Below are 68,370 nucleotides of genomic sequence, written 5' to 3' on the forward strand. Positions count from 1 at the left end.
AATAAGCCAAACCAGCCTGGGACAGGGCTGTCTGTCCATCCTGGCAGGCTCTGCAGGGGACATGTCCCAATGAGGACACGCACAAGGGCCACCCACACAGCCTGGCTATGTCCCATCTGCTGCTGAGAGGGTTTATAGCACGTGGAGTGGCAGCTTTGCTCCCTGCTCAGAGGGACCTGGGGCATGTGGACTGGCTGTCAGTGCTGCCAGCCGTGTCCTGAGCCATGTCCCCCATCAGGCACACTGGTCCCTAGCTAGATGACCCTAACTATGTCCCTTCTGGGCACACTGGTCTCCAGTGATGTGACTCCCCGCAGGCTGTGTCCCTCAGCAGGCATGCTGGTCCCCAGTGAGGTGACCCCCAGCTGTGTCCCTAGTAAGGTGACTCCAGCTGTGTGCCTTACTGGGTATGCTGGTTTCCAGGAGGTGACCCCAGACATGTACCCCTGTGTGCATGCCAGCATCCAGCAAAACGACCCCAGCCATGTCCCCAGCGAGATGACCCTAGCCTTGTCCCCAGCAAGATGACTCCAACCATGTCCCGAGGGAGGTGACCCCAGCCACGTTCTCTGCAGGGCTCGGGTCGGGTGCCAGCTGCCCGCCAGCGCCCTGTCCCCGCTCCGTGGCCGATCGATGCCCATTGATTTTTCCTCCCGTGTAGACCTGGCTGGGCTGGGGCTCTGCAGGCTTCTCGTGCCTGTCTGCTTCTGGCTCTCCTGCCATCAGAGCATCCTGGCCTGGCCTCCCAACAACACCCCCCCACACCCCCCCTGGTGAAGCTCAAGGACACCCAAAATTCCAGCCTTGGAGAAAGTCTAGAAAGCTCAGCTTTGATTAACGGGGTTTAATTAATGAACTCTGCTCTTGCTGTGGATTATTTCCAGGCTGCTCTCCCTCTCCCAGCACCCCCAGTCCCCTCAGTGGCACCCAGTGAAGAGCTGGTGGGGACCTGGGTGAGTTTGGAGCTGGTAGCATTAAGGGCAGCATTGGGAGCAGGGTGGCCCAGTGCTTCCCTCAGAGCATGACCAGTGTGGGGCATCCCTGGGGACGACAGAAGGATCTCAGGGTGGGGGACAATCTCCCTCCTGCTGTCCCCACCTCTGCAGCTATCCCTCTTCTGAAGGGTAGAGCCAGGGGATGGAGCAGGAGGCTGCTGTCCCCTCCCTTGTCCTTTCTGTCCCCTTGCCAGAGAGTTTTACAGATTGATGGACACTGTCCTGCACTGGGAGTGCCATGGGCACATGGGAACACTCGATTCTGTTCCCAGTCCACCTTGGGGAGCATCTCCCCTTGCACATACAGAACTGATGAGGATAGGGAAGGGGACAGCTGGGCTCTTGTCATTCTGGGATAGGGATGAGAACAACCTGGCCCTTGTCATCATAGGATTGAGGTGGGGAGAGCCTGGCTTTTGTGGTCCTCAGACTGGGATGGGGACAGCCTGGCTTTTGTGGTCCTCAGAGTGGGATGGGGACAGCCTGGCTCTTCTCATCTTGGAGCTGGGATGGGGACAGCCTGGATCTTCTCGTCTTGGAGCTGGGATGGGGACAGCCTGGCTCTTCTCATCTTGGGGCTGGGATGGGGACAGCCTGGATCTTCTCATCTTGGGGCTGGGATGGGGACAGCCTGGATCTTCTCATCTTGGGGCTGGGATGGGGACAGCCTGGATCTTCTCATCTTGGAGCTGGGATGGGGACAGCCTGGCTCTTCTCATCTTGGGGCTGGGATGGGGACAGCCTGGATCTTCTCATCTTGGAGCTGGGATGGGGACAGCCTGGCTCTTCTCATCTTGGAGCTGGGATGGGGACAGCCTGGATCTTCTCGTCTTGGAGCTGGGATGGGGACAGCCTGGCTCTTCTCATCTTGGAGTTGGGATGGGAACAGCCTGGCTCTTCTCATCTTGGAGCTGGGATGGGGACAGCCTGGCTCTTCTCATCTTGGAGTTGGGATGGGAACAGCCTGGCTCTTCTCATCTTGGGGCTGGGATGAGGACAGCTGGGCTCATGTCACCCTGGGACAGGGCTGGGGCCAGCCCAGCTCTCCTCCTCCCCAGCAGGAGCAGCCTCAGAGCCGCTGCTCTGCAGCCTCCTTCCCGCCCCGCAATGATCATCAGCTCTCGTCGTAATCATTAAGACTATTAGAAAGCAATGTTGGCTCGCAGCTCCTGTCAGGCTTCCCCTTCTGCTTTGCCAACGTGCACAATTAATGCCAATCAGCCTTGGGGGGTGGGGAGGAGGAGGGGGGAGCAGCCAGCTCCTCACGCTCTCAGCAGCTCCTGGCAGCATTTGCCATCCCATCTCGTAGGGTTTTGGTGCCGCGGCTCTAAACATCTGAGGGAAATTCTCTGTTCCTTTTAATTACTCAACGTTCAGCAGCTCACTTCCTGGGGAAGGAGGTGGGGGGAGCAGAGCTTTGTCATATGAATTTATAAATATTACAAGATGCCTGATTTTCCCCATTTAGGAGCTGCCTTTTTTGTTTGTTTGTTTTTCCTTCTCTAAAGTTTAATTTTCTTTTGGCTCAGGAGGTTGAGGGGACACCTTCTAGCTTCTCTAACACCCCTTGAAGGAGGTTGTAGTGAGGTGGGGGTCAGGTTCTTCTTCCAAGTTACAAGTGAGAGGGTGAGAGGAAATGGCCTCAAGTTGCATCAGGGGAGGTTTAGGTTGGGTATTAGGAAAATGTTCTTCTTCAACAAAAGGGTCATCAGGCATTGGAACAGGTGATGGAGTCCCCATCCATGGAAGGGTTTAAAAGATGTTTGCAGCTTAGGGAGAGGGGATCTTATGAATGCTTACAAATATCTGAAGGGTGGGTGTCAAGAAGAAGGGGCCAGGCTCTGTTCAGTATTGTCCTATAAGGGATAACAGGAACCTAAGAGATTCCCCCTGCACAGGAAGAGAAAGTTCTTTGGTGTGAGGGTGCTGGAGCCATGGAGCAGGCTGCCCAGAGAGGCCGTGGAGTCTCTTTCTGGAGAGATTCCAAACCCCCCTGGCCATTGTGATCCTGTGCAAGCTGCTGTGGGTGCCCCTGCTTGAGCAGAGAGCTTGGACTCGATCTCCAGTGGTCCTTTCCAACCCCTACCATGCTGTGACTCTATGATCTTAAGGTCTTTTCCAACCAGGCAATTCTGCCTCTCTTCTCTGTGTTGTTTTCTCCCTATGAAGCTGGTTCCCTGCCAAGAGAACCCCAAAAGCAGGTTGAGCTGAGGAGAAAAGGAGTTGGGGGAAGAGCAGGAATTACTTGACCAGCTGGTGGACTACTCCTCGTTACCAAAGTACACATCAATTATCAGAATTCCTGCAGTAATCTCCCAGATCTATCTTTTCTGCTGAAGCAGCTCATTACAGAGCACCATTCATTTCCATCTCTCCGGGTGAGAAGGGTTTAAATCTCCAGAGCTTTGTGTTGCAAAATAGACTCAGGGTGATGGACTCTCCTTAAATATTGAAAGGATCGAGTTGATTTTATTATTTCATTCCCCCCCCCCCCCCCCCCCTTGTTTTCCACTCTTTTTTTCCCCCATAATGTTCATAATGTTGAGGTGAGGGTGGGAGGCTGGCTGGGAATCACTTCCCCAAGGGTCGGTGGGGTGATGTGAGGCTGGGCTCAATGGGGACCTTTGAGGACCCCCTCATCTCCCTGACCCCAGCCAGCACTGCAAAAGGAAGGAGGAAGGTTTCCGCAGGCTGCCCTGGCAAGTCCCTGAGCCTGTGCCAGGCTCAGCCGTGGGCACAGGAAAGGCTTTTGTCTGCCAGCAGGATGGCACCGGGGCAAGAGACAGGCACAGAGCCCCTTTGTGTGCAGCTGCACCCTGAGGCGGGCAGGGGCAGCGGCGATGGAGCAGGGTGCGGGGCTGGGGGGATGGGGACTCAGTGTCCAGGGATGGGGAGCAGTGGGATGTAGGGATGGGGAGTGGGTACCTGGGGATGGGGAATTGGTACCCGTGGAGTGGGACCCAGTGATGAGTTGCAGGATGCAGGGATGGGGAGCAGGATGCAGGGATGGGGCATGGGTTCTTGGAGAGAGGAAGATAGTACTCAGGGATAGGAAGCTGGTACCCAGGATTGGGAACAGGATCCAGGGGTGGGGAGCAGGGGTGTGGAGTGGCTACCTAAGGGTGGGAACTGTGTACCTGTGGATGAGGAGTAGGCTCCAGGGATGGGGAGGTGGATGCAGGGATAGGGAGCAGGTATCCAGGGTGGGGAGCAGGCTGCAGGGACAGGAGCAGGTATCCAGGGCTGGGGAGCAGGCTGCAGGGACAGGAGCAGGTATCCAGGGTGGGGAGCAGGCTGCAGGGACAGGAGCAGGTATCCAGGGTGGGGAGCAGGCTGCAGGGACAGGAGCAGGTATCCAGGGTGGGGAGCAGGCTGCAGGGACAGGAGCAGGTATCCAGGGTGGGGAGCATGCTGCAGGGACAGGAGCAGGTATCCAGGGTGGGGAGCAGGCTGCAGGGACAGGAGCAGGTATCCAGGGTGGGGAGCAGGCTGCAGGGACAGGAGCAGGTATCCAGGGTGGGGAGCAGGCTGCAGGGACAGGAACAGGTATCCAGGGCCGGGGAGCAGGCTGCAGGGACAGGAGCAGGTATCCAGGGTGGGGAGCAGGCTGCAGGGACAGGAGCAGGTATCCAGGGTGGGGAGCAGGCTGCAGGGACAGGAGCAGGTATCCAGGGTGGGGAGCAGGCTGCAGGGACAGGAGCAGGTATCCAGGGCTGGGGAGCAGGCTGCAGGGACAGGAGCAGGTATCCAGGGTGGGGAGCAGGCTGCAGGGACAGGAGCAGGTATCCAGGGTGGGGAGCAGGCTGCAGGGACAGGAGCAGGTATCCAGGGTGGGGAGCAGGCTGCAGGGACAGGAGCAGGTATCCAGGGCTGGGGAGCAGGCTGCAGGGACAGGAGCAGGTATCCAGGGTGGGGAGCAGGCTGCAGGGGCTGGGGCTGGGGGCGGCCCGGGGTGATGTGTGCGCTGCCGCCGAGGCTCGGTGCAAACACGTTAATTTGTTTTCTTTCTTGCCTTGCCTTTCAGGGTAATTGGTTGCATTTGAAGCCTTTGTGAAAGCCTTTGATTATAGTAATTTCAGCAGCACGATCTACCCTGGATTCCTTCGTCAGATTCTTTCAGAGCTCAGGCACTCGGGGCTGTAATTACCCAGTGGCGCGCGCCTGGCTGCCGGGCACCGCGCTGCTGGCACAGTGACCACGGCACCACCGAGGTCCCTGTCACTGTGGAGGGCAGGAGGAGCCGTGCTTGGTGCTGGGGAGATTTGGTCTGTGCAGTGTTTGTAGATCACAGAATCCATAGAATGGTTTGGGTTAGAAAGGACCTTAAAGATCTTCTAGTTCCAACCCCCCTAGACCAGGTTGCTTGAGGCCTCATCCAAGCTGGCCTGAACATCTCCAGGGAGGGGGCATCCACAACCTCCCCAGGCAACCTGTTCCAGTGTCTCCCCACCCTCACTGTTAAGAATTCCTTCCTAATGTCCTGTCTAAACCTGAGTAGCAAATTAAAGGGGAGATGGAGATCTGGGCAGCTGCTGGCTGCATGCTGTGCACCGACCCAGCCAGGACCCTAGGGCACCAAAATCACCAGAGGCACCCAAGCGGGGCCCTGACCTTTGCTAACAGGGTTGCCTCCCCCTTTTTGCTCCTGGCATTCCATTCCCAGTCCCATGGAATGACCTTCTCAGCAGCAATGTGCCAGCGTCTGCCACTTCCAATTACCCACCGCAGCTCAGCGCCGCTGCTGCCCCTCCTCAGCACCAGGCTTTCTTCCTCTTGTGGCAGGACGGCAGCAGGTCAGGGGGGGACATTGCACTGAGGTCCCTCACCTTCTCATCTCAGAGACCCTCAGGGAGCCACCAAGGGTGCCCAGAGCTGCAGGGTGCTGGAGACAACTCGGGTTTCCAGGATCATTATTAACCTGTTCGAGAGCTGTTCCTGCTCGCAGCTAAAATAGATCTTTAATCTCTGCCCAAAATAGCTCATTTGATGAGAGGCCTCCTTAAAGCTGACACATAAATTTAACCAGGCTGCCCGAGCCCTGCGTGAGGAGGCCTGCAAATGCTCAGCAGCACTCGAGTTGCTGGGTTTAATTCCCTCCTCATGGACTCATCCCACACCTTTGTTTCTTCCGTTGGGTCATTTGTACCAGTCAGGAGGTGATTTGCTTGTGTCTTCTGCTCTGTGTCTCTTTCCCAGCCTCTATGACCCTGCCAGTGAGCAAAAGGGAATTTGGGGGTCTTTTTTGATGTTGATTTTCTTGAACAGTCCAAGGGGTTTCTCCTTGCTGCTGCCACAGGAGGAGAAACCTCTGGGTGGGGTAGGAAAGACCTCCCCTTGTTGCTGCCCTAAGGTACCAGCAGTGAGGGGATGCTCTGACCAGGTTCCTAGTGTGGGCTTGTACCTCCCAGTGCCACTCCACTGACTGTGTCATGCCATGGCTGGTGACTTCTGTGCCATCCTGGTGTCATGGCAGCTCCAAAAAGCCACCATCCAGCTGGTAGCTGGGCAGCAAAATGTTTCCTTCATAGGCGAAGGCAGCAGGAAATGGGAATGCAGCAGCTGTCCCCAGGGTGAGGCTGAGGGGGGGACAGGGACAGTGCTTGGCCCTACCTGGCCCCAAGTGCCTCATAGTGTCCTTAGTGCTGAAGGGGTCCATCCCATCCCATCCCATCCCATCCCCTCCCATCCCTGTGCAGGGTGCACTCAGGAGAGGCTTGTGCACCCACGTTGCTAGTCGGATGTCCACCCACATCTCCACTGGGATGTGCACCTTCTCCAGGAGTTTTTCCATGCAGGGTCCATCTCATGAGGTGGGTGAAGATGGAGAAGTTGGAGTCTGAGTGACCCATTGGTCATGCAGCTAGGCAGGGTGGAGCCCCTGGGTTCAGACCCTCAAGCCGAGGGTGTAGCTTTACTCTGCACCAACCCAGTCCTGGTCTCTTCACCTAGTGAGGGGTCTGGAGGCAGTGGGCTGGTGGGCAGTGGCTGAGGGGCCTGGCCAGGGCTGTTGAGTCTGGAGACAAGGAGGCTGAGGGGAGACCTCACCGCTCTCTACAACTCCCTGAAAGGAGGTTGCAGTGAGATGGGGGTTGGTCTCTTCTCCCTCCTATCAGATGATAGAAGGAGAGGAAATGACCTGAAATCGTGCCAGGGGAGGGTTAGGCTGGAGATGATTTAAAATGTCTTTGCTGCAAGAGTGGTCAGGGATTGGAGCAGGCTGCCCAGGGAGGTGGTGGAGTCCCCATCCCTGGAGATGTCCTAAAAACACATAGATGTGGTGCTAAGGGACATGGTTTGGTGGCCATGGTGGTGTTGATGGTTGGACTGGATGATCTTAGACAGCTTTTCCAACCCAAACTATTCTGTGATTTTTTTCCCCCTGACTGCAGGGCACAGGTTGTTCCCCCAGCCTCCCCCAGCCTCTCCCAGCCCCCATCTCCCCCTCTGCCTCCCCGGTGAGATCCCGAGCAGCGCAATAATCACTCCCCAGCATCATTATCCCTTGCAAACCCCAGCTTCCAATTTTAATCAGAGAGGAGCTGGTGTTGCTTTAAGATCTGCGGGTTTTAAAGATCACAAGAGGGGTTAGAGAAAATTACCCTTGACTCTGCCATGCTAATGTAATCTCTAACCAGATCTGCAGCGCTGCAGCTAAAATTGCTTTTTAGATTAACATTTAATTATTAACAGGGCCCCCTGAAAGGCCTGGGGCTGGAGCGCGCGGAGAGGAGCGGATTAACCATGAGCGGGCACGAGGAAGGTCGTGGCGTGGCTGCTGGCACCCTGCCAGTGCTTTATTGCAGCCCTTGGCCCCAAACTTTGGGGTGCTCCCCAGGATTTGTGGTGGCTGGTGGGGGTGATCTTTCCTTTATGGTGAAGGTGGTGAGACACTGGAACAGGTTGTCCCAGGGAGGTGGTGGATGCGCCCTCCCTGGAGGGGTTTAACCCAGAGGTGGCCTTGAGCAAGCTGGGCTAGTGGAAGGTGTCCCTGCCCATGGCAGGGGGGTTGGAACTGGGTGATCTTTAAGGTCCCTTCCATCCCAAACCATTCCTGTGCTCGCCCGTTGTAGGACTGAGCTGTGGTGTTGCTCACAGCATGGTAGGGGTTGGAAGGGAGCTCTGGGGATCATCCAGTCCAAGCCCCCTGCCAAGGCAGGGGCACCTAGAGAAGGTCACACAGGAACACATCCAGGTGGGTTTAGAATGTCTCCAGAGATGGAGACTCCACCACCTCTCTGGGCAGCCTGCTCCAGGGCTCCAGCAGCCTTAAATTCAGGAAGTTCCTCCTCATGTTCAGATGGAACTTCTTCTGTTCTAGTTTGTGCCTGCTACCCCTTGTCCTGTCACTGGGCACCACTGATAAAAGCCTGGTGCCCTCCTCCTGACACCCACCCTTGAAATATTGATTAGCATTGATTAGATTCCCCCCTCAGGCTGCCTAGAAACCTCCAATTCTCTCAGCCTTTCCTCCTCATAGAGGTGTTCTGGTCCCCTCAGCATCTTTGTAGCCCTTTGCTGCACCTTCTCCAGCAAGTCCTTCTTGAACTGGGAAGCCCAGAGCTGGACACAGTGTTCAGTGGGTGCTGTGCCCCCTCTGACACTGAATCTGGGTGAAAGGTGGGTGCCTGCCCCAGGTGGCAACACTGACCCAGGTCCTGCTTGGCTTGGCATAGGGTGGGCACCCTCTGTACACGGAGGGGAAACCTTCCTCCTCCAGCACATCCTCCCCCTCGCAGGAGGAATGGGAAACCTCTTCTAAAGGGCAACTAGTTCTGATGAGAAGGCAGTTGGGAAACTGATGTCCATGGAGACCAGGGATGGTGGCAGTGGCTGTGGCAGGGCTTCTGAGGAGTGGCTGAGGGAGCTGGGGTTGTTTAGCCTGGAGAAGAGGAGGCTCAGGGGAGACCTTATTGCTGCCTACAACTACCTGAAGGGAGGCTGTAGCCAGGTGGGGTTGGTCTCTTCTCCCAGGCAACCAACGACAGAAGGAGAGGACACAGTCTCAAGCTGTGCCCAGGGGGAGGTTCAGGCTGGATGTTAGGAAGAAATTCTTCACAGAGGCATTGGCCATTGGAATGTGCTGCCCAGGGAGGTGGTGGAGTCACTGTCCCTGGAATTGTTTAAAATAAGCCTGGATGAGGCGCTTAGTGCCATGGTTTAGCTGATCAGATGCTGTTGGCTGATAGGTTGGACTTGGATGATCTCAAAGGTCTTTTCCAACCTGGTTAATTCTGTGTGGGTCTGTCCCACCAATGTCCCCAGGACTGTGGGGAAGGGGACACCCCAGTGGGGTGGTGGGTTCCTTCTCCATCCCAGCTCTGAGGGATGAAGGACAAAGGTGTCCCTGCCTGCAGCAAGTAGCCCTGGCACTGAGGCATTGTGGCTGGGGGGGTTCTTTGGTACACCAGGCCCCTGCGAGGGCTTTTGCTTAATTTCTCAGTGCCGCCAGCTTGTGAGGGCTGCTGCCAGCCTTGGCCTGTCTCCCATGCTGTCCCTCTGTCTGACTGGCACTGTCAGAAGCCAGGCTGCCCTGGTCACCTCCTGTCCTTGTGTCGACCCCAGCGCTGGCTTTGAATATCGGGGGGTGGGGGGGAGACGCAGCAGGGTCACTCAAACACCTTTGCAGCATCCCTGTTCCTGCTGCTATTCCTCTCCCAACCCCAAACCCTCCCTTTTTCATTTTTTGGATGGCTTTGCTCCCCAGGCTACCCAGACACCCCCCTGGGGAAGGATGCTCACACACTGCACCACAGCCTGGATGGTGACCGAGACCTCAGCCCTTGCTTTTTGCCACCCAGAGGGTCGCTCCTGCCCGACCCGCTGCCCAGCCAGGCTCAGTTCAAGCTGAGACTTTAAGAAGTTCCTTTTTTTTTTTTTTTCCACACCCCCAGCCTTGTCCCATCACATTTTCTTTTATCTAAATCCTCGCCTGCAAAAGCCTCTATCGACAGCTGCGCTGGGGCCTTATCTCGCCGGAGGGACCTTCGCTGGGCTCTCGCAGGAGATAAGCCTGACTTATCAGCTGCTGATGTCAGAGGAGGTGCCAAACCCTCCCATCACGGGGAGGGGAGGGGGGCTTTAGACAGAGAGGGAGGGTGGGGTGTTGGTTTTTTGTTGGTTTTGTGTTTTGTTTTGTTTTTTTTTTTTTTTATTATTAAAGTCACAAAGACCTTGGGCTTATAAATAGTGAGATGGAGAGACAGGGATTGGAAATCAGCCAGCCTGGGGTGGGGAGGAGCAACCAAAGAGAGGGGCTGGGGAAGGATGGAGCGTGAGGGGATGCTGGGGTTGGGGAGTGGTGATGGCTGGGGCTAATGGGGGTACTCTGCTCTGGGTGTTTCTGAGGGACCCAGCTCCTGGCATCCTTGAAGGACCCCCACTTGTGGCATCCACAAGGGACCCTGGGTGTCCATAAGGCACCCCACTCCTGCCATCCCTAAGGGACCCAGCTCCTGCCATCCCTAAGGGGCCCAGCTCCTGGCATCCCTGAGGGCCCCAGCTCCTGGCATCCCTGAAGGACCCCGCTTCTGGCATCCCTGAGGGACCCAGCTCCTGCCATCCCCAAGGCATCCAAATCTTGCTATCCCTAGGGGGACCCTGCTCCTGCCATCCCCAAGGCATCCCAATCTTGCTATCCCTAGGGGGGCCCTGCTCCTGCCATCCCCAAGGCATCCCAATCTTGCTATCCCTAGGGGGGCCCTGCTCCTGCCATCCCCAAGGCATCCCAATCTTGCTATCCCTAGGGGGACCCTGCTCCTGCCATCCCCAAGGCATCCCAATCTTCCTATCCCTAGGGGACCCTGCTCCTGCCATCCCCAAGGCATCCCAATCTTCCTATCCCTAGAGGGGCCCTGCTCCTGCCATCCCCAAGAAACCTTGTTCCTCATATCCCTGAGGATCTTCAGTCCTAGCATTCCTGGGTAGGAACCCCATTCCTCCTGTCCCTGAGGGACCTTGCTCCTGGCATCTCCAAGCAACCTCACTCCTGGTGTCCCCAAGGGACCCCACTTGTGGCATCCCCAAGGAATGCTGCTCCTGGCATCTGCAAGAGACCCCACTCCTGGTGTCTCCAAGAGTGGGACACTCTGCCCCTGCACCGTGGGGCCCCCGGTGTGGGCTGGGCAGAGGCTGTGGGGACTCCAAAAGTGCTGAGTGGTGTCTTTGGTGGCATGGAAGAGGCAGAGCAGCTTGAGCTAAATCGGATCCTGCTGATTGGAATTAGTTCCCATGCAGATGGAGCTAACTAAGCCAGCTCCCAATTCCCATCAGCTGATTCAGGGGCTTTTCTGAGTGGCATTAACAAAATGCCACCGTGGCACAGATGCCCATTGTGCCAGCTACCCACCCACTCGCCTGTGGGTGCTTTAAGGGCCCCAGGGAGGAAGGTGGGAGGTACCCAACAGGGTGCCAGGGTGGCACTGTGTTCCTTGTGGTTCTGAAGCTTGCCTGTGGAGGTGGGGTGGAGCTGTCAGAAAAACTGTGCCCACTGTGTGACCCTGGAAGATAGGGGCACTATTGGGGGCTGGATTAATGGGAGGCTTTATTTAGTTTGGCTTGTGGCTCCAGCTGGCTGCTGCTGCTGGCTGAGGTCAGGATGGCTCCAAGAGGGTGCTGGTGGGACCCCACTGATGGGTGTCCAGAGGCAGCAGCATCCAAGGGTGCCCAGTCACCAGCATCCTCCTTTCCCTGGACTGGGTCTGCATCCTCACCCTCCCTCCTGTTGGCATCCAGATTTGATGACCCAACAGTGGCCACATCCTGTCCCATGGGGGCTGGTTGGCCTCTCTGCTTGCCCCATGGCATCCCTTGGGTGCTTTCTTCTTGTTCTTAGTCCCATTTTCCCTGGGGAGCAGCGGGGATCTGATGGTCCCACTAGAGTCGTGCCTGGGGCACAAGGACAGGGCCAGGGGCATGGGGATAAGCACACAGGGACAGTGCCAGGAGGCATCACCCCAGCAAGGTGCTGGCCTCTCTGCAGGGGAGGAGGTGACGTCCATCCACTAATCGTCCAGATGGTGACACCCAGCAGGACACCAGCCCCAAGGTTACTGCGTAGGTGAGGCTCAGGTGCCTGCTGCCACCATCCCACACATGACCACAGATGCCCTGCCCCAGGTCCAACCCCATGTGGCCAAGGTTGGTGTGATGGGCACATGCCAAGGCAGGGATGGGAGGGGGAGCTGGTGGATGAGAAGCATGGGCATGAGCCAGCAATGTGCACTTGCAGCCCAGAAGGCAAATGGCATCCTGGGCTGCATCAAAAGAAGTGTGGCCAGCTGATGGAGAGGTGATTCTGCTCTGGTGAGACCTCATCTGGGGTGCTGTGTCCAGCTGTGGAACTTCCAACACAAGAGGGACATGGACCTGTTGGAGCAGGTCCAGACGAGGCCACCAAGATGACCTGAGGGCTGGAGCACCTCTCCTATGGGAGAGTTGGGGCTGTTCAGCCTGGAGAAGAGAAGGCTCTGGAGAGACCTTAAGAGTTGCATTTCATTCAGAAGGGGGCTACAGGAAATCTGGGGAGGGACTGTTAATCAGGGCCTGTGGTGATGGGATGAGGGGCAATGGTCTGAAACTGGAGCAAGGCAGACTTAGGTTGGACACCAGGAGGAAGTTCTTCACAATGAGGGTGGGGAGACACTGGAGCAGGTTGCCCAGGGATGTGCTTGAAGCCCCAACTGAATTCCCAGTCAGACTTGGATGTGGCCCTGGGCAGCCTGAAGTCTCTGCTGACCTCGGGGGGGGGGGGGGGGGGGGTTGAAAGATACCCTTTGGGGGGTCCCTTCCAACCTGCTGCAATCTGTGACTCCACGAGCTGGGAATGGGGCAGGGGGGTGCTGAGTACCGAACCCCCCCAATCCCTCTGCGAGTGTTGGGAGAGAAAAATGATCTCCTTGGCAGTCAAAAGAGAGGCTGCCAAGGCTGGGAAGGAGAAGCACTTCATTCTCTTTCCCAACTGTCTTTAATCCCTTGCCTGATTGTAATGGCATATTTGAAAATTACCAGAAATCGAAGCCAGAAAATGGATCCAGCTGCTTTTTTTTTTTCTCCTCCTTTCCTCCTTTCCTCACCACGAGCTGCCTTAACAAAGGAGATGTAATGCACGAAATAAAAACACCTCCCTGCACACCACCACCCCCCACAACCTCCCTCCCCCCTTCCTCTTCTCCCTTTTTTTTTTTTTTTTCCTTTAAGACAGTAATAGGAGAAAATTGGTTTTGAAACTGAATAAAAGTCCCTTTCAGAGGAAATCATTTCTTTCAGGGTACCTTTTTTTTTTTTTTCCCTTTTTTTTTTTTTTTTTTAGCTGCAAGTAAAATAGTGAATAATGAAAGGTGGTTACATGATTGTCTTTCATTTAGAGAGCAGCGAGGACAGATGGAATCTGGGAGAGAGGGAGAGAGATGCGGGATTGGGATAATTGCCTGGTAACAAGGAGCTTGTTGTGAAATTAGGATCTTCAGAAAGTAGTGGTGGGGGGGGGGAGAAAAAAAAAAGAAAAAGGCTTTTACTCATGAATACTTCATTATTAGGAGAAAACAGCACAATTTGGGTTCTCCAGACACCTGCTCGCTAGAAGATGCTTTCCTCTTCCCCCTCCCTCCACCCCAACCCTGCTCTTGCTCCTCACACCTTTTGCTGATGAATTTCTCCTTTCTCTGAGTTGGCAGTTGTGGGGTGAGCAGGGGAAGACTTGCAGCCTCCTCAGGAAGAGCCTGGACCTGGCACTGACACCCCTCCATGGGTCCCCAGCCTGGGGATGAGCCCAGAGGGGGTGACTGCCCTGCCCCAGTGATTCATAGAGTGGTTTGGGTTGGAAGGGACCTTAAAGATCATCTAGTTGCAGCCCCCCTGCCATGGGCAGGGACACCTCACTCTAGCCCAGGTTGCTCAAGTTCTCATCCAACCTGGCCTTGAACACCTCCAGGGAGGGGACATCATCCACAACCTCCCTGGGCAACCTGTTCCACTGTCTCACCACCCTCACTGGAAAGAATTTCTTCCTCATCTCCAGTCTCAATCTGCCTTCTTCAAGCTTCACTCCCTTCCCTCTCATCCTGCCACCACAAGCCCTTATAAAAAGTCCTTCCCCAGCTTTCCTGTAGCCCCCTTAGGGTACTGGAAGGCCACTGGAGCCTTCTCCAGGTTGATCAGTGATGGAGGGTGGGGGAGTAAGTGGCAAGTGTGTGGGTACCTGTGTGTGCCTGTGCCCCCACCGTGGTGGTGAAGGTGTGTTCCAAATGAGGACATTTAAACTAACGGAGCAAGGAGAGCCCCAGGCACGGCTTGAGGAGCACCCATCTGTGCTCTGCTGCCTGGTGGCTGATGGTCACAAGCTCTGCCAGTGTGTGCCTGAGGCCACCATGCAGCTTTCTTGCATGCTGGCACTGCTCGCCAGCAGCAGCGGATGTGGCACATGTCCTGGATGGCTGCAGGAGATGGTTTCCCTGCAGTGATGAAGCCAACTGTGCCACTCATCCATAACCTCCAGCTATGCCACCCAGCTGTGATACCAAGCCATGGATCTCCAGCCGTGCCACCTAGTCATGATACCTAGCCATGATGCCCAGCCAGAGACCTCCAGCTGTGCCACCCAGCCATGATACCCAGCCAGGACCTCCAGCTGTGCCATCCAGCCATGATACCCAGCCAGAGACCTCCAGCTGTGCCACCCAGCCATGATACCCAGCCAGGACCTCCAGCTGTGCCATCCAGCCATGATACCCAGCCAGAGACCTCCAGCTGTGCCATCCAGCCATGATACCAAGCCATGGATCTCCAGCCGTGCCACCTAGTCATGACACCTAGCCATGATGCCCAGCCAGAGACCTCCAGCTGTGCCACCCAGCCATGATACCAAGCCATGGATCTCCAGCCATGCCACCTACTCGTGACCTCCAGCCCTCAGAAGATGTTCAGCCAGAAGAGTGATGGCTCAGAAGCTGTGATTCCAGAGGTCTGGCACCACTGCCTGCTTTTCTGAGGCGTCTGCCCACGTCTCCCTGCCCTCTCCAAGTGGCAGTTTCACTCCCTGTGCCAGCCAGAGCAGTGGGAGGTGTGAGCAGCAAATGGTGACAGTTCCTGCCCTCTGTGGCAGGGATGTACAATTAGCAGAGTGGTGTTGCTGATGACTTTGGCCTGACCCCTCCAGCTTTTGTTGAGGTGATTTTGATGCCAGCCGGGAGCTGGCGACAGGTCTCAGGACCCTGAGTGGGATTTTCGCACCATCCTTACCCAGCCTTGGCTGGAGCTGACAGGGTCATTCGCTGCTGGGAGGTGCTGACTGGCACATGGGCAAAGCAGTCTGGCACTGCCAGGGATGTGGTGCCAGTGGGATGCCCCAGTTCTGACCCCATCCCAGTGGGAAGCCTTGCAGGAAGCACAAATCACACCAAATCCCAGCACAGTGGGGGCTGGAAGGGAGCTCTGCCCAGTCCAAGCCCCCTGCTCAAGCAGGGGCACCCACAGCAGCTTGCACAGGACCACCATGTCCAGGTGGGTTTGGAAGCTCTCCAGAGAAGGAGACTCCACAACCTCTCTGGGCAGCCTGCTCCAGGGCTCCAGCAGCCTCACACCAAAGTTTCTCCTCCTGTTCAGATGGAACCTCCTGGGTTCCAGTTTGTGCCCATTGCCCCTTGTCCTGTCCCTGGGCACCACTGACAGGAGTCTAGCCCCAGCCTCTTGCCCCCCACAGGTCCTTTAGCTCTTGCTGAGCATTGCTCAGATCCCCTCTGGGGCTGCTCTTCTCCAGGCTCACCAGCCCCAGGGCTCTCAGCCTTTGCTCCTCACAGAGATGCTCCAAGCCCCTCAGCACCTCTGCAGCCCTAAATCACCTATAAATCACCCACTGAGACCTTCATCTTTATTTTATCTACTTGCAGATTTATTTCTGGCTTTCTGAGTTATTTCTCCATCTTCACAGGGACTCTCAGCATCATGTGTGCCCTTGGTGGGCACCATCAGCTCCTGCCCCAGCTCCTCTGCCTGGCGAGTGGCTGGGTGGACAGAAGGGTGGGCAGAAGCAGCTGGGTGGGCAGAAGTGTGATGGGCAGAAGGGTTGGGGAGAAGCAGCTGGGTGGGTAGAAGGGTGGTGGGCAGTGGCAGGGATAGGTCTCCTCCCCTCACTGGTGTTTCTCTTCTCTTGGCAGGACAGAGGGTGGCACTGCCCACTAATACACCCAGACCATGCTGGCCTGCCTGCAGAGGACCCAGAACCCCCCAGCCCAACATCTCCCCTGCCCCAACAAGGCGCTGGAGCCACGCAAGTGTAAGTGCTCAGAGCTGGGGGGAGGAGGGAGGGGGAGGGGGTGTCACCGACTTTGATGCTGCTTCCCTCATTGAAAAAGACACTGATTTAATTGATAATTAAAGAGAGCAGGAGAAGCAGGGAGGAAGAAGGGGGAGGGGGGGAGGAAGGAGACAAGATAAGCAAATTAAATTGGGTTGCTCTGCTTGATAAGTGGAACTTTGTTGCAGAGCTGTCTGGGCTGCATGATGGCAGTGGCAGAGGAGGATGCAGCCCTCTCCAAACCTCTCCCAGCCCCCCTCCCCTAATTACTTTCCTGATTTTTGCTGCAGCTCGCCTTCCCCAGGAGCTGGCCTTTCAGATAAGCTGTAAACCAGTTACATTCAAATGGGATCCAAAAGGTCACTCCAGTAAAGCACCTGTCTCTCCCCAGCCTTTTGTCTCTCAATCCCAACCCTGATTAAATGTATATTTAATGAGGCTGCTTTAGGCAGAGGGGGGTGGAGGGAGTTTGACCTCCCCCCCTCTGCCTGGGAAAGACACATTCAGATCCTCCAGTGATGAATTGTGTGTTTTAAAGAAGGGAGGGGAGATTTTTTTTTTTCTTTCTTTCTGCTGCTCTCAGTTGGATTTTTATTTATTTTATTTTCTTATTCAAGCCTCACACAGCTGAAGACAAATCAGCTGCTGAAGCTGCTTGTTTGGCTGCCACATCCCCCAGCCAGTTGTTTAATCATCTTCATGTTCTCTGAGATGTTTATTTGGTTTGTTTTTTTTTTTGTCCCTCTACCTGGGTAAACCTACTCCTCCCCCCCCTCCCCAGCACAGGTTTGAGTGATGTTCAGACACTCCAAAGGACCTCCCCCTAGCATGCTTCTGGTGGGGATTGGGTCAGACTGGCAGCCAGGAGGGTTATTTTAGGGGTGAAAATCCCCAGGCTTCAGTGCAGCATCACAGGGCAGTGAGGGCAGAGCAGGGTAATGGGCACCTAGTGTGCCAGCTTGGCAAGGTGAGGTGAAGAAGGTCAGTGCATTGGTGGTTGTGGGGGTGGGGTAGGATTGCTGATTGCCCTTGAGCACCCATCAGGTGTCAGTGCTTGGGGGTCTTGATGGGTTTGTGCCCACCAAGCACCCACTGAAGCCTTGGTTCTTGGGGGCCTTGATGGAGCAGTGCTCCCCAAGCATGCGTTGAGGTGTTGATTTTTGGGGGTCTTGATGGATTGGTGCCTCTCAAGCACCCAGTGAGCTGTTGGCTATTTGGGGGTCTTGATGGGTTTGTGCCCACCAAGCACCCACTGAAGCCTTGGTTCTTGGGGGTCTCGATGGAGCAGTGCTCCCCAAGCATGCGTTGAGGTGTTGACTCTTGGGGGTCTTGACGGATTGGTGCCCCCCAACTCCCCATCAGGATGTTGGATCTTGAGGGTCTCAGTAGATGGGTGCCCCCAAGCTGTTTGCCCTTGAGCACAATCAAGGAGTCTGATTCTTGGGGGTCTTGGCAGATTGGTGTCCCCAAGCATCCATCGGGGTGTCAGATTCTGGGGGGGTTCTTGGTGGACTGCTGCCCCTCCAGCAACCACTGGGGTTATTGGCACTTGGGGATCTCTGCAGATTGATGCCTTCTGAGAACCCTTTGGGGTGTCAGCATTTGGGGGAGGTCTTGACAGATCAGCCCCACAAGCTGTTTGCCCCTGAGCACCCGTTCAGGGTGCCCAGCAGTCATGGGTCTTAGTGGACTGATGTCACTTGAGCACCCAAGAGGGTGTCAGATCCCGGGGATCTTGGTGGATTGGTGCCCGTGTGTGGTGTCACCACTTGGCAAGGCACCCACAGATGGGGAGAGCTGCTCTTGGGCATTCTGGGAGGTGCTGGGGTTCTGAGCCATGCTGGGAGGAGGCTGGGCTGCAGAGCTCTGACTGCAAGCCAAACCCCAGCAGCTGTGGGACACCAGGTTTGGGGGTTTTTTTTGGCTGCTCACAGCCCATCCCTCATTGCAGGACCACACCTGAGGCTTGTCCCCCACTGTGGCACATCCCCTGGGGTCAGGCAGTGTGGGGAGGAGCTCCTTTCATTTACGGGTGCTGGAGCTCTGGGACAGGCTGCCCAAGAGAGGTGGTGGAGTCTCTGGAGACATTCCAAACCCACCTGGCTGTGTTCCTGTGCGACCTTATCTAGGTGACCCTGCTTTGGCAAGGGCTGTGGGGGGGGGATTGTGATGGTTTGAAACTGTCTTTTTAATTTTTCCTTGCAAAGTTCAGAACAGAGAAAGTGAAAGAATGTAAATAAGTCACTATTGGGTGTAAGAAAGCAAAACACTGATTGTTCTAAACACTTCCATTGGATAGATAGAAATGTTTAAGAACTATTACCCAAAACAAGGTAGGCATTCTGCACATTCTGCATTCTGCAGTGGGGGCAGCTGCTGGGCTGTCTGGCTGCTGTTTCTTCTTCTCTAGAGCTTCCTTCCATCCCCAGCATTTTGGGATTCTGTGGTGATCCTGGGATGCTGTGGTGATCCTGTGGTGATCCTGGGATTCTGTGACTCTGTGGTGGTAGCCAAGCCAAGCTTCCCAGCTTGAACCCCTGCATCTTGCTCACCAGCCAGGTCACCTTAATCAAAGTTTAGCTGCCTGGCTGTTCCTGCTCATTACGGGCAGACCCAGCGCCGGCTCGCTCCTCTCTGCCTCCTGCTAGCGCAAATTAAATCGCAGGTGACACCCAGGGCCAGCATCTGCTTGGGAAGATGCTTCCCCCCAGCTTTTTATTGATGGCACCTGCAGCAAAGTGCGGCCAGAAGGGGCCCTCCAAGCCCCCCCTTTCTCACCACTGCCTCCTCACCCTCCCCCAACGCCTCCTCACCCTCCCCCCCTCCCCCTCCTCCTCACCCCCTCCCCACCACCTCCCTCACCCCTCCTCCCCCCCTCCTCCTCACCCCCCCCCACCTCCTCCTCACCCCCCACCCCTCCCACCCCCCACCTCCTCCTCACCCGCCCCCCCCCCCACCTCCTCCTCACCCCCCCCCCACCCCTCCTCACCCCCCCCCCTCCTCCTCACCCCCCCCTCCTCCTCACCCCCCCCCTCCCACCTCCCCTCCTCACCCCCTCCTCCTCACCTCCCCCCTCCTCCTCACCCCCCCCTCCTCCTCACCCCCCCCTCCTCCTCACCCCCTCCCACCACCCCTCCTCATCTCCCCTCTGCGTCCTCCTCCCCCCCCCCTCCTCCCACCACCCCACCTCCTCATCCTCCCCTCTGCGTCCTCCTCCCCCCTCTTCCCACCACCACCTCCTCATCTCCCCTCTGCGTCCTCCTCCCCCCTCCTCCCACCACCACCTCCTCATCTCCCCTCTGCGTCCTCCTTCCCCTCACTCCCCCTCCCCCCCCACCCCCCTCCCGGCAAGAGACGGCCTCCTGCCTAAAGCCAGCCCCAATTTAGAAGTGGCTCTGATGACTTAATTTGCTGCTGAGTATCTCAGTAATTATCTTTATGGCTCTTATTTCTGTCCTCTGGCGTTGTTTCTGTCGATATTAAATGAGCCTGGCTCTGGAGCGCGCTGGCCGCCCAGCCCGGCCCCGCGCTGGGATCCGATTATCCCGCCCCGCCGCTGATTCATTTGGGGATTAATTTCATGGAAAAGGTGAGCTGGCTCCCTTTGCCTGCCCGTGCTGGCAGCTGACAGCCCTGCTGCCTTCAGACAACCCCACAACCCCAGCGTGGTAGGGCTCGGAAGGGACCTCCGTGCATCCAAACCTCCCCGCCCTGCTCAAGCAGCTTGCCCAGGATCACAATGCCCAGCTGGGTTTGGAAGCTCTCCAGAGAAGGAGACTCCACAACCTCTCTGGGCAGCCTGCTCCAGGGCTCCAGCACCCTCACACCAAAGAAATTTCTCCTCTTGGTCAGATGGAGCCTCCTGAGTTTGTGCCCACTGCCCCTTGTCCTGTCCCTGGACTCCACTGAGAAGAGTCTGGTCCCATCCTCTTGCCCCGCAGAGGTCCTTTAGCTCTTGCTGAGCATGGATCAGATCCCCTCTCAGGCTGCTCTTCTCACTGAATATTAGAAGGAACTTCTTCACTGAAAGGTTACTCAAAGACTGGTTGAGGCTCCTTCCCTGGAGATATTCAAAGTGAGGCTCAATGAGGCCCTGGGCAGCCTGATCTAGTTGGGGCTGTCCCTGCTGATTGCAGGGAGGTCAGACTGGATGAGTTTTGGAGGTCCCTTCCAGCCTGGACCATTCTGTGAGTCTGTGACTGGAACAGGCTCCCCAGGGAGGTGGTTGAATCCCCATCCTTGGAGGTGTTTGACAGAGGCAGAGATGTGATGCTGAGGGCCATGCTTTAGCAACCAGAGAATGGTTGGACTGGATGATCTTAAAGGGCTCTTCCAACCCAAACAATTCTCTGTTCTCCAGGCTAAACAGTCCCAGGTCTCTCAGCCTTTCCTCCTCACAGAGATGCTCCAGGCCCCTCAGTATCTTTGTAGCCTTCCCTGGGCTCTCTCCAGCAGTTCTTTGTCTCTTGAACTGAGGAGCCCAAGAGTTCTCCCCCTGGTTCTGCCCCTTGGCTCTCCTGATAATTACCATCTCCTTGTTCCACTGCCCTACATCCCACATTCCAACAGGGTCAGTGCATCCCACCCCATGAGTTACATTGCTTCCAAGCTCACCATTGCCAGCTCAGTTTTCCTCACCAGTAATCCCAGGGCTGCACCACAGGCAGCAGTGCATCCTGGAGGAGGAGGAGGATGCAGGAGGGTGCCCAGAGCCATGCCAGCCCTGCCCACCTCTAGCTGAGGAGCAGGAGCCTGAGGAGAAGCAGCATCCTCAGGAAAATATCATGTTCAATTAACTCCAGCAGCCTGGTCCCGTTGGATTTCATTCCGTGTGTGTTACAGGAATCCTGAGCTTTATTTAAATGATAAATCAAATCATGGCCCTACTGGCTTGGCCAAAGCCTCTGCTGCTCCTTCTCTCTGCAGCAACATAGAGGTGGCTTTTTACTTGATTAAATGTTCCTTTGGATGTGCCACCTCCAGCTTACCCTGCTCTGCTTGGTGATGGAATCCATATGGAGTTGGGAGTTGATTGCTGAGCTCCTGGAAGGACATGGATAAGCTGGAGAAGGGGAGAGCCTCCTGAGGTTCAGCAAGGCCAAATTCAAGGCCATGCACCTGGTATCAGTCTGGGTTGGGGGCTGGAGGGCTGAAGAATAGCCCTGAGGAGAGGGACTTGGAGGTGCTGTGGGAGTGAAAAGCCGGACATGAGCTGGCACCATGTGCTCACAGCCCAGAGCCAGCCATGTCCTGGGCTGATCCCCAGCAATGTGAGCAGCAGGGGCAAGGAGGGGATTGTGGCCCTCTGATGTGCTCTGCTGAGTCCCCACCTGCAGTGCTGGGGCCAGCTCTGGAGTCCTCAGCACAGGAGGGGCAGGGACCTGTTGGAGTGCGGACAGAGGAGGGCATGGAGATGATCCAAGATTTGGAACCTCTCTGCTGTGAGGCCAGGCTGTGAGAGCTGGGGTTGTTCAGCCTGGAGAAGAGAAGGCTCCAGGGAGACCTTTCAATGTTTAAAGGGGCTGAGCAGAAAGCTGGGGACAGACATTTGAGCAGAGCCTCTTGTGACAGGACAAGGGGTGGTGGTTTGAACTAGAAGAGGGTGATTCAGACTGGAGAGAGAGAAGAAATGTTTGATACTGAGGGTGGTGAGAGCCTGGCCCAAGTTGCCCAGAGGTGGTAGATGCCCCATCCCTGGACCCATTGCAGGTCAGGTGGTGTGGGGCTGTGAGCAACCTGCTCTAGTTGCAGATGTCCCTGCTGAGTGCAGGGGGTTGGACTGGATGACCTTGAAAAGTCCTTTCCCATCCAAACCATTCTGAGATTCTATGAAGATCACATTTAGCCATGTGAGCATCAACCACCACCTCTCACCTCCCTTCTGGTGGTGGGGCTGATTCTGGAGCCTTGTGCTGCGGATCCCATGAGCTGCTGTAAGAACCATCTCACAGGGGGTGACATGAACCCTCCTGGCATCTCCAGCTGGGTTATTAAAACACTAATGAGAGCTGATGGCCAGAGCTGAGGGAGCAGCTCCAGGGTCACCCCCCAGCTCCCTGCATGGGGACTCTCCTCAGTGCTCAAAGTATTTAATTGTGTTGGGGGTGAAGCTCCATTTGATGGCTCCTCATTCCCCATAAAATACCCAGCTGAATTTCAGGAGGGGGTTACAGATGAGGGGAATGAGATGGATTCTCTCATTTTCAGTTTCTAGAAGGGCTTGGTTCACGATGCTTCTGGGTATTTATGTCCATGCCATAAAAAGGACATCAATTAACAGCCAAGCCCCAAATGTGCTGCTGATTTGCACTTTCCCTGCCAGGAAATGCTGCAAAAACCACTTTTCAATGGGCCACGTGTGTGGTGGGAGGGTGGATGGGTGAAGGAGACCTGCTGGGAACTGGTGGGACCATATCCCACCTGGTCAGAGCTGGGTCTTCAAGAGGGTTTTGCTGGGAAAGCACCATCCTGCATCAGCAGTTTGGTGTCCAAATGTCCCAGGACAGCACCAGTCCATCAGGTCGTGGGCACTGGTGGGAGCATCTCCTGCCAGGTCAGAGCTGGGTCTTTGAGAGGGTTTTACTGGTAATGCTCCATCACACAAGGGTTTGGTGTCCAGACTTCTCAGGACAGCACCAGTCCATCAGGTCGTGGGCACTGGTGGGAGCATCTCCTGCCAGGTCAGAGCTGAGTCTTTGAGAGGGTTTTGCTGGCAAGGCTCTATCACACAGTGAGGATTTGGTGTCCAGCCTTCTCAGGACAGCACCAGTCCAACAGTTCCTGGGCACTGGTGGGAGCATCTCCTGCCAGCCTTTGGGTAGGCTTCTCTTGTAACGCCCTGGCACACAACGAGGATTTGGTATCAGTATCAGGATGAAATTGGGCTGGCATTGGGGTTTGCATTGGGGTGGCATTAGGGCTGTGTTAGGGCAGTATTGGGTGGCATTTGGGTGACATTGGGGTGGTATTGAGGTGACACTGGAGTAACATCAGGATGACACTGGGACGACGGCATGAGGATGGCACTGGGGTGTCTTCAGGGTTTGCATTGAAGAGGCATTGATGTGACATCAGGGCTTTGCTGGGGCAGTGTTGGGTGGCATCTGGATATCATAAGGGTGGCATCGGGGGGAGTATTGGGGCAACACTGGAGTACCATCAGGATGGCACTGGGGTGGCCTTGGAGTTTGCAGTGGGGTGGCACTGATGTGGCAGCAGGGCTGTGCTGGAGCATTGTTGAGTATCATCAGGGCAGGATCGAGCTGACACCTGGAGCAGCTTCAGGACAGTACAGGGCCAACACCAAGGGTGCCATTGGGATGACTTTGGGGTTGGTGTTGAGCTGCCAGTGGGGCAGCAGTGGGGTGAGACTGAAGCCCCTCTTGACCACGACGTTGCTCTCCCCGGGTGCCGCCGGCCGCGGCGGTGTCTCGGTGGCGGCAGCGGTGTCTCGGTGGCAGCCACGGTGTCTCAGTGGCACTAATACCTCGTGGAGGAGACAAATGGGAAGTGACACGTGTGTGTGTAGCCGGGGATTCGTGGTGACGCTTTGACTGCAGATAATAAAGTGCTCGCCCTGGGGTGATCCAATTCAGCGGCAGCCGCCTCGGCACGGCCGCGCCGCGCGGCGACGATGGCGACGGCACGGGGGAAGGGGGGTAGAGAAGAAAAGGGAAAGGAGATGGGGGGGGAAAGAGAGGGGGGGAAAAAAAGACCCACAACAAAAAAATCAAAGCCTGCCTGAAATGACATGTCAGCCTGAAGAAAAGGGGACGTGTCAGGGGATGAATATCTCGGGGCCGGCGCGGCTCGGCTGCGGCCCTTTGTGCTTTGTCATGAATTTTGTTGTCTTTGCAGATTAGGGCTCGGCGAGGGCTTTGCCACCTCCGGTTGTTCCCATGCATTTCTCCCCTCTTTCTCTAGCTGCTTAGGGATTTAAGTCCCTGAAGAAGCTGGGGTGTGTTGGGGGGACACACCACACCAGACCCAGCACCCTGATCTTTGATCCAGCCCTGATCCTTGCTCCGTCATTCCCTTCCTGAACCCAGCACTCTGTTCCTTGGCTCTGGCACCTCCTTCCTGACCCCAAATCCCTGATCCTTGCTCCATCACTCCCTTGCTGACCCCAGCACTCTGTTCCTTGGCTCTGGCACCTCCTTCCTGACCCCAAATCCCTGATCCTTGCTCTATCACTCCCTTCCTGACCTCAGCACTCTGTTCCTTGGCTCCAGCACCTCCTTCCTGACCCCAAACACCCTGATCCTTGCTCCAGCACCCTGATCTTTGATCCAGCCCTGATCCTTGCTCCAGCACCTCCTTCCTGACCCCAAACACCCTGATCCTTGCTCCAGCACCCTGATCTTTGATCCAGCCCTGATCCTTGCTCCATCACTCCATTCTTGACCCCAGTACTCTGCTCCTTGCCTCCAGCACCTCCTTCCTGACCCCAAACACCCTGATCCTTGCTCCATCCTTCCCTTGCTGACCCCAGCACTCTGTTCCTTGGCTCTGGCACCTCCTTCCTGACCCCAAACACCCTGATCCTTGCTCCATCACTCCCTTCCTGACCCCAGTACTCTGCTCCTTGCCTCCAGCACCCCATTCCTGACCCCCAATACCCTGATCCTTGCTCCCTCCTTGAACCTTGCTCCATCACTCCATTCCTGACCCCAGCACTCTGCTCCTTGGCTCCAACACCCCATTTCTGACCCCAGCTCCCTGGCCCTGGCCCTGGCTCTGCCCTCTGACCCCATGGGGTGGGCAGGAAGGTTTCTGCATGGAGCTGCTGCCCATGGGGCAGCCAGTTCCTGCTTTGCCACCTGGGGCTTGGACTCAAACTTCCGGGATTTGATTGATTTATTCAACTGCACCAGGTTTTGTTTGTTTTCTTCCAAGCGTTTTCCAAATATTGAGGTTTCTTCCAAGTGTTTTCCAAATATTGAGGTTTCTTCCAAATGTTTTGCAAATATTGAAGTTTCTTCCAAATGTTTTGCAAATATTTAGGGTTTAACTGTTCCAAAAGCTGCTCCCAGTGTTGCAGGCAGAGGGAGAAAAGGGGATTTTTGGTGCTTTTTGAAGCTTTGAAGGCACTGGGATCTCCTTGCTGGGAGGGGAACGGGGAGCCTGGTCCTGAAGTCCAGAGACAAGCTCTTGGTTCTTGAACTTAATTCAGGTGGGGGCTGCAGCAGGATTATTTTTTAATGAGAGCCACTGGCACGTCAATCACTGCTCAGGTCCCCAGTGTCTCCTCCTGCACTCAGCATCTCTCCCCTTCTCACCCCTCCCTGCAAATTAAACCCTGCCTAATTGCTGCCCTTTTGTCCCCTAGGCTTGGGCAGGCAGAGTGGGAGGGAAACACCAGTTCAGCACTGGGAAACACCAGTGCTTTCCAGTAAAAGGAGCAGGACAGGAGGGAGAAGGAGAGCGAGGTCTGGGAGCATGCACAGGGCAAGGTGACCTCTGGGAAATGCCCCTTGCCAGGGGGAATGTGGAGATGTGCTGGGATAACTGTTGGACTTGAGAAGTTTAAAGGTCTTTTCCAACCTAAACCATTCTGTGATACCATGGTGGGAATTCCAGGCAGAGCAGTCAGGGCTTTGTGTTGCACTTTGGGGCAGAACACCATGGAGGACCTCCCATGAGCTCTTGGATGTTCCTCTTGGATGGCTGCCCAGGTGGTGGGCATGGTGCTGTCTACCTCAGCCTTCCCAGCATCCCTGACAAACCCACTGGAGCCCATCCACAGTGTCAAGCAATGACCATGCCCAGGTGCAGGATACTGCTGCAGAGACAGAACTGCCCAGAGCAGGAGACAAGTGCCAGCCAGGCATCCAGCATGCCATGGCACAGGGAGTTGGCATCACATTGACTGTGCTGGCAGCAGGAAGCATCCTGATGCTCCAGAATTCCCAGCACCAACAGGCTGGATCCCCAGCACTAGGCTGGTCCCAGCTCTCACCACCTCCCCCTGCCCAGGATGGGGAATATCCTGCTGCTGGTTTCCCTCCTTGCTGGAGCAGCCAGGATGGGTCCATGGTTTGCCCAAGGCTGTTCCATGGCAGGAGGAGCTTGGCAGCTCCAGCAGCCCCAGCAGCAGGTCTGCTCCTATGGGGAAAAAGGGGAGAAAATAAGGTTTGTTCCAGTTTATCTCAAAGAGGGGAGAAGGAATGGAGAGGAGGGAGGCAGCCAGGCATATCTGTCATGCTGGCACCAGTTAGGTGCCTGGTGCTGCTGCTGCTGCATCCACAGGATGTACCCCCACCCCCAACTTCCCACTCACCATCCCCATCCTGACCTCCCAGGCAGCACAGCCCCCTCTGCAGCATCCTGCCCTGAAAACTGAAGTCATAAATTACTGGAGGGTGCACTCAACCTGCTCCAGGGACAAGGGACCCTGACAGGGGTGCTGCCACCAGCACCAGGCTGGGTACACTCAGGGCAGATGGGCTGTGGGAGCAGCCTGGAGCATCCTTCCTGGGGCTGAAAGTTCTTCCTGGTGCTGAGTATCCTTCCTGGTACCAAGCATCCTTCCTGTCCTTCCTGGGGCTGAAAGTTCTTCCTGGTGCTGAGCATCCTTCCTGGTACCAAGTATCTTTCCTGTCCTTCCCAGTGCTGAGCATCCTTTCTGGTACTAAATATCTTTCCTGTCCTTCCCAGTGCTGAGCATCCTTTCTGGCTGGGGAGATGCTGGAATGCAGGGGTATGGGGGATACAGGAGATGCTGGGATGCTGGCAGTGGGTGCTCATGCCAGGAGAGGCTTTTAGGGAATTTCTCAGGACATTCTCATCCCCTCCCACACCTCCCACAGCCACCCCTTGTCCCCATCAGACGTTTTCCTGGCTGCTCTGGGCAGGAGGAGAGCTTCCCGACCCATAAACCCAGATTCCTTCCGGATGGCAGCACCGTCGGGGGCTGGGATTTACATCTGTGTCTGGAACTGGGTTTGGTGGCCAATTTGCTAAAGTAAAAAAAGTTGTTTAACTAGAGGCATAATCTCATAAGCCTGCTCTGCCATTCCTAATGGCTTCTGGTTCCTGCCTGGCTTCCCAATAATGCTTGGAGCAGGAGCTGGGAGTAATAGAAAAAGCCCTGGGATGATGACTGCAGGCACTGCAGGTTCCATTTACAGGAACAAAAGAGGCCAGAAACAAAACAATTGAAAACTTCCAATAAAATCCAACCCAAAGCTTTGGCTGCTGAGCAGATTCAATTATTGAGCTGTTACTGAGTTCAGGCTACAAAAAAAACCCAGAGCTGGTCAGGGAGGGAGGAAGGAAGGGGGGTGCTGGCCACATTCTGTGGGAGTGCTGGAGGAGGAGGGAGAGAGTTGGGAGAGGTGGAAATATCTCATGGGACAAGAAGCTGTTGGAAGGAGTCTGTCCCCAGGCTGGGTTTGGTTTAGGGGTGATAAAAGCTGTGGTTGCTCATGGTGGTGAGCCCAGCTGAGGTGTGCTGGGTGAGGATCCCACCCAATCCCAGTGTGACCTCCAGTGGTTCAAGTTGAGGATGGAGGGAGGGTGCTGGGAGTGGTGGAAGTGTCTCCTGGAAGAGGCTCTTGGTGGGTGTCTGTCCTCAGTCTGGGTTTGGTTTAGGGGTGATAAAAACTGGTGGTGAGCCCAGCTGGGGTGTGTTGGGGGTCAAACTGCCAGATTATGGATCCATGGTGCATCCCACCCACTCCTGGTGGGACATCCTGTGGTTCGAGCTGAAAACAGAGGGAGGGTGCTGGGAGTGGTGGAAGCTTCTCCTGGGAGAAGAGGTTGTTGATGGGTGCCTGTCCCACCCTAAAACACTGGAGTTGCTCATCGTGGTGAGCCAGTTTAGGTGTGTTGGGAGTCAAATCCTGCTGGGTGGTGATCCAGGGTGCATGCCACCCACTGCTGGTGTGACATCTGATGGCTGAAGTTGAAGAAGGGATGGGGTGGGGACAGAGGAAGGCAGTGGCTGGTGTCAGGGCTGGTGTGGTGAGCCAGCTGAGGTGTGCTGGGAGTCAAATCCTGCTGGGTTGGGATCCATGGTGCATCCCACCCACTGCTGGTGTGACATCTGATGGCTGAAGTTGAAGAAGAGATGGGGTGGGGACAGAGGAAGGCAGCGGCTGGTGTCAGGACTGGCGGTGCCGGCGTGGGTTTGCGCTGGCAGTAATTACAGCCCCTTAGAAAGCAGTAATTAGCGCGGCGGGGGGGAGCCGCCGGCGTGCCGGCAGCGGAGCCGCCGGGGAATCGGTGGCTTTGTCATTCTGCTGGCGGGGGGTTTGCTGTGTCACCCTGATAGGTGACAACACACTGCAGCGGGGGCTTGTCACCCCGTGGAAGCGTAGAATCATTCAGGTTGGTTGGAAGAGACCTTTCAGATCATCAAGTCCAAACTTAACCCAACTGCCAGGGCTGCCAAACCATGGCCTGAAGTATGGCCACAGGTTTCTTGAGCAGCTCCAGGGGTGGGGACTCCACCACCTCCCTGGGCAGCCTGTTCCAATCCCTGACCATTCTTGCAGTGAAGAAATTGTTCCTGAACTCCAGTCTAAACCTCTCCAACCCAGCTGGTGTGAAGAGCTGACAAAGGATGGCTCCTGGCTCCTCCTTGCCTGCTTGTGGTGCTCCTCAGGCACACAGCAGCGCTGGGGCTTGCCACTAGGATGCCTGTGGTAGAACTTGGTTCACCCACACGGGCAGCTCTGCCCATCCTGCTGCAACAGGCAGCTCCAGGGTGGGGCTTCCCAGGGCTGTCCTAAAAGTGTCACCTGCGTTCCAGGACAAGAGGAAATGGCCTCAAGTTGTGTCAGGGGAGGTTCAGGTTGGGTATGAGGAAAAATTTCCTCACAGGATGGGTTCTCAGGCACTGGAACAGGCTGCCCAGGGAGGTGGTGGAGTCACCATCCCTTGGAGATGGCTGTGGTGCTGAGGTCTGTGGTTTAGTGGCAGTGGCTTAGCAGCAGTGGTGAGATTGTGAGCTGCAGGTGAGCTGTTGGGCTTGATGATCTGAAAGGTCTCTTCCAGCCTCAACAGTTCTGTGATTCTGTGATGGATTTTGGTGACATCCCCCCACCAGGTAGCCACAATGCCCACTGGTGATGCTACCTGCCTCCCTCCCTCCCTCCCTCCCTCCTTCCAGCAGTGGCCCCTTTTCAAGGCTTATTTTTGCTAGGAAAAGAGCATTTCGGTGGAACAGGCTCATTAGGGATTCTGCAAGTGTCACCAGCTAATTAGTGTCATGTTAATTGAGTATTCACCGTGCTGCCACCTCCAAGGACAGCGGTGCCGGCATGAAGGGGAATGCGGATGTACGTGGTTCACAGTGCCTGGTGCTGTGCCATGCCATGCTGTGCCACAGGGCAGCTGGGGTCCTGCTTGCAGCTCACCCAGCAGCACCCAGGGTACACACTGCCCTGCACCCATGCAGCTCCCAGTGCCCACCAGTGAACCCAGCAGCACCCAGTGTACAGACTGCCCTGCAGCCATGCAGCTCCCAGTGCCCACCAGCTCACCCAGCAGCACCCAGTTTACACCTTCCAGTGCACCCATGGAGCTCCCAGTGCCCACCAGCTCACCCAGCAGCACCCAGGGCACAGGCTGCCCTGCAGCCATGCAGCTCCCAGTCTCAGGAACTCTACAGGGGTTGGTCAATCAATGTGCCTGGTGGGGCTGATGGTGCCTCCCACTCCTGCACGTGCCATCCATCCTGTCTCCTGGCAGCTACATTAAATCCTACTCAAAGGCCCTGATTTTAATTGGCTTAATATACTCGTTAATGACAATGTCTGCTTAAGACACCTGTAAAAAGCCCCTGACATCAGCTTAATGGCAGGAAGGGCTGGGGAACACTCTGCTGCTCTGATGGAGAGTGGCCACCACCTCATTCCTGCATCTCCCCAAACATCCTGCTGCTGCCCAAGAGGTGATGTGGAGCCCTGCAGCCACCAGTGCCCCAACTTCCCCCAGAATCCTACTTTTAACATCATGCCTGGTTCCACCAGCACTAGTAGGGAAGTGATCACTCTCCCGCACTGGTGAGGCCACACCTTGAATCCTGGGTTCAGTTTTGGGCCCCTCACTCCCAGAAGGACATTGAGAGGCTGGAGCAGGTCCAGGGAAGGGTGACAAAGCTGGTGAAGGGTCTGGTGAGGAGCAGTTGTTCAGCCTGGAGAAAAGGAGGCTGAGGGGAGACTTTCTGGCTCTCTACAACTCCCTGAAAGGAGGTTGGAGTCAGGTGGGGGTTGGTCTCTTCTCCCAAGGAACAAGTGATAGGACAAGAGGAAATGGCCTCAAGATCCCCCAGGGGAGATTTGGGTTGGACATGAACAATTTGTTCCCCAAAAGGGCTGTCAAAGCCTGTCCCAGGCTGCAGGGAGTCCCTGTCCTTGAGAGGAGTTTCAAAGCCATGGAGACATGGTGCTGAGGGCCATGGTTTAGTGGTGACCTGGCACCCTAGTATCAAGTGATAAAAGGGGAGAGTATATCCCTAGTATATCCCTAGTTTCAAGTGATAGAAGGAGAGACTCTATCCCTAGTATATCCCTAGTATCAAGTGATAGAAGGGGAGAATCTATCCCTAGTATATCCCTAGTATCAAGTGATAGAAGGGGAGAATCTATCCCTAGTATATCCCTAGTATCAAGTGATAGAAGGGGAGAATCTATCCCTAGTATATCCCTAGTATCAAGTGATAGAAGGGGAGAATCTATCCCTAGTATATCCCTAGTATCAAGTGATAGAAGGGGAGAATCTATCCCTAGTATATCCCTAGTATCAAGTGATAGAAGGGGAGAATCTATCCCTAGTATATCCCTAGTATCAAGTGATAGAAGGAAATGGCCTGAAACACCCTGAAGGGGAGGGTTAGGTTGGAGATTAGGAAAAATTTGCTGCAGGGAGAGGTCAGGGATTGGAACAGGCTGCCCTGGGAGGTGGTGGAGTCCCCATCCCTGGAGGTGTTCAAGAAACCTGTGGCCATGGCACTTTGGGACATGGTTTGATGGCCACGGTGGTGTTGGGTTGCAGATCAGACTCGCTGATCTCAGCAGTTCTTTTCCAACCCAAACAGCTCTAGGATCCTACTCTCACCTATCACCCACACCAGGCTCCCAGCAGAAAAAAGAACAAACAGAAACCCAATAAATAAAAAAAAATAACAACAACTCTCTCCTTCTCTGGAGACTTTCCAAACCCACCTGGGTCCATTCTCATGCGGACTACCCTAAGTGATCCTGCTCTGGTGCGGGAGGGTTGGACCTGATGATCTCTTGAGGTCCCTTCCAACCTCTGATATTGTGTGGAAAAAAAAAAACAAACCCAAAACCTAACAACAACAGCAAAACCCCAAACCCAAAAAACCAGGTCAAGGCACCAAAGCTACCCCCCTCCCACTGCCAGAGTCACTTGTAAGTGGCCTAAAATAAACTCGGTGTGGAGAATGGAAATGTCACTTTCCCCAACGGGGGAATCTTTCTCCCAGATTGGATTTAAACTACATTATACAAGCAATTTCATGGGTGCTTTGAGCTGCTACGAGAACCCTCACCCAAAAAAAATGGGGAAAGCCATGCATTTACCCAGCCATAAATCAGCAGCTCCCTTATAATGAGCACCCAAAAGGAGGAAAAAAAAAAAAAAACAAAAAGGCACTTTTATGCAATTTTACAGATGAACAAAACTGGGAAAATTAAATGTGGTAACCTACTGGAGTCAGCAAAAGTCACTGCAGGGGAAAAAAAATATAATATAACTGAGATAAGTGTATATATATTATTTTTTCTTTTTTTTTTTTTTTCCTTGGGTTCCTTTCAAACTCTTGGTTTTTGTTTTTTTTTTTTTTTTTCTTTTCCCAAGCAAGTTTCTGCCATTCTGGTGTGAAAACTCATTTGTTGTCCCCATTATACTTTCATTTGGAGTTTATCTTGAGTATCCAATGAGCCACCAACTGTGAAAATGATTAAATCTACAGAATCTATCTAATAGAGGGAATAAATTAGGTGCTTAAAAATCTCCATGCCCACACACTCACTGGCTGGCATGCAGAGGGACCATGTTCTGCTCCCAAACTGCTCCTCAAGCCCCTGGCCACCTGGGAGTTATAGAATAATAGGCTGGGTTGGGTTGGAAGGGACCTTCAAGATCATCCAGTTCCAACCCCCTGCCACATGCAAGGACACCTCCTACTAGGCCACTTTGTTCAAAGCCTCATCCAGAGCCTAGCCTTAAACACTTCCAGGGATGATGTGTCCACAGCTTTTCCGGGCAACCTGTTCCAGTGTCTCACCAGAGCAACTGGGGGTAAGAATCATAGACTGGTTTGAGTTGGAAGGGACCTTCAAAATCATCTCGTTCCAACCCCCCTGCCACGGGCAAGGACACATGGGCAGGTTGCTCAAAGCTTCATGCCAGGTGCTTGCCCACAGCCAGGTTTTGCAAGGATGAGATGGTCAAATTGGGAGGTTTGGGACTGCCACCATCCCACCAATCAGCCCCAGTCCTCTCAGGGACTCTTCCTTAGGTAGTCTTGGAGGCTCCCAGGAAGCACATCCCCACAGTAGGTAGGGGAAAAGGGACTGTGTGTTCCCACCATCCCCATGGGGACACTGGGGAGCACTTCACTCTGGAAGCCATCAGGAGCAGTGATTGTTGATGCTACCATATGCTGGGTGGCAGAGCTGCAGCACTGCATGCACCTAACAAAGCTGGTAAATTGGTCCTCATCTATCTCCCAGTACAGGGACACGATCACTTCCCAGCTCCTGCTGGCCACACTGTTGGTGATCCAGGCCAGGATGCTGGTGGCCTTCTTGGCCACCTGGGCACACCCTGGCTCATCTTCAGTCACCGTCAGCCAGCACCCCCAGGTCCTTTTCTGCTGGGCAGTTTCCAGCCACTGCCCCAAGTCTGGAGTGCTCACGGGGTTGTTGTGACCCAAGTGCAGGACCCAGCATTTGGCCTTGTTGAACCTCATCCCACTGACCTCAGCCTATCCATCCAGCCTGGACAGATCCCTTTGCAGAGCCTTCCTGTCCTCCAGCAGATCAACACTGCCACCCAATTTAGTGTCAGCTGCACACTTACTGAGGGTGCACTCAGTTCCCTCGTCCATTGCTAAAGATGTGACAGGTGATCACAGAATCACAGATCCAGCCAGGTTGGAAGAGACCTCCAAGATCATCAAGTCCAACCAATCACCCAACCCTATCTAATCAACCAGACCATGGCACTAAGTGCCTCATCCAGACTCTTCTTAAACACCTCCAGGGATGCTGGCCCCACCACCTCCCTGGGCAGCCCATTCCAAGGGGCAATCTCTCTTTCTGGGAAGAACTTCTTTCTAAGATCAAACCTAAACTCCCCCCTGTGCAGCTTGAGACTGTGTCCTCTCATTCTGTTGCTGTTTGCCTGGGAGAAGAGACCAACCCCCAGCTAGCTACAACCTCCCTCCAGGTAGTTGTAGACAGCAATAAGGTCTCCCCGGAGGGAGTGATGGGGTGGTGAGTGATGGGGTGGTGAGTGATGGGGTGGTGAGTGATGGGGTGATGGGGTGGTGAGTGATGGGGTGATGGGTGATGGGTTCCTGTCCTCCTGCTGGCACTGGGGTTCACCCTCTGCGTTGTTCCCCCAGGCGAGACGATGGCACCGATGCATTCCCCGCGCTACCCCAGCCCTGCCGAGCTGGACGCCTACGCACAGAAGGTGGCCAACAGCCCCCTGACCATCAAGATCTTCCCCACCAACATCAGGGTCCCCCAGCACAAGCACCTTAACCGGACGGTCAATGGCTACGACACCACGGGGCAACGCTACAGCCCCTACCCCCTGCATGCCACTGGCTACCAGGGCCTCCTGGCCATCGTCAAAGCCTCCGGCAAGAGCGTGGTGAAGAACTCGGAGGGGAAGCGGACTAAGCTGTCGCCCGCCCAAGTTGGCATCGCTCCTTACCCCGTGTCAAGCACTTTAGCTCAAGGTCCCTCCTGCGCCGGGCAGCTGAGCTACCACAGCGGCCAGAAGCAGCTGGAGGGTCCCGTGCCCCCCAACGTGACGGTGGCGGCCTCGGTGCTGCCGTTGGCGAGCAGGAGCCTGGCTCTGCCACCGTCCAACCTGCCCTCCATCCAGAGCATCATCTACCAGATCAATCAGCAGTGCCAGGCGCAGGGTGCCCAGCCAGGCTGCCCGGCTGTGGTGGCTGCCAACCCCAGCCCGGCCAAGCACGGCGCTTTCCCTGGCACCGCCACGACCTACGCCGGCGCCGTGCTGCCGGAGTGCCGCAAGGGTGCCGAGCTGGCACTGGGCTCCAACCCAGCTGCAGCCCTGGGACCCAAAGCGGGCATCTACCCTGAGGGCATGGACTACCTGGTCTGGCAGCAGAAGCAGCAACAGCAGCACCACCTGCGAATGTACAGCGGGGGCAGTGGGGGGGCCCTCAGCAAGTCCCCCGAGACCTGTGCGGGTTCCTCGCGTCCCTACGGGCTGGGTGGCACCGCCGGGGCCGAGAAGGTGAGCTCCTCCCCCTTGAACTGCATGCATGGCAACTTCTCGGTGGGACAATACTTTGCCCCTCCCTGGAACAGCATCCTGGTGACCCCCAACAGCGACTGTTACAACCCAGCGGAGCTGGGGGCAGCGGGGCCCCGTGAACTGGGGGTACCCCCCGGCGAGGGGCTGCCCAGTAAGACCCTCTGCAATACCTCCATCCTCAGCAGCAGCCTCCAGTCCTTGGAGTATCTCATCAACGACATCCACCCACCCTGCATCAAGGAGCAGATGTTGGGCAAGGGCTACGAGACCGTGTCTGTGCCAAGGCTCTTGGACCACCAGCACGCCCATATCCGCTTGCCCGTCTACAGATAAGGACCCAACCATGCTGCTTAGCCCAAAAAACCCAGGGTGGGGACTTTGGCACGAGCCGTGCTCCCCCTCCGGCACCATGCGGGTACCGGACCGTGGCAGCGAGGGTGAGGGAGGGGGAGGGGGGACAGGGATGGGGGACCCAGGGGGTCTGCTGCCAAAAAGGGCTCCCAGGACACTGGCATCGCCCCGCAGTCCCCCGCTGCGCGCCCAGGAGGAAGGACCTCTCATCTCTAGAGCTCAGAAACCATTTTATCTCCACGAATGTGAACAGGGAATCGCTACGAGTTGCTGCTATCCAGGGAGAGGAGGCTCCAGGGTGCCAGGCAGGATGGATATGGGGCAGAGCCCTGTGCCTCGGTGCCCCGGTGCCAGCCCGGGTGCCCGCAGGGAGCTGGCACCCGACCTGTAGCTGAAGTCCGTAACTTGCACTGCTTTGATTAAAGCTAATAACTGGGATAACTGGGGACAGTCTGGAGGCTATTTAAGAAAAAACACTTGAAAACTTGAACAGATTTTTGGGTTGGTTTTTTGGTTTGTTGTTTTTTTGGGGGGGGGTTAAGTTTTATCTTTTTGGGGTTTGTTTTGTTTTGGTTATTTTTAGTTGGCTAGGCTGTACATTTACATGTTGGCTGCTACAGAGTCTCCTCCTGCTCCTCATCCTCCTCACCCTCCTCCTCTTCATTTTCATCCTCCTTTTTCTCTTCATTTTCATCCTCATTCTCTTTCTTCTCTTCATTCTCCTCCTTCTCATCCACCTCCTTATCATCCTTCTCCTCATTCTTCTCCTCATCCTCCTTCTCCTCCTTCTCCTACTCCTTCCCCTTCTCCTCTTCCTTTCTTCTTCTCCTCCTTCTACTCCTCCTTTCTTCTTCACCTCATCCTCCTTCTCATCCTTCTACTCCTTCCCCTTCTCCTTTCTTCTTCTCATCCTTTCTTCTTCTCATCTTTCTCCTCCTTTTTTATTTTCCTCCTTTTCTTCTTCTCCTTATCCTTCTTCTCCTTCGCCTCCTTCTCCTCCCCCTCCTCCCCATCTTTCTCCTTTTTCTCACCTTCCTCCCCTTCCTTCTTCTCCTCCTCCTCTCCCCAGCCCCACACTGCCTCCCACCTCCTGTTCCCACTCAACCAAGAGGTTTGGTGCCCAGCAGGACCCTACCCCAGCTCCTCTCTCACCCCACAACTTCCCCAGGAACCCACCTGGGGCTCACATTTGGGTTATTTTTTCCCCCTTTTATTATCATTTTGCCCTTGGTTCTGAGTTAGAGGTGACCACAGCACCCAGGGACCATTCAGAAGCCTCCTTTTTTTCCTCTCCTTTCTTTTTTTTTTGGTTTGTCTTGGTTTTTAATTTTTTTTTATCCCCCCTCAACCACTTCCAAACCACTCATTATGGGCTGTTCTCCACTCTCTGTAATTTTACATTTAATAGGTTTAATTCATTCAGAACAAAAAAGAAGCAAAAGCAAAACTGGGGAAAAAAAAAAAAGGCAAATATAAAAGTGTTTAAATCTTGAAAAGAAAACACAAGAAAAGCAAAAACCCTGATGAAAACCAAGGTGATTGTGCTGGGAGAAGAGCTACTGTACCCCCTGAACAGCCTGTTCAAGCACTAAGTGCATTTAAAAAAAAAAAAAAAAGAAAGAAACAAACAACAAAAAATCACTGAGAATGTTTTTTGTTTTGCTTTTTTTGGTTTGGTTTTTTTTTTTTTTATACTTAAAAAAAAAATGACCATTATATTCTACTGTGAGAAGTGCTGGCTGCACTGATATTCTGATATTGTTTTAAAAGTGAGAGAAAAATGAATGAAACATTAAAAAAAAAAGAAAAAAAGAAGAAAAAAAAGGCAAAAAAAAATACCAAACAAAACCCAAAAGTTATGTGTCCTGATGGTGTTTTTGGTTTTTTTTTTTCCCTCCCCACCTTCCCCAAAAGTAAAATCAGGATATGGGTTCTGGAGTTTCATTGCTTTGCCCCACCCCACCCCTCCCACCCACACCCACCCCCCAACAAAGCCAGGATCCCCTCCTCTGTGCCCTCTCCCTTGCTCCCCACAGATTTTTAGGGCACAGGGGAGCACCTATAAATAACCTGCTCATGGTGCTGAGCCATTAATCTCACCCTGGGCACCAGCCTCCACCTGGCACCCGAAGGGCAACCAGGAGAGGTGGCTGCACGTGGGTCAAATCCTCAGGGATTAGGGCTGTGGCCCTGTGTGCTCCTGTGGGATGCTCATCCCTGGGTGATGGGGTCGGGTACCACACCCCAACTCTGTCACTCACATCTTCACCTGGGCAGTGGTGGCATCGCTGCCAACCAATTGGTATGTCATTGAGTTTGCTCCCAGTGCCAGGGCAGGTTGGGGGCTCTTTGGTGGCCCCACTGATAGACTCACAGATTCACAGGTCGGGTTTGAAGGGACCCTCAAAGGGCATCTTGTCCAACCGCCCTGCAGTCAGCAGGGACACCTCCAACTAGAGCTGGCTGCACAGGGCCACAGCAAGTCTGATCCTGAGCATCTCCAGGGCTGGTCCCCAGCTGCCAGCTCATATCCCTCCCCACAGCCACCAGCATGGCTGGGAGGACACAGTGGGGGTTGATTTCTTTACCCACCTGAAGAACTGGGATCATTTTTAAACCAGTTCCTGTCCCAGCTCACCCATGGCCATCACTGCCTGTGGGACTGGTCCCAGTGGAAACCCACAGCAGGATTTGCAGGGGTGGCACCGGACTCTCCTGTCCGTGGTTGGGTGTCTGGTGGCATTGAGTGGCCATGACCAGTGTCAGAGCAGCCACAGCCCACGCTGGAGTAGGCACAACCCATGCCAGAGTGGCTGTGACCCACACTAGAGGAGCCACAACCCACACCAGTGGCCATAACCCACACCTCTGCCAGGGATGGTGACAGGGATATGGATAGGATCAGGGACAGGGGACAGAGATGGGGATGGGATGGGGTTAGAGACAAGGATAGCAATAAGGGATCAAGGATAGGCGACACTGACAGGGACGAGGATGCGGTTAGGGACAGGGGTAACAATAAGGGATCAGGGATAGGGGCCAGAGACAGGGATGAGGATGGGGTTAGGGACAAGTATATGGATAAGGGATCAGGGTTAGAGTCAAGTACAGGGACAAGGATAGGGATAGGATTGGGGACAAGGATACAGAAAGGGATGGATAGGGGATAGGGACAGTGACAGGGAATAGGGAGAGAGAAGGGGATGGGGACAGGGGTGGAGATGGGGGTGGGAACAGGGAGAGGGATGGGGACAGGGACAGAGCAGCGCCTCCTTTCTCTCCCGTCTCCTTTGCCCTCTTGCCGTCACGGCGGCATGCGTGGTCCTGCCCGGTATTTACGGCGTGCCGGGAGGGGACCGCTCCGTCACCGGCGGCGAGCGGTGTGACAGCCTGATCCAGGGAACAAAGAGAAAGTGGGACAAAAGGAAACTGTCACAGAGGTTCACCTTCCTGGGGAGGGGGAGGAGGGGGGCGGGGGGGAGTGGGATGCCGTTGCCTGAGCCGTTAAAATTAGACCAAGCTGGAGGAAAATATTTGCTTAGATCTTTCTCATTACCAAGGTGTCACCTCCAGAGACAACGCGAGGCTGAAAGCACGGCGCTGCCGCTGGGTCCCAAGGTCGTGGTGATGCTGGTGGGGATGGTGGTGATGATGATGCTGGTTGCATCCCCTCCACCAGCTCCCCGCCCTGCATTGTGGGGCGGGGGAAGGTACCGAAGTGGGACATCCCACCAAAACCGGGGCTGCCCAAGGTGAGGAACCTCACCTTCACCCGGAAGAAACTTTGCTGCGATGGTGTTTGGACGGCAGGGAGGGGGGGGATTCATTAGCTCTGCTCCATCATCTTCCTCCCGTGGCCATAAATCAGGGTGAGTGGCTGGGAGTGATGGCATGATCCATCTGCTGGTGTCCAAGTCATTACTTTTCATTAGGTGCTGCACGGGGCGGGGTGGGGGGGGGGGAGGGGGAGGGGAGGAGGCGAGGGGGGTGTTATTATTTAGCAGGTTAATTGTCCCCACAGGTAGCTCCAGCTCATGGGAGAAGTTCACCGTGCACAGCACTCCACATGTGAAATGCAACATCCCCTCCTCACCTTCACCCAGCAGTGCCAGCTCTGATGAGGTTGTGGGAACCCAAAACCAGATGGAAATGGGAAAGGAACTCCCCTATTGAGATGTATCCCATTGGCTAGGGTGAAGACACCACCACCCAGAGATTTCCAGCACCCCAGGAGGGCTTAGAACCCCATGAGGGCATGTGCTGGAGGAGCTGATGTTGTTTCTGCTCTGAAAATATCTTCCTATTAAAGTAGGAATAGCAAGAATAATACTAATATAACACTAGTACACTAATAATAACAATAATAAATAATAATAATAATCCTCCCTCACATGTGGAACACAAAATCAGTGGGTCCCTCCTCACCTCCACCTAGAGGCCTCAGCAGTGCCAGCTCTGGTGAGACTGTGGGGACCCAAAACCAGCTGGAAATGGGGGAGAAAGCCCCCAGTGAGAAGCATCTCAGCAGCTAGGGATCTCCAGATACCTCCAGCACCCCAGGAGGGCTTAGAACCCCATGAGGAGTGCAGGGATGTGCTGGGGGAATCGATGCTGTTCCTGGTTTGCAACTAGCTTCTTACTAAAATAGTAATAACAATAGTAAACCAATACTAATACTACTAATAGTAATATAATTTCTGAGGCACAAGGAAACTTGGGGGCCACCTCGGCTGTGTGAGCACGAGGAGCCCGAGACAGGGACTATAAATTGCAGGGCTGGCAGAAGGGACTCACCCAAGCTCATCTCTCATTTTGATTGATTTCAGCTTCACAAATTAAGCTTGAGATTTATCTAAAAATAAATTTGCTTCCACTCTCAGCGTCAGGGATGACAAGTGCTTTTCTCTTCCCTTTGTTGGCTTTGTCATCACCCAGCAAGGGGAGGGCATGGGGTGGGAAGGGGCTGTGCCCAAGCACTTTCAGCTTGCTACCAGCCCCCCACAACGAAGTGCACCTTGCTAACCTGAGGGGTTGGAAGGGCAGGGTGGAAAAAGAGCCAAATGTCAGCCCTGCAGTTCTGAAGGTGGCAGAGGTATCCTGTGCTGGGACACCACCACCCTGGTCTTGGTGTCACCATCCCCACCAAGCCACCATGGGGTCCAGCATGATGGCACAGGGCACTGCTGTCCTCCACTTCCTGCATCCAAACCCCTTTAAACCTCCCTCGTTTGAATTTGCACAGAAGGGGGAAAAATGAAGATTTTTTTTCTTCCCCAGTTATTCTGGAAAATCCCATCCTTGGTGCTGGAGCCAGGGGCAGCCACACTGCAGAGCCCATCTCCAGCACCAAACCCTCTGCCAGGGCCCCCCAAGCCACCCCAAATGCATAGTCAGGGCAAAGCAGAGCCCACCTCCAACACCAAACACTGCACCAGGCTTTTCTGAGCCACCCCAAGAGCCCAGTCAGGGCAGAGTCCATCTCCAGCACCAAACCCTCTGCCAGGGCCCCCCAGGCCACCCCAAATGCATAGTCAGGGCAAAGCAGAGCCCATCTCCAGCACCAAACACTGCACCAGGCCTTTCTGAGCCACCCCAGGAGCCCAGTCAGGGTAAAGCAGAGCTCATCTCCAGCACCAAACCCTCTGACAGGGCTCTCCAAGCCACCCCAAATGCACAGTCAAGGAAAAGCAGAGCCCATCTCCAGCACCAAACCTTCTGCCAGGGCTCTCCAAGCCACCCCAAATGCATAGTCAGGGCAAAGCAGAGCTCATTTCCAGCACCAAACCCTCTGCCAGGGCTCTCCAAGCCACCCCAAATGCATAGTCAGGGCAAAGCAGAGCCCATCTCCAGCACCAAACCCTCTGCTAGGGCTCTCCAAGCCACCCTGACTGCCCAGCTGGGACTGGCCACTGTCTGGGCGAGAGCAAATTTTATCATCTTCCTCAGGTTGCAGCAGGGGAGGTTTAGGTTGGACATGAGGAACAATTTCTTTCCCTTGAGCATTGCCAAGGCCTGGCCCAGGCTGCCCAGAGCAGTGGTGGATTCCCCAGCCATGGAGGGGTTTCAAAGCTGTGTAGATGTAGTGCTGATGGCCATGGTTTGGTGGTAACCTTACAGTGCTGGACAACAGGTGGACATGATGATCTTCAAAGTCTTTTTCGACCCAGCCAGTTCTGTGATGCTGTGATTCATCACATCCTCTGGTGGGAATGAGGAGCAGGCTCAGCTCCTCACTCAGTTACGGAGCCTCAGCTTCTGCTGAGCAGTGATAATGGAATTTACTCATTCCTCACCCTGGGGAAATGCTCCAACCACCAGAGGAGACAGAGATGGAAACCCCACCTGAGCTGAGTCCAGACACTGCAGTTAACACCAGTGGTGAGTAATCAAGTCTGAAGCATCTCCTTTTCTGCTGCATCATTTGCTTAGGGAGCCAGGCTGCCTCCGGGATCCTGCCCAAGGTCTCTGGCATCATGCCCTGTGCCACCATGTCATTGGTGCCTACCCAAATTGGTCCTTCAGGCCTGCCCAACATCCAGCTGTGAAAGAAAACTACGATGTGGGGGTGGTTGGCAAGGGAGCTGAACACAGATGGCATATCCTGGTTAATGGGAGAGGATGGAATTTGGATGAGGATGGCAGTAGAGATGGGTTGGAAATGGGGATGGGACGGGTTGAAGGACAGGGATGGAGATAGGACTGAGTGGAAAAGGATGGGATGGACTGGGACAGATTGGGAATGAGTTGGGGATGGAATGGGATGGGATGGGGTCTGCATGAGCTGCGGGTGGTGATGGGGATGAGCTGGGGACGGGTTGGGGTGGGAAAGGACAGGTTGGATCAAGTCAGGGAGCATCCCGACAAGGCAGGGACACCCATCCTGCTGCCCATCCCACCGGCAGTGCATCGGGCAAGGGATGCAGAGGCACCCCGGGGCGGGGGCCCCAAGCCCGGCCGCAGACCCCCGCTTTGCCCCGATCCGGCTCCCCTCCAGCCCTCTCGCAGGGCGTGGGGCAGAAGCCGGGCCGCCGCCGCTGGCCCCGCCGCTGGCCCCGCATCGCGCGGTGTCTGGTGCCCTCCAGCGGAACGGGGACGCCGCCGGGATGGAGCCGGGGGCATGGGCTGGGCACCACTGCTGGGCACCAGAGACATGCGCCATGCCCATAAATCGTATCCGTGCACCATCACCATGCACCGGACCATCACCACAGCCCTGCACCACCGGATGAGTGTGGGGCTGCCAGGGCTGGGGTCTCTAATCTCCTGGGCAGAGCTGCCAAGACCAGGATGGCGAAGCTGGATGCCCATGACCCCCATCTGCTGCAGCTCTGCCAGTCTCTGCCCCATGGCCTCTTGCCCCAGGCTGGGCACAAGGGAGGACAGGAGGGTCTGTCTGCAGGGTGTGAGTTCAGGATGCTGGGTGACCATCCACCATGGCATGGCACAGCTGGAAACCTGCTGGCACCTGGAATCAGGTGGTGCCAGGAGGAGGTGGTGGTGGTGACAGTTCCATCTTTATTTCTAAATAAATAGTTGTATAAACCTTGTGCAAAATCGTGTGGCACAAACCATTTGCCTCAGTGGGCAGAGGGGGCCACACTTACTGCCCACACCAGAGGTTCCCAGCATGGCACAGTGAAGCGTTGGCACTGGAGCTCATCTGTGTGAGCTGGAGATGCCCAGCACCACCCGGGCAGGGCTAGGACCCCCAAGTTCAGGCTGGACACCTGCTGAGTGCTGGAGGGATGGAGCTGCACGGATCCCTGAGGAGCAAACAACAAGCACCATCCAGCCCAGTCCATGATTCCACCAGCAGTGCCAGGGCTGTGTCAGGAGCCTGGGCAGAGTCCATCAGTTCCCAGGGCCACCATGCTAGAGTGGGGAGCTGGAGGCTTGGCCGTGCCTCCGTTCCCGTGCCTCTGCTGTCCCCATGGTCCCCAGTGGCACCACCACCTCTTCTGGCTGGCAGCTCTTGTTGAGCTCTACCACACGTGGCACCACGGTCGACCAGCGATCTGTGGAGATGGTGGCATCCTCAGGAGTCTGTCAGAGCCAGGAGGCTGGGGCTGTCCTTCTCTGTCCCATCAGCCCCACACCACCCAGCCCCTCAAAATAATCTGCTCCTGAGGCTCATCAAGAGGCTGCAAGCAACATTTCAAGGGCTGCTCCCAGCCTTTGGCACCATGCTCACCTCCCTGCACACCCCAGATGGTCCCAGCCCATGGCACCATGCTCACCTCCCTCCACACCCCAGGGATGGTCCCGGCCCTTGGCACCATGCTCACCTCCCTCCACACCCTAGGGATGCTCCCAGCCCACAGCACCATGCTCACCTCCTTGCACACCCCAGGGATGTTCCCGGCCCTTGGCACCATGCTCACCTCCCTGCAGACCCCAGGGCTGCTCCCAGTCCATGGCACCATGCTCACCTCCCTCCACACCCCAGGGCTGCTCCCAGTCCATGGCACCATGCTCACCTCCCTCCACACCCCAGGGCTGCTTCCATCCCTTGGCACCTTGCTCACCTCCTTGCACACCCCAGGGATGCTCCCAGCCCTTGGCACCTTGCTCACCTCCTTGCACACCCCAGGGCTGCTCCCAGCCCTTGGCACCTTGCTCACCTCCTTGCACACCCCAGGGATGCTCCCAGCCCTTGGCACCTTGCTCACCTCCTTGCACACCCCAGGGCTGCTCCCATCCCTTGGCACCTTGCTCACCTCCTTGCACACCCCAGGGCTGCTCCCAGCCCTTGGCACCATGCTCACCTCCTTGCACACCCCAGGGCTGCTCCCAGGCACCATGCTCACCTCTCCGCAGCCGGCCCATGGTGTGGGAGAATCCATAGTACTGGTACGTGTCACTCTTGCCTGGGTCCTCACTGATGATACCCAGGTTCTGGTTCCAGTGGGACCAGTTCACCTCATCCACCCTGTGGGGAAAGTCAGACCCAGAGGTGCTGCACCAAGCCAAGGTGGCAGCTCCTGCATCCCTGCACCATTTCCCCCCCTCTGCTCCAGGTTAGTACAAGCCACCCAACAAACGAACTCATGGTGCTGGGACCCCAAAACGCTGCTGGCTGCGGTGGGAGAGGCTCAGCTGCTCGTGGTCCCCAGGGTTCTCCAGGACCTCTGCCTTTACCTGAAGCACCAGCGGCGGTCGGGGGTGCCGTCGGTGCCCTTGCCCACGGTGACCATCTCCCCCGAGCGGAAGGCCTTGCGCAGGAACACAGGGAAGGAGCGCTCGATGTCCAGGATGGTGGTGGCCCACTGTTGGGAACACCAGAGACCCCCCCTCAGCTGCTTGGGGCTGGCAGCACGGGGGACCCTCCCCCAGGTGGTGCCGCTCAGCTGGAGCTCAGGGTGCAGCTCCCGGGGTGGTACCTGCAGCTTCCAGATGTGCTTGCTCTCCTTGGAGACCTGCCCCACGGTCTCACCCATGAGGGCGATGAGCATGTTGAGGAGGAGCACGAAGGTGAGGATGATGTAGGTGACGAGGAGGATGATGAAGACTCCGGGGTACTTGGCGCTCTCCAGCATCTCCAGGTCGCCCATGCCGATGGTGAGCTTGAAGAGGTCGAGCAGGAAGGTGCTGAAGGTCTGGCTGTCCCGGCAGGATGGGTAGGTGGGCAGCGTGCAGTTGGACTGTTCCTTGCTGCAGGACTCGCTGCTGGGGCATGGGTTGAGGAGGGACACCAGAGCTGGGGGAGAAGGGACAGGGATGGCAAGTCCACAGGGGCAGCAGAAAGGACAGGGGGCACAGTGGGCTCCATGTTCTTCATATTGGCCAAGCTCTTCTCCACCACAGGAGGAGGCAGAGGTTGAACCCACAGGTGGGTAGGATGGAGCAGGAGCTCCAGGGCCATGCCACAGCCATGCCCTTCCCCCAGGCTTCAGCTAACCATCCAGGCACCTACCTGATGCATAACCAATCATGAAGAGCAAGTAGACCAGGAGGAAACGGAAGAGGTCCTTGAAGAGGATCTGCAAGTGATGGAGAAGGAGATGGACTGGACTGTGGTGCCAAGCCATGTGGCAGGGCACTATTGCCAGGGCATGCCACAGGGACAGCTGGGCTGGAACCAAAGCATTGGTGAGCCACAAGAAACCCTGAAGGAAGCATGAAGGAAGCTCCTGTTGGGCCACACATCCATAGGAGGAGTGGATCTGCTAGGGAAGTAGAAGACCCTTGGTCCCATCAGACCTTCTGGATCATGATGCTGTAGGTCCCTGTCAGCTTGAGGCCCCGAGTGAAGTAGAGTGCATTCATCCAGCCCAGGACCAGGGCGAAGACCATGACAGCCAGGTACGCCTCGATGCCACCCAGGTACAGCCCCGCTGTGACGATCACCAGAACTGAGTAGATGAAGCTGAAGGACAACCAGGGTCAGATCCTGCACCAACAGCCACCACCACCTACTGCTCCATGTAAGCCCAGGGGTGCTGTGGCTCAAGGAGGTCCTGGGGATTCCCTACGTACTAGAGCAGCTGGAAGGAACCATCTATGAAGAAGGAGTTCACGCCTGGGCACTTCTTCGTGAACAGATCTTTGATCTGGGGGAGAGAGGAAGAAGTTGGAGGGGGTCAGGGGAGCAAGACCCTGCTGGGCAGTGTCCCAGTGTCCAGGGGGGCATTGCGTCAGGAGCTAATGCCTTGGACCCCAGCATTGTCACCCTCGAGTCACTCCTTGTGTGGAGGCCACAAGGGCTTGGCCATCCCACAGGAGGAACCCTGCCTCGCTGCACTGACGTTTGTGAAGAAGAAGAGGATGCCAGTGAGAAGGGTGATGATCTCCCCAGCCAGGCGCAGGTAGTCAACGGTGGTGATGTATGGGTAGGGAGGCTGCAGAGAAAGGACAGACCTGAGCTGCTCCATCATCCCAGGGCTGCTTGGCGTAGAGATCCACCAACCCCTCCCTCCCCTCTGCCAGGAGGTGCTGGCCCATGATGCTGTGGGACTCACAGGGCCTTCCATGGGGCGGTAGTAGGCGATGAGGGTGAAGATGATCATGGCGCTGAGGTAGGAGACGACGCTGATGTAGAAGGAGACGGCGCCGAACTTGCGCCACTTGTCACGCAGCAGCTCGTTGATGGGCTCCACGGCCAGCATCTCGTGGCGGTTCTGGTGGGACAGGGCTGCTGTCAGCGGCCACCCGGCGCCGGGACCCTTTCGTCTCTCCCCTCAGCCCCTGCTGCACACCTCGATCTTGCTGTTGTAGACGAGGATCTCCAGCACGGACACCTCCTCCCCACAGGTGTCCAGCGAGGAGAGGTCGTAGAGGGAGGAGTAGACAGGGCCATAGGCCCAGTCCTTGAACTTGCGCGAGAGGTGCCGCGTGTCCTCCTCCACGATCTCCCGACGGATGATGTGCTGGAAGATCTGCCGGAGGGAGGACCCACACACAGAATCATCACAGCATCAACCAGGCTGGAAAAGACCTTAGAGATCATCGAGTCCAACCTAACACCTAACCCCTCCTGACAACTAAACCCTGGCTCCAAGTGCCACAGCCAAGCTTTTTCTGAACACCTCCAGGGATGGTGACTCCACCACCTCCCTGGGCAGCACATTCCACTGGCCAATTACTCTTCCTGTGAAGAACTTTCTCCTCACCTCGAGCATAAACTTCCCCTGGCACAGCTTGAGACTGTGTCCTCTTGTTCTGCTTGCCTGGGAGAAGAGACCAACCCCCACCTGACTACGACCTCATTTTAGGTAGCTGTAGAGAGCAATGAGGTCTCCCCTAAGCCTCCTCTTGTGCAGTCTAAACACTCCCAGCTCCCTCAGCCTCTCCTCACAGGGCTGTGTTCCAGACCTCTCACCAGCCTCGTTGCACTTCTCTGGACACATTCAAGTATCTCAATGTCCTTTTTAAATTGAGGAGCCCAGAACTGGACACAGTACTAAGCACACACAAGGTCCCTGCCTGCTTGGGACACCCTGATCTCCTTCCACCCCACCCCAGGCACCATTCTCTCCTCCCACCTCACCCAAGACACCAAGTTCTCCTTGCAGCCCACCCCAGACCTTCTGTTCTCCTATCTCACCCCAGCACCCTGTTCTCCTATCTCACCCCAGCAACCTGCTCTTCCACCCCACCCCTGGCACCTATCTCACCCCAGACATGCTGTTCTCCTTCCATCCCACCCCAGCATCCTGTTGTCCTCCCACCACACCCAGGAGAGCTCAGGGTGCAGGACAGCAGCAGCAGCCCCCCAGAAATGCTGCAGCTTTGGCATCCTCGATGACCCTCCGCCCACAGCACCAGAGGACAAGAGCAAGTCAGAGGAGGAGATGTGCTGAGGGCCTGCAGTTAATTAGGGAAGGGACAGAATGCAATGATGTATGTGTGGGGTTAATTAGCCAGGTTAATTAGCCAGGTTAATAGGCTGCACATCCAGGTTTCCAGCATCATCTGCAGAGAGAAGCCAGCACAGCAGGGACAGCTTCAAGTTGTGCCGGGGGAGGTTCAGGTTGGATATTAGGAACAGTTTCTTCACGGCAAGGGTTCTCAAGCGCTGGAACAGGCTGCCCAGGGAGGTGGTGGAGTCACCATCCCTGGAGGTGGCTGTGGTGCTGAGGGCTGTGGGTTAATGGCAGTGGCTTAGCAGCAGTGGGGGGCCTGTGAGCTCTAGGTGAGCAGCTGGACTCGATGACCTCAAAGGTCTCTTCCAACCTCACCAGCTCAACGCTCCTCTGACACGCGCTGAGCGCGACAGGTCTCAGGCAGGGGCTGCCAGGGGATGGATGCCAGTGGAGGGGAGGTCACCGTACCCCGATCTTGCCGCTCTTGGCAGCCATCATGAGCGGGGAGAGGCCGTCGTTGTTGAGCAGGGCCTCCAGGTTGGTGTCGGGGAAGAGCTTGGCGCACTTGACGAGGAGCAGGTCGTACATCTTGGTGACGAACTTGGTGTTCTCCCGCGTGTTGTCGGCGATGGCCACCAGGGCGTGCAGCACGGTGTTGCCGCGGGAGTCCTGGCGCCGCAGGTCCGCCTGCTTGTGGCTGTTCTCCGTCAGGTACTGCACGATGTGAGGCTGGTTGGTGCAGGCGGCCAGCGAGAGGGGCAGCTCCCCTGTGGGCACAGCCCAGCAGCACAGTCACAGGTTGGAAGGGACCGTCAAAGGGCATCTTGTGCAACCCCCTTGCACTCAGCAACCTCTAGAGCAGGTTGCTCAGGGCCCTGCCAGGTCTGATCTTGGATATCTCCAGGGATCCTGTTCCAATGTTCCACCACTCTCATTGTCAAGAACTTCCCTCTAATGTCCAACCTAAATCTCCTCTGCTCCAGTTTCAAACCACTGCTTCTCATCCTATTCCCACAGGCTCTTCTAAACGGTCCCTCCCCAGCCTTCCTCTAGGTCCCCTTCAGATATCAAAATGCAGCTCTAAGGTCTCCCCAAAGCCTTCTCTTCTCCAGGCTGACAGCCCCAACTATCCCAGTCTGCCCTTGTAGGAGAGGTGCTCCAGCCCTCTCATCATCTTCATGGCCTCCTCTGGACCCTCTTCAACAGGTCCAAGTCCTTGTGTTGGGCATCCCAGAGCTGGATACAGTACTGCAGGTGACGCCTCAGCAGAGCAGAGGGGCAGAATCACCTCTCTGTGTCTGCTGGCCGTGCTTCTTTTGCTGAAGCCCAGGATGCCACTGGTCTTTTGGGCTGCAAGTGCCCCTTGCTGGCTCATGTCCAACTTCTCATCCAGTAGCACCCCCAGGACCTTTTCTGCAGGGCTGCTCTCAATCTCATCACCCCCCAGGCTGGATTGACATCAAGGATTACCCCGACCCAGGTGCAGGACCTTGTGCTTTGCCTTATTGAACTGTCACCCAGCTGAGGTCCATCACTCTTGCTCAGCTGCTGGGACGTGCCCAGGGAGCAGCCAGTCCTCCTGAGTGACCCATTGGGCTTGCTCTCCACTCACCAAAGTAGAAGTAGCCACCTTCATCCTTGGGCTGGAAGAAGCGACCACGGGCCTGGGCATGGACATCTGCTCCCTTCTCCACCAGCAGCTCCACGTAGTGCTTGCAGCGGCGCTCGATGGCGATGTGCAGGGCTGTCTGACCTGTGCCAGTGCCACCTGTCAGCCCCCTCCTCACTCTGTGACTCCCCTCAGGTCCACAGCCTTCCCTGGGTACCTGCTGCCCCAGTCCCCAAACCTCCTCCACAAAGGACCCCAACTTTCCAGTGTCCCTGCTGCTCTGGTCCCCAAGCCCTTCTAGGGTCTTCTCTCCTCTCCTCTCCAAGGTCCTTGTTGCACATCCCAACTCCCGCATCCACTCCTAAAGTCCTCACTCAATCCCAGCTCACAGCATCTCCAGCTCCAGGATCCATGCTCCATCCAACCTCCCAGCAACTTCCATCCATCCCAGTGCTCCTGTTCCCAACCTCCCCAGCAGCCTCCATCCATTCCAGGGTTCCCAGTGCTCCTATTCCCAACCTCCCCAGCAGCCTCCATCCATTCCAGGGTCCCCAGTGCTTCTGTTCCCAACCTCCCCAGCAGCCTTCATCCTCCCTCTACTCTGATCCCCAACTACCCCAGCATCCTCCATCTTCTCCAGGGTCCCTACAGCTTGTGTCCCCAATCTCCCTGAGGTCCCACACGCCCAGGCAGGGCTGGTGGTGGTCCTGTGCCCCACTCCCACCTCGGTAGTAGACATCCCTGAAGGGTGAGTTGATGAACTCCCGCATGTTTCCTGTCCTCTCGGCGATGTCCAGGAGCAGGGGGATGGTGTCGTTCCTGCCCCCACTCAGGTTGAGCAGAGCCTTGGGCAGGCAGGTCTTCCCCGTGGAGGGCTCTGGGGGGGGAGGATCACATCAGCACAGTACATTAGAAGTTGGAAGGGACCTCAAGAAATCATCAAGTCCAACCCCCCTGCCAGAGCAGGAGCACTTAGGGTAGTCTGCACAGGAATGCATCCAGGTGGGTTTGGAAAGTCTCCAGAGAAGGAGACTCCACAACCCTCCTGGGGAGCCTGCTCCAGGGCTCTGTCACCCTCAGTGTAAAGAACTTTCTCCTCATGTTGAGGTGAAATCTTCTATATTCAAGTTTGAACCCATTGTTCCTTGGCTTATTAGTGTGCACCACCATAAAGAGCTTGGCCCCCTCCACTTGACACCCACCCCTCAGCTATTGATAGACATTGATCAGATCCCCTCTCAGTCTTCTCTTGTCCAGACTAAACAGCCCCAGGGCTCTCAGTCTCTCTTCACAGGGGAGATGCTCAAGTCCCCTAAGCATCCTCCTGGCTCTCTGTTGGATTCTCTCCAGCAGGTCTCTGTCTCTCTTGAATTGGGGAGCCCAAAACTGGACACAGTATTCCAGGTGTGGCCTCACCAGGGCAGAGTAGAGGGGGAGAAGAACCTCTCTAGACCTGCTGAACACACTTTTCATGATGCACCCCAGATGCTGAGACAGTCATCAGGGCAAACCCCCACTGGACCTTGAGGGTGCCCAGTTCTGCACCCCTTGGCCAAATCTCCAGCTCCTCCTGGGCACTGCATGTCCTAGCACTCCCATACCAGAGCTGGGCATCTCCATCCCCATGGGGACCACCCACCAGGGGCATGGCACAACCCTGGCACCGCAGGTCCTCACCTCGAAACTCCTCATCTGTCAGGCGCTTCTTGTGGGCCAGGAGGAAGGAGAGGAGCCCATCCAGGCCAGCTGGGCACCCCCGGGAGACGATGTCAAAGAGGATGGGTCTGTTGAAGACCTTCAGCACAGGAGGGGGGTCAGGAGCTGGTCCCTTCACACCCGGTGCCTGCTTCCTGTGGGACAAGCACCAGTGCTGGGAACTGGAATCGCTGCCTCAGTTTCCCCACTTGTGCAATGAGCTTGAGGCTGCTCAGACACCAGTAAAGGGCATGGGCATCACTGGGGTCACCCATGGGATTTGGGCAGCCTCCCAAACCGCAGCAGCCCACTGCTGCCGGCATCACACCTCCCAGTATCACCCTCCGGGGCTGCTGGGCACCATGCCAGCTCCCAGCTGGCTGCTGCAGTATTTTGACCTCCCCCTCTTTGTGCCCCCCAGCAGGGACAGACCACGGGTTGGTCATGGTCCAGTGCCAGGGGTGAAACCAGACCGGTCGGAGCGGTTGGTGGCAGCGGGGCAGGCTGGGGCCAACCGGTTGGCTCTGGGCACTGGGAATGGGAGGAGGACAGACAGTGGCTGCCTCAGCCATGGATCTGTGGGGCTGAGGGCACATGGAGCATCCCTGTCCACCCAGGGGACTGAGCTCCTGCCGTGGCATGGGGATACCCTCTTGCACCTGTGGGTGGGGACAGTGGCAGGGGGCCACGGTGCCGCCCCAGGTGCCCAGCACAGAGGGACATTGTGTGCCCAGGCGCGGGCTGCCCCCGCCAGCTCCGGTTTCCTGGCGCAGGGAGGGTGGAGACCTCCTGAAAAGCCTTTTCATGGTGGGGAGCCAGACGTCCTCACTGGCCAGGGGAGCGGCTGGGCACACAGAGCCTCATTCATGGCATGGGCAAGGGGGAAGGGGAACCTTGCTCCGGCCCCACGGCACCGTGGGGCTGCAGACCCACCCCACAGCATGGCACGGCGCAGCGTGGCACAGCCCAGTGCTGCCACTGGACCTGACTGGAAGCAGCTCCCTTGCCCACAGCACCCCGCTCAAAGGAAAATAGTGGGGTTTATCCTCGTCCCCAGCTGCTGGGCATCCCCTTCCACCCAGGGTTTCCCCCCGCCCCCGCTGCTGCCCACTGGCACCGGGGTGCCCGGGCATTGCTGTACTCACTCCACGACCCGCCTGCGCCAGCGCTTGTTCTCACTGGGGTGGTGCCTGTAGGTGCCGTAGTCAAAGAGGGAGTCCATGGGGGCTTTCTTGGGTGCAGGGACCACGGCTGACTCATAGATGGTGGCCTCCAGCAGCTCCATGGGCTTGGGGGCACCTTTCCGGAACGCCCCGTGGAATTTCATCCGGAGGTTCTGCTTCCCATCGCCAGTGCTGGGGGCGCCCCGAGCTGCCTCGGCGGGGGTGGAGGTGTCCTCGCTCTCAAACAGGTTGGCCAGCGAGGAGAGCGGGAAGGAGTCGTTCTGGAGGGAGCCCTCATCCCCTGGACCCTCCCCAGCATCGTGCGGGGGTTCCTCGGTGTCTGCCATGCTTCCTACCCGGGGGGCACGGGCACGGGCAGCCGGCTGCAACCCCCAGCTCCTTCCACGAGACCTGGCAGAGGAAAACGCGGTGTCAATCCCCAACAATTCCTGTCCCTCCCCATCCTCTCCCGAGGGACATTGTGTCCTTGCACAGGAGCAGGTCCCACGCTGGTCCCAGCAGCAGCTGGGGGACCCAGGGTCTCCTGGCCGGTCCTGCCTGCCCTGACTCTCCTCGGTGCCCACCTACCCGGCCGTGGGGACCGCTCAGGTCTGCAGAGGTCCCACCAGCTGCGGTGCTGCCAGCTTCAAAGCTCAGCCGTGATGGGCGAGGGCCCCGCTGCCTCTGCCTGCTGCGGTCAGCCTGGGTGCAGCCCAGGACAGGGCACAGAGCAGCCCCTGTGTGCTCCGATCGCCGCCCAAGGAAGGAAAACATTCCTGGGATACACCCTGCATCCAGGGAAGCGCCCAGAAGCAGCGAGGAGCTGCCATCGCAGCGGGGCTGGGGCTGGTCCCTGATGTCCCACCACTCCCACAGCCCCGGGGGGATCGCTGGGATCTGGGTGCCCACGGTGCTGGCACAGGCATATGGGCCCTAGGAGGGCATCTGGTGCGGCATGGGAGAGCAGGAGCAGTGGTTAGGACAAGAAATTATGGGGTTAGGTTGCTCAGAGGAAAATGGGGCTGCAGAAGAGCCACGCTACCAAAGGACAGCAAAGCTCTGCACCATGCCACATGCACTGCCTGCCACATCCCTCCAGGCAGGGGCACGGAGAAGCAGCTGGGTACCCCTGGGTTGTCCCCCAGCCCCGTTTTCCACCCATAAAACCCTGCACCAGCAGGAAGGCTCAGCCCAGCTCCTGCCTCTGGGGAGCTCAGCCCTCTCTGCGGGTCCTGGGACAGAAAAAGCAGCTGAGAAACGTGTCATTTTCTGCTGGGCAACAGCCACAATGGCAGGCTGGGCACTCCTGGGGTGGGTAGGCATCTCTGCCCCACAACCTGCTTCTAATTAGCCAGCGTGTCCCACGGCAGCCCCACGGCAGGGGCCCACGATGCTCCCACAGACATGGGGAACAAGGGCTGCAAACAGCCCCCAAATCCTGCAATAGAAGAAGGGAGACCTTGGGCAGTGGTCTCCTCCTCCCTGAGTAGCACCCAGAAGGGATGGCACAACCCTGGAGGACACCCAGTGGGGATGGTGCAGCCCTGAGTGGCAGCCACTCCCCTTCCAACAGAGATGGTGCAGCCCCAGGTGGCACCCAACAGAGGCAGTTCAGCCCCAGCTGGCACCCAGGGGAGACAGCATGCTCCTGAGTGGCACCCAGTGGGGGCAGTGCTGCCCCAGGTGGCACCCAGCAGGGATGGTGCAGCCCTGGGTGACACGAGGCAAGCCCCAGAACCACCACAGTTCCTCCCCTTCGCTGACTTTCCTGCCACCACCTTCTCCACAAGACATTCCACAGCCACCTGCCAAAGCCCTCAGGGTCCCACGTCCTGACCCCAAGCAAACATGGGCCCCTGTGTGGCCTATTTGTCCCCAGAGGATGGAGAAGGGGGTGGCCAAGCAGGCTGACCCCGAGGGCTGCAGTGGGAATTCCAGCCCTGACCAGTCCCATCCCACCACAGCCCAGGGCAGAGCCAGGGAGCCACCAGCACAGGACACCATTCCCCTGTAGGTTGGGGGACTTGGCAGGGTGTGTGCAGCCCTGGAGATGCTCCTGGGGCTGGAGCTTGGGGTGACACAGGCTGGGGACAAGTAGAAAGGGCAGGAAGCTGGAGCTGGCCACCAGTGCCCTGGGGCAGGAAGCTCAGGTTGGAACTGACAGCTTGGTGTCTGGTGCCATCAGCCTGGGCGGGCACTCCCATGGGCACAGCTGCTGCCAGGAAAGGTGCTGTCAGTGGGGTTTGATTTGGCTTCTTCATTATTTGTTTTTTTTTGGTTTTTTTTTTTTTCAGCCTTCCTCACCCCACGGAATAAATGAGTCAAGGAGCAGCTCACCAAGGTTCTCCAGCACAGCCCCAGCTCTTGGATCCTACACAACCCCCACCAACACACACACCTCTCCCCAGCTTCCAATTAAGTTGGACTTGATCACCTTTGGGATCTTCTCCAACCTTTAATGATTCTATGATTCTAAGTCACCTCCCAGCCACACCAGTGTCCCCAGTTAGTCCCTTACTCCAGCCCACCACGGAGGGATATGCCCGGGATGGGTAGCAGCAGGGGGGTGCCCCATAGGTGGGTGGTGCAGAGTTGGCCACATTAAAGTGTTTGTTCCTCAAAGCAAAGCAGGGAGAGCTGTGGAGTGAATCACTGGAACCACACCGTGGGCACCCTCAGCCCTGGTGGAAACACTCATCCGGAGTGGAGCAACCACCTTCCAAAAGTAACAGCCCCTCCAGGGCCAGGATCACACGGGTGAGAGCCCTGGACTTGGCCTGCAGCAATGGATGGACCTCAAAGCCATTGCCAGCCCCGTTCCCAAGCTTGCTATGGGAATGAACCTGGCACCTCATGCTTGGAGTGGTGAACCCCAGCTTGGGCAGACAGGGTAACACCCCTCGGTGCTGGGGGGAGCCCACGAAGCTGCACCTTGCCTGGCCCAGCTCAGCTCAGCCCACAGCCTTGTCCTCTTCCCTAGGGAACCAATCCTGCCCTGGTCCCTGTATCCTCATCCCTGGGGGTCTCAGCCTGCCCTGGTCCCTGCATCCTCATCCTTGGGGGTCCCATCCCGTCCCGGTCCCCTTGTCCTGTCCCGGTCACCAAGTCCTGCTCCGGGGCTCAATCCGTCGCGGTCCGGCCACCCCCACGTTCCAGCCGCCCCCGGTTTTTCGGGACCCAGCAGTTCTCTCCCCCCGCCCCGTACCGGGATACGTCCCGCGAAGTCTCCCGCAGGCTCCGGCGCCGCCGAGTCGCCGCGGGGCCGGTCGCGGAGCGCGGCCCCTCCCCGGGACAGCTCCGGGGGCGGGAGGCACCGAGACCCGCCTGCAGGAACGGCCCCCGCCCGCCCCCGCCGCTCCTGCACCGGCCCGGCCCCGAGCAGCCCCGGAATAACCTCCCCGAAACAGTCCTCCCCCGCCCAAAACAGACACCCAGGAGCAACCTCCCTGAAACAGCCCCCGCAAGGAATAGCCCCAAAAACTCGCCCAAAAATAGGCCCCCAAAATCTCCCTCTCCAAAACAGCCCCTCCCCCGGAACAAGCCCTGAAACACTCTCCCCAGAATAGGCTCCTCAAAACAGACCCCCTAAAAAGACCCTCCCCAGAACAGACCCCCCCCCCAGAAACAACCCCAAAACTTTTTCCCAAAACAGCCCTCCCCCCAGGAACAAGCACCAAAACCTCCTCCCCCAAAGTCCCCCCCACAAGATCAGCCCCAAAAAGAGTTCAAAAACACCCTCCTTCAAACATCTCCTCCACAAAAAAGCCCTAAAACACCTTCCTTGAAACATCTCCTCCAGGAACAACCCCAGAACACCATTCCCAAAACAGCTCCCCCAGGAACAAACCCCAAATCATCCTCCCTCAAAAAGCACCCCCAAGAACAGCCCCAAAACAAGCCCAGAAACACCCTCCTTGAAACACTTCCTCCAGAAACAACACCAAAAACACCCTCCCCAGAACAGCCCCCCCAAGAACAGCCCCAAAACACTCTCCCCAGAACAGCCCCCCCAAGATCAGCCCCAAAACAAGCCAGAAACAGTTTCCTTGAAACATTTCCTCCAGGAGCAACCCCAAAACACCTTTCTTGAAGCATCTCCTCAGGAATGAATCCCAAAACATCATTCCCAAAACACCTTCCTGGAAGCATCTCCTCTAGGAACAACCCTAAAAGACTATTCCCAAAACAGCTCTCCCAGAAACAAGCCCATTAACACCTTCCTTGAAACATCTCTTCCAGGAATAACCCCAAAATACTATTCCCAAACCACCTTCCTCCAGGAACAACCCCAAAACACCTTTCCTGAAGCATCTCCTCCAGGAACAACCCCAAAACACCCTTCCCAAAACAGCTCCCCCAGGAACAAAGCCCAAAACACCTTCCTTGAAGCATTTCCTCCAGGAACAACCCCAAAACGCCATTCCCAAAACAGCCCTCCCAGAAACAAGCCCCTTAACACCTTCCTTGAAGCATCTTCTCCAGGAACAACCCCAAAACACCATTCCTAAAACAGCTCCCCCAGGAACAAACCCCAAAACACCTTTCCTGAAGCATCTCCTCCAGGAACAACCCCAAAACACCCTTCCCAAAACAGCTCCCCCAGGAACAAACCCCAAAACACCTTTCCTGAAGCATCTCCTCCAGGAACAACCCCAAAACACCATTCCTAAAACAGCTCCCCCAGGAACAAAGCCCAAAACACCTTCCTTGAAGCATTTCCTCCAGGAACAACCCCAAGACAGCATCCCCAAGACACCTCCACCCCAGAAAAGAAGCCCCTTGAGAGCCACCCAGGCTGAGGTTACCGTCAGCATTTATTAAGTCATCTGCCCGCCGGCGTGGGGCTCGGCGGTGCCGTAAGGCTGCAGGTTCAGAAGGCACCACGTGTTCCCACCACCACCACGATGGGGACAGTCCCTCAGCTTCAGCCAGTGTGGGGGTCCCAGCCAAGGGGGGGGTTCAGTCCCACTTTGGGGATAGCCATCAGCTCCTCCATCACCAGCATCATTTGGGAAGCTCTTCACTGGGTGTCCATCGGGTACAGTCTGAGAGTCAGGGCACAGCCGAGGTGGCATCGGTGGGATGGTGCCACCAGCCATGTGACACCATTGGTGGTTAGGACCCAAAAACTCTTATTTTGCTGCTTTAGTACGAAATGTGGGGGCAATCCTGTGATGTCACCATCAGTTTATTGCTGTATTATCAACAAAAATAGGAATTACTATGGTCTAGGCTTTGTAGCTCAGCTCTGCGTTCATCTTCGTGTACATCTCATAAATGGCATCCAGGATGGGGGTGACCCTCGAGAGGAACTGGTGGATCTTCTCAATGCTCTCCTCCTCTTTGACCTCTTTGCCCTTCTCCAACGCCTTCAGCAAATCAGATTTGTATGGAAGAGCATAGACTGAGCCCTAAAAAAAAACAGCAGAAGGAGATTTAAAGCTCCCACAAGCCCAAAGTTCTCCTCGTTCTACAGGCAGGACCATGGTTTGGGTTGTTTCCACGTGGCTTCAGAGATCCCAACTGGGACACCAAGGGGGTCTCTGGACACTCAGAGCTGCATGGGAACTACCTGAGAGATGGTGGCTGGGAACCCTCACCGTGAAGAGCTTCTGCAGCATCCAGCCATGGTACTTCTTCAGTGAGATCTCATAAGCCTTCATGGCGTTCACACGGATCAGGTTGGGATGTTCCTCGTCCCGCTCGCCGTCGGAGATGCTCTGCAGCAACACCAGCATGAACTTCAAGCCCCTGTGAGATGAATGGTGATGTTTGGGTGGGGAGAGGAATCTAGCAAGGAAAACCTTTGAGCATGGAGCATCCAGATCCTTCCAAAACCAACAGTCCTGGCAGTAGACCCTTGATGCTTTCCCCTGCGTGTTCCTGCTTCCCCAGCCAGGCCCAGCCCTAAGGGTAAGGCCAAACCCCATGTTCTCGACAGTAGACTGCAACTGGTATTCAGTGGGGTCCCCGCAAGCCAGGAGACAGCCCAGAGCAGCCCCTCAACACCAGGAATCACCTTTTCAACCACATCAATGCCAGTGTCGCACCAATCTTGGGCCATGCTGAACCGTGAATCTCCTTCTCCACCTCCAGGATGTTCTGCAGGGTTTTGAACTTGGTAGGGTTGGAGTCATAAACTGCCCGGATTTTCTGAGGGCAGAGAAAAGTACTTGAGTGCTGGGTTCAGTTTTGGGACCTTCACTCCAAGGGCATTGAGGTGCTAGAGTGGGTCCAGAGAAGAGCAATGAAGCTGGTGAAGGGTCTGGAGCAGCTGAGGGAACTGGGGTTGTTCAGCCTGGAGAAAAGGAGGCTGAGGGGAGACCTCATTGCTCTCTACAGCTCCCTGAAAGGAGATTGGAGCCAGGTGGGGGCTGGTCTCTTCTCCCATGGAACAAGCAATAGGAAAAGAGGAAATGGCATCAAATTGCACCAAGGGAGATTTAGGTTGGACATTAGAAGAAATTTCTTCACTGAAAGGGTTCTCAAACTTGAACAGGTTCCCCAGGGAGGTGGTTGAATCCCCATCCCTGGAGATATTTAAGAGAGGCAGAGATGTGGTACTGAGGGACAAGGCTTAGCACCAGCTTGGATAGGGAATGGTTTGACTTGGTGATTTTAAATGTCTTTTCCAACTCAAACCATTCTATGGTTCTATCATTCTCTAAAAGGGGGACTGGCACTGGAGAGCAGCCAGGCTGGAGCTCAGGGCTGTGAGGTGAGGAAACAGCAGTGCCAGGGAGCCCTGTTTATTAACACACACAACTGAGATAAGCCACCACTGAGTCCAAAAGGTCCCAAAAGGGAAGAAAAACCCTTTTAAACATCTCCAGATCTTGTCTCTTTGATCCCACAGCATCTCAGCCCAGGGGTGTTCACCCATCCTGAGTTGCCCTGCACCCCTTCTTACCTTGATATTTCCAGCCAGGTCAGCTTTGACCGGTGAGTAGACAATGGGAGTCCCTAGGCAATCTGTGGAAACAGGGATGGAGGACAATGAGTCGTTTGGGGACACAAGAACTTTAGGAGAAACTTCTTTGGTGTGCTGGAGTCCTGGAGCAGGCTGCCCAGAGAGGTTGTGGAGTCTCATTTTCTAGAGAGATTCCAAACCCACCTGGACATTGTGATCCTGGCCAAGCTGCTGTGGGTGCCCCTGCGTGAGCAGGGGGCTTGGACTGGATGATCTCCAGAGGTCCCTTCCAACCCCACCATACTAGGATTGCTTAATTCTGTGAGACACCACAAAGTCTTGAGTCATAACCAAAAGGTTTCACCTTATCCTCAGCCAAGGCACCAAGACACATGCCAGCAAGGTTGGGAAGGGCAGTGAATGACTGCTGGCTCTCCAGGAGAGTCCTGTCTCCCATCCTAGTCCCATGAGTGACTCTCAACTCCAAGGACATGGCCCCAATGCCAGGGTTCAGAGCAGCACGATGGGCACAGAACCCTCTCTGCCAATCCCCAGGCAGGCAGCCCCGTGTCCTGCCCAGCTCAGTCGTGCCACAGAGCTGTCAACACAATGCCCACATTGTGGCAGGCAGCGGGACAGCGCAGGCCGTCGTGGCATCAGGGTAGCCGTGCCACCGCACACCCACGGCCCCGACATGGGGTGGGACCCACGAGCCAGCCGGGAGCCGCCTGCCCCGAGCCGTGCCTCCGGCCGGGGCGTACCGGCAAGAGGCGGCCGGGGCGTCGGCAGGGCTATGGCAGCTGTGCCAGGGCGTGAGGACGGGTAGGACGTTTCCCAACGGGGCTGCTCGGCTGGTTTGACGGGGTCGTGATGCAACGCTGGCCCCGCCAAGCTGCTTCCCCGGAGGGCACCGGGGTCGGGGGCGGGATGACTCAGAAGCAGGGGAGCCCCAGGAGCGAGCACCCAGGATGGGAGTGGGGGGATGTGGGGACTGCGGAAGGGTAAACCCAGTCCGGCGGGGCTCAGGGGCCCACCACCTGCAGACTGAGCGGCGGGACCGATCCTGGTCTCCGGTCCCTCCTTCCCCCGCCGGCCCAGGCTTACCGAAGAACGGCGGCAGGTGCGCCACGGCCTCCAGGAAGGGCAGCGTCTCTATCTGCTTGTCTGCGGGCAGCGGCTTGAACTCGTGCTCCAGCAGCAGCGCCATGACCCTCTATGATCCGACCCGACCCGGCCTGGCCTGGCCTGGCCTGGCCTGGCTCAGCCCGGCCCTGCCCGGCCCCGCTCCGCTCGGGCCCCGGGAAGCGCACCGGGAGCCGCACCGGGAAGCACAGCGGGAGCGGCCCCGCCGGCCGACACGGCAGCACCCCGCCCACGCCGCTTCCAACCAATGGCAGCGCCCCGCTTGCCCAATCACAATGAGGGGCGGGACTAGCTCGGCGCTGGGGGCGGGGTCATGCTGGGACGGGGTGGGGTTATGGAGCGATGGGGTCGTGGAATGCGTTGGGTTGGGAAAGCCGCTGGGATCCGCGAGTGCAACCACCAGCCCAACACCGCCGTGGCCATCAAACCATGTCCCACAGTGCCATGGCCACACGTTTCTTGAACTCCACCTCCTCCCTGGGCACCCTCTTCCAATCCCTCACCACTCTTGCAGCAAAGAAATTTTTCCTCATCTCCAACCTAACCCTCCCCCTGGCACAATTTCAGGCCGTTTCACCTCCTTCTATCACCTGAGACCAGGGCGAAGAGACCAAACCCCACCTCACTCCAACCTCCTTTCAGAGAGTTATAGAGTGCCAGAAGGTCTCCCCTCAGCCTCTTTTTCTCCAGACTAAACAGTCCCAGATCCCTCAGGCACTCCTCACCAGACCTGTTCTACAGACCCTTCACCAGCTTCATTGACCTTTGCTGGACCAATTTCAGCCCCTCCATGTCCTTCTTGGAGAGAGAGGCCCAAAACTGAACCCAGTAGTCAAGGTGTGTCCCCACCAGTGCCCAGTACAGTGGCATGATCACTTCCCTGCTCCTGCTAGTCCCAGCAGATCTCCCAGATCCAGGCCAGGATGCTGGTGGCCTTCTTGGCCACCTGAGCATACTGCTGTCATATCTTCAGCCAGCACCCCCAGGTCCTTTTCTGCTAGGCAGTTTCCAGCCACTCTGCCCCAAGCCTGGAGCCTTCATGGAGTTGTTGTGACCCAAGTGCAGGACTTGACTTTCTTAAACTTCATCCCATTGACCTTGGCCCACAGATCCAGCCTGGCCAGATTCCTCTGCAGACCCTTCCTACCCTCCAGCAGATCAACACTGCTCCCTGATTTAGCACTGTCTGCAAACTTACTGAGGGTGCACTCAGTTCCCTCATCCAGATCATTAATAAAGATATTAAAGAGAAATGAGCCCTGGGGAACACCACTAGTGACTGGCCACCACCTAGATTTAACTCCATTTCCCACCAATCTTTGGGCCTGACCAAAGTGTTTGACACCAGCTTTGCCCTGCAATAGGTGTTCCCTTCCTTCCTTCCTGGCTGCTGGAGGTGAATTATTGAGGGGAGATCAATTTTTCATGGGGAGCAGATGGTTGGGTTGGCAAACCCCTGGTGACACTGAGAAAAGCAACCTGAGCACGGGGAAGGGATTAAATTTAAACACTTCTGGGGATGGAAAAAGCAACACTGAGCTCTGATCAGGCACAGCCAGCTCACCTCTGGCACTGGGGCAGGAAACAGGAACATGGAGAGTGGCAGGAGGGCACAGGAGGCTCAGCCACATCCAGCAGCACGTGGGGAATGGATTTAGTGCTGACAGGGTCCCAAATCCCGTGTTTTTTACCAGCTGTTCTGGAAAAACAGGTCATGGGCTGATACTGATCTCTGGCTCAAAGCTCTGTGCTGCAGCTAGCAGCCACGTGTCCTCAGAGGTGGCACATGTGTGGGGTCATTGACTGCTGCCTCCACCCTCCACTGAGCTGGTGCCCTGTGCTGTGGTGCCTGGCCCCTGTGTCACTTCTATGCCTGGATGCCCTACTCTGGCCTTGGGTACTTGGACACAATCTCTACATGCCCAGACCCTATCCCCAGGTGCCCACACCCCATTTCCTGGGTGCTCAACCCTGCCTTTGGGTGCCCAGCCCTGTCCCCCGCATGCTTGGACCCTGTCTCTTAGTGCTTGTACCTCATCCCTGGGTGCCCAACCCTGTCCCTGTTTGCTCAGGCCCTGTTCCTGAGAGCTTGGACACCATCTCTGAGTGATCAGACTCTGCCCCTGTGTCTCCAGCCCCATCCCTGAGTGCCCAGCACACCACAGGTCAACCCATGGTCAATGTTTGACACATTCTGACTGTCTGCAGGCGGTGCCAGGCTGGTAGCACTGCCAAGGCTGCAGAAATAGAAACCTTTACCCTACCTGAAATATTTACAGCACAATAAGCACTCGAGTTGCTGGCAGTGCAGTCAAAAAAAAAAAAAAAAAAAAAAAAGAGGTCCTTTAAAAAAGAGGTCCTTTTTCCTGGTGTGCAAAGCCAAGTGACACACAGGGGCCAGATATTAGCTTCAGTTTGGGTGCTGGATGAAAAACCCCAAATCCAGCCTGGTGAGCTCAATGGAAGCACTTTAAATACAGCACACACAACAAAGAAATGCTTTATGATGGGTGAGGTGATTTTACATCTCACAAACCTTTGTGCTCCAGCCATGACCTAATTCGTTATATGAAGGTGGTGAGACACCTATGTTAGAATCCCCCCAGAGGTGGGGGATTTTGTATTAAACACACTAGGAGGAGTGGCTGGCACCCTGTCAGGATGTGCTGGCATTCAGTGAGAGCTGAAGAGTTGGGCAGAGGAACCCCATGAGATTCAACATGAGCAACGTAGGGTCCTGCCCCATGGGAGGCAGTGACCTGATGGAAAGCAGCTCTGTGGAGAAGCATCTGGGATTGATGGTGGACAAGTTCCCCACAAGCCAGCAATGTGCCCTCATGGCCAAGAAGGCCAATGGTCTTCTGGGGGGCCAGCAGGTCGAGGAAGGTTCTCCTGCCCCTCTGCCCTGGTGACAGCTCCTGCCCCAGTTCAGGGCTCCTCAGATCAAGAGAGACAGGGAACTACTGGAGAGAGTCCAGCAGAGGCTCTGAAGATGCTGAGGGGCGTGGAACATCTCCATGTGGAGGAAAGGCTGAGAGACCTGGCGCTGTTGATCCTGGAGAAAAGCAGCCTGAGGGGATCTGCTCAGTGCTCAGCAAGAGCTAAAGGCTGGGGGACAAGGTTAAAATCCCCACTGCTTAAGGAGTGGACGCCTGGGCATGTTGATGCTGTTCCAGTCTGTCTCTTGGCTAGGTCAAGGGTCCAGGATGAGGCATTAGCATAAAAGGTGACAGAATTTGACCATCTTTAGGTCCTGCTCTGAAGTCCTGTGCTGTGATTCTGGTTATTTTAACCTTCCAGCTCATTCAGTCCTTTACTCAGAGCTTCCTTCCAGCCTGCTTGTCCCAGTTTCAGACCAGTTCATTGGATGCTAATTCAGCCTAACTGGTTTTAACTACATCCTTCCCACATCAGAAGCTTTGACCCTGCACGACGCTGGCACCAGCCCCTCTGCCCTCTCCATCCGTCGGCCGGCCCGGGGGTCCCGGAGGCAAGAATGGACCAGCAGGCAAGGACCACTCTGAAGCGCGAAGCTGTGAGAGGAATGTCCCTCGGCGGCGCCCGTACCGGCCGACCGCGTTGCCATGGCGACGGCCGCTGGTAGCGGAGCTATGGCGCTGCGGTGGAGGCGGGCCCCGGAGCGCTGGGCCGCTGAACGGCGGCGGGAGCGGGAGGAGCGCACCCGGCAGCAGTGGGAGCGGGCCAGCCTCTCCTTCGCCAGAGCCGCTGTTTGCTGCTCCAGGCAGGCAAGGTGGAGCGAACCCCGGGTTCGCCCGCCCAGGTACCAGCTGGGCCCGGGGAAGGGACGGGAGACCGGACCGGGCTCAGAGGGACAGGGAGAGGACGTCGGGCCGGGCTCGGGGGTCCCCGGGAGAGCAAGCGGAGAGGCCCGGCCGGGGCCCTGGGTGAGGAGGCCAAACCGGGCCGGGACCGGGAGAGGAGGCCCAGATGGACCGGGAAGGAGTGGCCGGCCGGGCACCGGGAGACCGGCAGGCTTCTCCGCCTGACGCGGTGGGTGTACCTGTAGCCCGGCGGCGGTGCGGCGGGAGGCGGAGGAGGCGGCGGCGCGGCTGGAGCAGCGGCGGGAGCGGCTGCGGAGGCTGCTCGATGAGGAGCGGGAGGCGTTGGCGGCGGAGCTGCGGCGCGGCCGCGGGGCTGAAGCCGTCGGGATGCGGCAGCAGAGTGAGGAGCTGCGAGCTGGCCGGGAGGAGCGAAGGAGGAAGGTGAGAGGAGCGGTGGGAAAAGACCTGGGGGTGCTGGTCGGCAGAGGCTGGAGAGGAGCCAGTGTGTGCCCAGGTGGCCAAGGAGGCCACTAGCGACCTGGCTTGGATCAGCAATGGTGTGGCCAGCAGGACCAGGGCAATGGTGGAGTCCCCGTCCCTGGAGGAGTTTCAAAGCCGTGTAGATGTGATGCTGAGGGGGCATGGCTTAGCGGTGTCCTGGCAGTGCTGGCTTAACAGCTGGACTGGGTGATTTTAAAGATCTTTCCCAATTTAAATGGTTCTGTGGTATCTCAAATTCCTCTGTGTTCTGACATAACCCAACTCGTTTCCAGGTTGCTGAGCAGCTGCTCAGCTCTGTGAGGTGACAGGACTTTCTTTTTAGTCCCTCCTGCCTGGCATTTATTAAACCAGTTTTCATCTCCAGAGCAATTGTTTGTCTCTTGTTGTCATTCATGTTGAGTCACAGCAACTATCCCAAGTTCTGAGAAGCAACAGGCAAAGAAGTCAAATGGTTTAACCTTGGAAGGAGGCCCCTCAAAGCTGGCGTTTCTCAAACCCAGCCAGAAACCAGTTCTGGCTCAGAGCAACTTTGCAGTTACATGGGGCCATGTGGCACTGAACTTGCAGAGGCAGATCTGGTGGCACTTCAGATCTTGGTGCTCAGTAGATCATGGGGGACAGGAGAACTGCTGGCACTGCTGGCATCTGTTGTGTCTACAGGTGGAGTTGGAGCTGCCCAGGAAGCATGTGATGGAGGCATGGGGAGATCAGTTCATGGAAAAAAACAAGGTATGCTGGGCCAGCCCTGGTGTTGCTGCTCACTAGAGCTTGGATCCTGAAATGTGAGCAGGTGGAGGTGTGACACCAGGTCCCTTCTGACCTGCCTGGCAGCCAGGATGTATGGACACTGCCGGGGTGAGGAAGGAACAGGAGATGGCTCTTTGTTTTTTTACACCAGTCTTGAACTAAGTCATGACTGAGGTCACTGTGCTGGTTCCTGTGGCAATGGTGTCCACAGAATGATGAGAGCTGTAGCAGGAAGGATGACTGCTCCTGTCCAACAAGTACAGACTGTCCATCTCCACTTCAGATATTGAGGCCTTCCAATATCTGAAGAGGGCCTACAAGAAAGCTGGTAAGGGACTTTTTAGGGTGTCAGGTAGTGATAGAACTAGGGGGAAGGGATCCAAGCTAGAGGAGGGGAGATTTAGATTAGATGTTAGGAAGAAGTTCTTCACTGTAAGGGTGGTGAGACCCTGGAACAGGTTGCAGGGAGGTGGTAGAAGCCTCATCCCTGGAAGTTAAGACCAGGCTGGATGTGGCTCTGGGCAACCTGATCTAGCATGAGGTGTCCCTGTCCATGGCAGGGGGGTTGGAACTGTATAATCCTTGAGGTCCCTTCCAATCCTAACGATTCTGTGATAGATTTTCAGGTCCATTGCAGGGTTCAACGTGGCACTGGGTTCTTGTCTGACAGCAAACTGCAGTGCAGGGCCAGCACCAGCCTCAGAATTGAGTGAGAGCTCAGAATTTGAATGCTAGATATGGGAACAGAGTGATTTGGATGTGAAAGAACAATAAAGGCCTTTAAATATGGTTGGACTCGATTATCTTAGAGGTCTTTTCCAACCCAAACAATACTATGATTCCATGAAATAGAGTTCAGATCTCACTAAAACACTAATAGGAAAAGTGGGGTGTATTTGTGAGATGACCTGTGAGGGTCATGTAGACTCAGAACCATTTCCAGGCAGTGCTCAGCAGAGAGTTGAGCTCTGTCCTCCTCTTCCATCCCAGCACATTTTGCTTCGTATTTTCCCAACGTGTGTCAGCTTGCAGGAGTTTGATTTGTGGATTTCCTGAGGTGGAGGCTGTTCCTAACAGTGCCATGTTCCTTAAGTGCCATGTTTTGTTTTGAGAAGCAAGAAGCAGCTGAACTTGAAGAGAAAAAACGTTACGAGAATGAGCATGAAGTTGCACGAAGGGAAGCTCTGGAAAGAATGAGACAAGAGGAAGAGAAGCGTCGGCTGGAAGAGAAGAAGCAAGCAGAGATGTTGCTTCAGCAAGTAGAAGAACTGAAATTACAGGAGGCAGAGGTAATTTAGTTTCTCCTCATTTGAGCAGGAAATTCATTGTTTGATGTGGAAATGCTTGGAGGTGTGCTTTTCAGGTTTCCACTGGATTGAATCTGGAACAGAGTTGTGACATCATTTCTGTTCCTCTCCCCACACCACCACCACTATAACAATTGCACTCCAATAGCTTTTGTTTGCTCTTGAAATATGAGCTGCAGCAGGTGAGAAGAAGATTTCTAGTGTGACAGGTTCAAATCAGAGGCTTTTTCAGATGGAGCTCCTCACAGTGTTTCTTGAGCTGTAAGCCACTGAACCATGAATGAATATTTCCTGTGTTGAGGGTTTTTGACTGCTTGCAGAAGAGCAGAATGGGGTAAAAGCTCCACTAAAAAGATTCTCTCTGGGATGTTCTGACTCTGGTGTAGAGCAGGGTACAAAGATTCTCTCTGGAATGTTCTGGCTCTCTGGTGTGAAGCAGGGGACAAAGGCTCTCTCTGGGATGTTCTGGCTCTCTGGAATGCGTAGAGCAGAGGACAGAGTCTCTCTTTGGGATGTCCTGGCTCTCTGGTGCAGAGCAGGGGACAAAGTCTCTCTCTGGAATGTCCTGGCTCTCTGACATACTCTTTCTTGGTTGCTGTTGTTCTTTTTTTCCTTTTAGGCCACAAAGTTGAAAAAAGAACAAGAGAATTTATTAAAGCAGCAGTGGGAGCTGGAGAATTTGGAAGAAGAAAGGAGACTAATGGAAGAGCACCGGAAGAAGAAGGAGCTTGGGTATGAGGTTGAGTGTAGCACATTTCAGCAGGGCTTGGACAGAACCTGTTTCTGTCTCTGTGATGGGACTTGAGGAGATATTTCAGATCTCAGCAGTGGGGGGGTTGTAGATACTTGGATTTTTTTTGATGGAAGTGCCCAGAACAGCCAAGGACTAAACCCACTGGTGCTGTTACTCTTCTTGTTCCTGTTAGCAGCATCAGCTGCTCTGTTGCCTGCAGGTCATCTTGTCATGGATGCACCTGGTGTATAATTACACTTTAATAATTGGGCTTTAGAGTCAATTTGAATATTTTATCTTTTTTTTTTTTTTTTTCCCCTCCTTCAGTCTGTTTTTGAAGCATCAGTGTGATGCCCAGCTGAAGAGACGAGCCCAGCAGATCCTAGAGGAGCTGGTAAGAGACAGTCCCCCTCAATTTATTCTTCCTAGATATTGTGTGCTGAAAACCACTTTTTGTGTTTCATTTCTGCACCTGCCTCTGGTGCTACAGATAATTAAGGAAGCCTCTTCAGCTTGTGAACAGGGCTTGAGCAAAGAGGTGACAGAGAAGGTGGTGCTTAGGAACATGGTTAAGTATTGGGTTGAAGGTTGGACTAATTGATCTGGAAGATCTCTTACAACCAACGATGTGATTCTGTGACCTTGCTGAGCAGAGCCTTGATGCTGTCACCAATGATTTGTAGAGAGCAGCCCTTTCCACAGGCTGGAAGCCTCTTGGATGGTTGTTAACCTTGTGCTTTTCCTCAAGGAGATGGACAGGCAGATCCTATCAGCCCTCCTGGAGAAGGAGGATGAGGAGCAGCGCCGCCGTTGCGCGCAGCGGGAGCGAGCGGTCGCCGACGTGGCCTGGATGAAAAGAGTCATCGAGGAGCAGCTCCAGTTAGAAAAGCAGAGGGAGGCAGAGCTGCAGACTATTTTCAGGTGAGTCTGCTCACTTCTCACTGTCCCTGCTTGGTTGGCAGAGTTTCATTGGTGTCTGCTAAGTAGTCTTTGAATGTGGACATTAGAAAGAGTGGGCAGGGATTGGTACAGGCTGCCCTGGGAGGTGGTGGAGTCACCATCCCTGGAGATGGTCAAGAAACGTGTGGCCATGGCACTTGGGGACATGGCTTAATGTTCATGGTGGTCTTAGGTTGAAGGTTGGACTTGATGATCTTGAAGGTCTCTTCCAACTGAAACAATGCCATGATTCTAAGCTTGGCCTTGCAGTTCTAGAAGTGCTGCAGAAGTGAGCTTTGTCCCTTCTTCCTGTGTGCCCAGTGCTGTGCTGGGGGGCAGGGGACCAGCACAGACAGAGCCAAAGCTCTTCTGTCTCTCTTGTGGGGACACGATGGTAAAATTGGGGTTG

General features: G+C 56.0%; 4 protein-coding genes across 4 annotated transcripts in view; 2 read left to right on the forward strand and 2 right to left on the reverse strand.

The window, feature by feature from the left end:
• The first annotated feature begins 16,178 nt into the window (after positions 1-16,178).
• On the forward strand, positions 16,179-35,112 carry FAM222A (family with sequence similarity 222 member A). Its single transcript, XM_054392881.1, has 2 exons — positions 16,179-16,263; positions 33,887-35,112. The coding sequence occupies exons 1-2, from the start codon at positions 16,182-16,184 to the stop codon at positions 35,110-35,112; spliced, it is 1,308 nt and encodes a 435-aa protein (XP_054248856.1). The 5' UTR covers positions 16,179-16,181.
• Positions 35,113-43,002: 7,890 nt separating this feature from the next.
• Positions 43,003-52,246, reverse strand: TRPV4 (transient receptor potential cation channel subfamily V member 4). Its single transcript, XM_054392622.1, has 15 exons — positions 51,882-52,246; positions 50,719-50,891; positions 49,766-49,918; positions 49,045-49,185; positions 47,901-48,199; positions 46,326-46,505; positions 46,089-46,247; positions 45,876-45,968; positions 45,607-45,680; positions 45,331-45,496; positions 45,044-45,110; positions 44,511-44,827; positions 44,269-44,396; positions 43,938-44,059; positions 43,003-43,145 (listed from the first exon to the last, which is right to left on the reverse strand). Exons 1-15 carry the CDS (start codon positions 52,244-52,246, stop codon positions 43,003-43,005), a joined length of 2,580 nt encoding a protein of 859 aa, XP_054248597.1.
• Positions 52,247-57,127: 4,881 nt separating this feature from the next.
• Positions 57,128-60,016, reverse strand: GLTP (glycolipid transfer protein). Its single transcript, XM_054392840.1, has 5 exons — positions 59,914-60,016; positions 58,810-58,871; positions 57,919-58,052; positions 57,500-57,650; positions 57,128-57,310 (listed from the first exon to the last, which is right to left on the reverse strand). Exons 1-5 carry the CDS (start codon positions 60,014-60,016, stop codon positions 57,128-57,130), a joined length of 633 nt encoding a protein of 210 aa, XP_054248815.1.
• Positions 60,017-63,563: 3,547 nt separating this feature from the next.
• The window catches only part of TCHP (trichoplein keratin filament binding), a 10,155-nt gene continuing 5,348 nt past the window's right edge, over positions 63,564-68,370 (forward strand). Inside the window, 8 exon segments of the mRNA XM_054392564.1 lie at positions 63,564-63,739; positions 63,914-64,175; positions 64,508-64,531; positions 64,857-64,964; positions 66,098-66,271; positions 66,909-67,021; positions 67,350-67,416; positions 67,771-67,943. Of these exon segments, the coding sequence (XP_054248539.1) occupies positions 63,564-63,739; positions 63,914-64,175; positions 64,508-64,531; positions 64,857-64,964; positions 66,098-66,271; positions 66,909-67,021; positions 67,350-67,416; positions 67,771-67,943 (1,097 nt within the window).

The sequence above is a fragment of the Indicator indicator genome, chromosome 26, assembly GCF_027791375.1.
Source record: "Indicator indicator isolate 239-I01 chromosome 26, UM_Iind_1.1, whole genome shotgun sequence".
In the NCBI taxonomy this organism is placed as follows: Eukaryota; Metazoa; Chordata; class Aves; order Piciformes; family Indicatoridae; genus Indicator; species Indicator indicator.

What these genes read in the sequence shown, in the direction of transcription:
- FAM222A (XM_054392881.1), top strand. Translation starts at nt 16,182, where the DNA reads ATGCTGGCCTGCCTGCAGAGGACCCAGAACCCCCCAGCCCAACATCTC. An exon ending in GGCGCTGGAGCCACGCAAGT is followed by an intron (nt 16,264 to 33,886) that starts GTAAGTGCTCAG and finishes TTGTTCCCCCAG; the next exon opens with GCGAGACGATGGCACCGATG.
- TRPV4 (XM_054392622.1), bottom strand. Translation starts at nt 52,246, where the DNA reads ATGGCAGACACCGAGGAACCCCCGCACGATGCTGGGGAGGGTCCAGGG. An exon ending in AGGTGGCTACTTCTACTTTG is followed by an intron (nt 48,200 to 49,044) that starts GTGAGTGGAGAG and finishes CTGTGCCCACAG; the next exon opens with GGGAGCTGCCCCTCTCGCTG. An exon ending in TCTACAACAGCAAGATCGAG is followed by an intron (nt 46,248 to 46,325) that starts GTGTGCAGCAGG and finishes CTGTCCCACCAG; the next exon opens with AACCGCCACGAGATGCTGGC.
- GLTP (XM_054392840.1), bottom strand. Translation starts at nt 60,016, where the DNA reads ATGGCGCTGCTGCTGGAGCACGAGTTCAAGCCGCTGCCCGCAGACAAG. An exon ending in GCACCTGCCGCCGTTCTTCG is followed by an intron (nt 58,872 to 59,913) that starts GTAAGCCTGGGC and finishes CTGTTTCCACAG; the next exon opens with ATTGCCTAGGGACTCCCATT. An exon ending in GCATTGATGTGGTTGAAAAG is followed by an intron (nt 57,651 to 57,918) that starts GTGATTCCTGGT and finishes TTCATCTCACAG; the next exon opens with GGGCTTGAAGTTCATGCTGG.